General features: G+C 38.5%; 3 protein-coding genes and 1 long non-coding RNA gene across 4 annotated transcripts; 1 reads left to right on the top strand and 3 right to left on the bottom strand.

The window, feature by feature from the left end:
• Positions 1-17,409: 17,409 nt before the first annotated feature.
• Positions 17,410-21,066, top strand: LOC121050900. The gene is made up of 3 exons (XM_040512325.1): positions 17,410-17,460; positions 18,351-20,969; positions 21,052-21,066. The coding sequence occupies exons 2-3, from the start codon at positions 18,360-18,362 to the stop codon at positions 21,064-21,066; spliced, it is 2,625 nt and encodes an 874-aa protein (XP_040368259.1). The 5' UTR covers positions 17,410-17,460; positions 18,351-18,359.
• Positions 21,067-43,180: 22,114 nt separating this feature from the next.
• LOC112181363 lies at positions 43,181-44,353 on the bottom strand. The gene has a single exon (XM_024319737.1). The coding sequence runs from the start codon at positions 44,351-44,353 to the stop codon at positions 43,181-43,183; it is 1,173 nt and encodes a 390-aa protein (XP_024175505.1).
• A 6,103-nt stretch (positions 44,354-50,456) lies between these two features.
• LOC112181361 lies at positions 50,457-51,629 on the bottom strand. The gene has a single exon (XM_024319736.1). The coding sequence runs from the start codon at positions 51,627-51,629 to the stop codon at positions 50,457-50,459; it is 1,173 nt and encodes a 390-aa protein (XP_024175504.1).
• Positions 51,630-52,863: 1,234 nt separating this feature from the next.
• Positions 52,864-54,189, bottom strand: LOC112181358. The gene is made up of 3 exons (XR_002928816.2): positions 53,830-54,189; positions 53,527-53,659; positions 52,864-52,924 (listed from the first exon to the last, which is right to left on the bottom strand). It is a non-coding gene; the product is annotated as an uncharacterized LOC112181358 (long non-coding RNA).
• Positions 54,190-72,089: the final 17,900 nt, after the last annotated feature.

Genomic DNA, 72,089 nt, shown 5'->3' with positions numbered 1-72,089 from the left:
AATGCGTTGTCTTGTGAGATTCAAAGCCATAGTTACTTTTTCAAACAATTTGATCACTTTGTTTCAATTTGAGTCTATGAACAGTGATTTTCCAAACTTCTTGCTTCTAGGGTTTAGGGAAATGGCTTCTAACCTTTAAATGCGTTGCTCTTGTGAGATTCAAAGCCATAGTTACTTTTTCAAACAATTTGATCACTTTGTTTCAATTTGAGTCTATGAACAGTGATTTTCAAACTTCTTGCTTCTAGGGTTTTAGGGAAATGGCTTCTAAACCTTTAAATGCGTTGTCTTGTGAGATTCAAAGCCGTAGTTAATTTTTCAAACAATTTGATCACTTTGTTTCAATTTGAGTCTATGAACAGTGATTTTCCAAACTTCTTGCTTCTTAGGGTTTAGGGAAATGGCTTCTAAACCTTTAAATGCGTTGTCTTGTGAGATTCAAAGCCGTAGTTATTTTTCAAACAATTTGATCACTTTGTTTCAATTTGAGTCTATGAACAGTGATTTTCAAACTTCTTGCTTCTAGGTTAGGATTTGCTTAGGTTTAGGGAAATGGCTTCTAACCTTTAAATGCGTTGCTCTTGTGAGATTCAAAGCCGTAGTTACTTTTTCAAACAATTTGATCACTTTGTTTCAATTTGAGTCTATGAACAGTGATTTTCCAAACTTCTTGCTTCTAGGGTTTAGGGAAATGGCTTCTAACCTTTAAATGCGTTGTCTTGTGAGATTCAAAGCCTAGTTACTTTTTCAAACAATTTGATCACTTTGTTTCAATTTGAGTCTATGAACAGTGATTTTCCAAACTTCTTGCTTCTAGGGTTTAGGGAAATGGCTTCTAAACCTTTAAATGCGTTGTCTTGTGAGATTCAAAGCCATAGTTACTTTTTCAAACAATTTGATCACTTTGTTTCAATTTGAGTCTATGAACAGTGATTTTCCAAACTTCTTGCTTCTGTTTAGATTGCTTAGGGTTTAGGGAAATGGCTTCTAACCTTTAAATGCGTTGCTCTTGTGAGATTCATAGCCCTAGTTACTTTTTCAAACAATTTGATCGCTTTGTTTCAATTTGAGTCTATGAACAGTGATTTTCCAAACTTCTTGCTTTCTAGGGTTTAGGGAAATGGCTTCTAAACCTTTAAATGCGTTGTTCTTGTGAGATTCAAAGCCGTAGTTAATTTTTAAAACAATTTGATCACTTTGTTTCAATTTGAGTTTATGAACAGTGATATTCCAAACTTCTTGCTTCAAGGGTTTAGGGAAATGGCTTCTAAACCTTTAAATGCGTTGTTCTTGTGAGATTCAAAGCCGTAGTTATTTTTCAAACAATTTGATCACTTTGTTTCAATTTGAGTCTATGAACAGTGATTTTCCAAACTTCTTGCTTCTAGGGTTTAGGGAAATGGCTTCTAAACCTTTAAATGCGTTGGTCTTGTGAGATTCAAAGCCATAGTTACTTTTTCAAACAATTTGATCACTTTGTTTCAATTTGAGTCTATGAACAGTGATTTTCCAAACTCTTGCTTCGGTTAGATTGCTTAGGGTTTAGGGAAATGGCTTCTAAACCTTTAAATGCGTTGGTCTTGTCAGATTCAAAGCCATAGTTACTTTTTCAAACAATTTGATCACTTTGTTTCAATTTGAGTCTATGAACAGTGATTTTCCAAACTTCTTGCTTCTAGGGTTTAGGGAAATGGCTTCCAACCTTTAAATGCGTTGCTCCTGTGAGATTCAAAGCCGTAGTTACTTTTTCAAACAATTTGATCACTTTGTTTCAATTTGAGTCTATGAACAGTGATTTTCCAAACTTCTTGCTTCTAGGGTTTAGGGAAATGGCTTCTAAACCTTTAAATGCGTTGGTCTTGTGAGATTCAAAGCCTAGTTACTTTTTCAAACAATTTGATCACTTTGTTTCAATTTGAGTCTATGAACAGTGATTTTCCAAACTTCTTGCTTCTAGGGTTTAGGGAAATGGCTTCTAAACCTTTAAATGCGTTGTTCTTGTGAGATTCAAAGCCGTAGTTAATTTTTCAAACAATTTGATCACTTTGTTTCAATTTGAGTCTATGAACAGTGATTTTCCAAACTTCTTGCTTCTAGGGTTTAGGGAAATGGCTTCTAAACCTTTAAATGCGTTGTTCTTGTGAGATTCAAAGCCATAGTTACTTTTTCAAACAATTTGATCACTTTGTTTCAATTTGAGTCTATGAACAGTGATTTTCCAAACTCTTGCTTCGGTTAGGATTTGCTTAGGGTTTAGGGAAATGGCTTCTAACCTTTAAATGCGTTGTCTTGTGAGATTCAAAGCCATAGTTACTTTTTCAAACAATTTGATCACTTTGTTTCAATTTGAGTCTATGAACAGTGATTTTCCAAACTTCTTGCTTCTAGGGTTTAGGGAAATGGCTTCTAAGCCTTTAAATGCGTTGCTCTTGTGAGATTCAAAGCCTAGTTACTTTTTCAAACAATTTGATCACTTTGTTTCAATTTGAGTCTATGAACAGTGATTTTCTAAACTTCTTGCTTCTAGGGTTAGGATTTGCTTAGGGTTTAGGGAAATGGCTTCCAAGCCTTTAAATGCGTTGCTCCTGTGAGATTCAAAGCCCTAGTACTTTTTCAAACAATTTGATCACTTTGTTTCAATTTGAGTCTATGAACAGTGATTTTCCAAACTTCTTGCTTCTAGGGTTTAGGGAAATGGCTTCTAAACCTTTAAATGCGTTGTCTTGTGAGATTCAAAGCCATAGTTACTTTTTCAAACAATTTGATCACTTTGTTTCAATTTGAGTCTATGAACAGTGATTTTCCAAACTTCTTGCTTCTCGGGTTTAGGATTTGCTTAGGGTTTAGGGAAATGGCTTCTAAGCCTTTAAATGCGTTGCTCTTGTGAGATTCAAAGCCCTAGTTACTTTTTCAAACAATTTGATCACTTTGTTTCAATTTGAGTCTATGAACAGTGATTTTCCAAACTTCTTGCTTCTAGGGTTTAGGGAAATGGCTTCTAAACCTTTAAATGCGTTGTTCTTGTGAGATTCAAAGCCGTAGTTATTTTTAAAACAATTTGATCACTTTGTTTCAATTTGAGTCTATGAACAGTGATTTTCCAAACTTCTTGCTTCGGTAGATTGCTAGGTTTAGGGAAATGGCTTCTAAACCTTTAAATGCGTTGTTCTTGTGAGATTCAAAGCCGTAGTTAATTTTTCAAACAATTTGATCACTTTGTTTCAATTTGAGTCTATGAACAGTGATTTTCCAAACTTCTTGCTTCTAGGGTTTAGGGAAATGGCTTCTAAACCTTTAAATGCGTTGGTCTTGTGAGATTCAAAGCCCTAGTTACTTTTTCAAACAATTTGATCACTTTGTTTCAATTTGAGTCTATGAACAGTGATTTTCCAAACTTCTTGCTTCTAGGGTTTAGGATTTGCTTAGGGTTTAGGGAAATGGCTTCTAAGCCTTTAAATGCGTTGCTCTTGTGAGATTCAAAGCCCTAGTTACTTTTTCAAACAATTTGATCACTTTGTTTCAATTTGAGTCTATGAACAGTGATTTTCCAAACTTCTTGCTTCTAGGGTTTAGGGAAATGGCTTCTAAACCTTTAAATGCGTTGGTCTTGTGAGATTCAAAGCCATAGTTACTTTTTCAAACAATTTGATCACTTTGTTTCAATTTGAGTCTATGAACAGTGATTTTCCAAACTTCTTGCTTCTGGTTAGATTTGCTTAGGGTTTAGGGAAATGGCTTCTAAGCCTTTAAATGCGTTGTCTTGTGAGATTCAAAGCCTAGTTACTTTTTCAAACAATTTGATCACTTTGTTTCAATTTGAGTCTATGAACAGTGATTTTCCAAACTTCTTGCTTCTAGGGTTTAGGGAAATGGCTTCTAAACCTTTAAATGCGTTGTTCTTGTGAGATTCAAAGCCGTAGTTAATTTTTCAAACAATTTGATCACTTTGTTTCAATTTGAGTCTATGAACAGTGATTTTCCAAACTTCTTGCTTCGGTAGGATTGCTTAGGTTAGGGAAATGGCTTCTAAACCTTTAAATGCGTTGTTCTTGTGAGATTCAAAGCCGTAGTTAATTTTTCAAACAATTTGATCACTTTGTTTCAATTTGAGTCTATGAACAGTGATTTTCCAAACTTCTTGCTTCTAGGGTTTAGGGAAATGGCTTCTAAACCTTTAAATGCGTTGTCTTGTGAGATTCAAAGCCTAGTTACTTTTTCAAACAATTTGATCACTTTGTTTCAATTTGAGTCTATGAACAGTGATTTTCCAAACTTCTTGCTTCGGTTAGGATTTGCTTAGGGTTTAGGGAAATGGCTTCTAAGCCTTTAAATGCGTTGCTCTTGTGAGATTCAAAGCCATAGTTACTTTTTCAAACAATTTGATCACTTTGTTTCAATTTGAGTCTATGAACAGTGATTTTCCAAACTTCTTGCTTCTAGGGTTTAGGGAAATGGCTTCTAAACCTTTAAATGCGTTGTTCTTGTGAGATTCAAAGCCGTAGTTAATTTTTCAAACAATTTGATCACTTTGTTTCAATTTGAGTCTATGAACAGTGATTTTCAAACTTCTTGCTTCTAGGGTTAGGATTGTTAGGTTAGGAAATGGCTTCTAAACCTTTAAATGCGTTGCTCTGTGAGATTCAAAGCCTAGTTACTTTTTCAAACAATTTGATCACTTTGTTTCAATTTGAGTCTATGAACAGTGATTTTCCAAACTTCTTGCTTCTAGGGTTTAGGGAAATGGCTTCTAAACCTTTAAATGCGTTGTCTTGTGAGATTCAAAGCCATAGTTACTTTTTCAAACAATTTGATCAGTTTGTTTCAATTTGAGTCTATGAACAGTGATTTTCCAAACTTCTTGCTTCTCGGGTTAGGATTTGCTTAGGGTTTAGGGAAATGGCTTCTAAGCCTTTAAATGCGTTGCTCTTGTGAGATTCAAGCCCTAGTTACTTTTTCAAACAATTTGATCACTTTGTTTCAATTTGAGTCTATGAACAGTGATTTTCCAAACTTCTTGCTTCTAGGGTTTAGGGAAATGGCTTCTAAACCTTTAAATGCGTTGTTCTTGTGAGATTCAAAGCCGTAGTTATTTTTCAAACAATTTGATCACTTTGTTTCAATTTGAGTCTATGAACAGTGATTTTCCAAACTTCTTGCTTCTCGGGTTTAGGATTTGCTTAGAGTTTAGGGAAATGGCTTCTAAACCTTTAAATGCGTTGTTCTTGTGAGATTCAAAGCCGTAGTTAATTTTTCAAACAATTTGATCACTTTGTTTCAATTTGAGTCTATGAACAGTGATTTTCCAAACTTTTGCTTCTAGGGTTTAGGGAAATGGCTTCTAAACCTTTAAATGCGTTGTCTTGTGAGATTAAAGCCTAGTTACTTTTTCAAACAATTTGATCACTTTGTTTCAATTTGAGTCTATGAACAGTGATTTTCCAAACTTCTTGCTTCTAGGGTTTAGGGAAATGGCTTCTAAACCTTTAAATGCGTTGGTCTTGTGAGATTCAAAGCCATAGTTACTTTTTCAATCAATTTGATCAGTTTGTTTCAATTTGAGTCTATGAACAGTGATTTTCCAAACTTCTTGCTTCTCGGGTTTAGGATTTGCTTAGGGTTTAGGGAAATGGCTTCTAAACCTTTAAATGCGTTGGTCTTGTCAGATTCAAAGCCATAGTTACTTTTTCAAACAATTTGATCACTTTGTTTCAATTTGAGTCAATGAACAGTGATTTTCTAAACTTCTTGCTTCTAGGGTTTAGGGAAATGGCTTCTAAGCCTTTAAATGCGTTGCTCTGTGAGATTCAAAGCCTAGTACTTTTTCAAACAATTTGATCACTTTGTTTCAATTTGAGTCTATGAACAGTGATTTTCCAAACTTCTTGCTTCTAGGGTTTAGGGAAATGGCTTCTAAACCTTTAAATGCGTTGTTCTTGTGAGATTCAAAGCCGTAGTTAATTTTTCAAACAATTTGATCACTTTGTTTCAATTTGAGTCTATGAACAGTGATATTCAAACTCTTGCTTCAAGGGTTTAGGGAAATGGCTTCTAAACCTTTAAATGCGTTGTTCTTGTGAGATTCAAAGCCGTAGTTAATTTTTAAAACAATTTGATCACTTTGTTTCAATTTGAGTCTATGAACAGTGATTTTCCAAACTTCTTGCTTCTAGGGTTTAGGGAAATGGCTTCTAAACCTTTAAATGCATTGTTCTTGTGAGATTCAAAGCCGTAGTTAATTTTTCAAACAATTTGATCACTTTGTTTCAATTTGAGTCATGAACAGTGATTTTCCAAACTTCTTGCTTCTAGGGTTTGCTTAGGGAGGAAATGGCTTCTAAGCCTTTAAATGCGTTGTCTGTGAGATTCAAAGCCTAGTTACTTTTTCAAACAATTTGATCACTTTGTTTCAATTTGAGTCTATGAACAGTGATTTTCCAAACTTCTTGCTTCTAGGGTTTAGGGAAATGGCTTCTAAACCTTTAAATGCGTTGGTCTTGTGAGATTCAAAGCCATAGTTACTTTTTCAAACAATTTGATCAGTTTGTTTCAATTTGAGTCTATGAACAGTGATTTTCCAAACCTCTTGCTTCGGTTAGGATTTGCTTAGGGTTTAGGGAAATGGCTTCTAAGCCTTTAAATGCGTTGCTCTTGTGAGATTCATAGCCCTAGTTACTTTTTCAAACAATTTGATCGCTTTGTTTCAATTTGAGTCTATGAACAGTGATTTTCCAAACTTCTTGCTTCTAGGGTTTAGGGAAATGGCTTCTAAACCTTTAAATGCGTTGTTCTTGTGAGATTCAAAGCCGTAGTCAATTTTTAAAACAATTTGATCACTTTGTTTCAATTTGAGTCTATGAACAGTGATTTTCCAAACTTCTTGCTTCTCGGGTTTAGGATTTGCTTAGAGTTTAGGGAAATGGCTTCTAAACCTTTAAATGCGTTGTTCTTGTGAGATTCAAAGCCGTAGTTAATTTTTCAAACAATTTGATCACTTTGTTTCAATTTGAGTCTATGAACAGTGATTTTCCAAACTTTTGCTTCTAGGGTTTAGGGAAATGGTTTCTAAACCTTTAAATGCGTTGGTCTTGTGAGATTAAAGCCTAGTTACTTTTTCAAACAATTTGATCACTTTGTTTCAATTTGAGTCTATGAACAGTGATTTTCCAAACTTCTTGCTTCTAGGGTTTAGGGAAATGGCTTCTAAACCTTTAAATGCGTTGGTCTTGTGAGATTCAAAGCCATAGTTACTTTTTCAAACAATTTGATCACTTTGTTTCAATTTGAGTCTATGAACAGTGATTTTCCAAACTTCTTGCTTCTCGGGTTTAGGATTTGCTTAGGGTTTAGGGAAATGGCTTCTAAACCTTTAAATGCGTTGTCTTGTGAGATTCAAAGCCATAGTTACTTTTTCAAACAATTTGATCACTTTGTTTCAATTTGAGTCTATGAACAGTGATTTTCTAAACTTCTTGCTTCTAGGGTTTAGGGAAATGGCTTCCAAGCCTTTAAATGCGTTGCTCCTGTGAGATTCAAAGCCCTAGCTACTTTTTCAAACAATTTGATCACTTTGTTTCAATTTGAGTCTATGAACAGTGATTTTCCAAACTTCTTGCTTCTAGGGTTTAGGGAAATGGCTTCTAAACCTTTAAATGCGTTGTTCTTGTGAGATTCAAAGCCGTAGTTAATTTTTCAAACAATTTGATCACTTGTTTCAATTTGAGTTATGAACAGTGATTTTCAAACTTCTTGCTTCTAGGGTTTAGGGAAATGGCTTCTAAACCTTTAAATGCGTTGTTCTTGTGAGATTCAAAGCCGTAGTTAATTTTTCAAACAATTTGATCACTTTGTTTCAATTTGAGTCTATGAACAGTGATTTTCCAAACTTCTTGCTTCTAGGGTTTAGGGAAATGGCTTCTAAACCTTTAAATGCGTTGTTCTTGTGAGATTCAAAGCCGTAGTTAATTTTTCAAACAATTTGATCACTTTGTTTCAATTTGAGTCTATGAACAGTGATTTTCCAAACTTCTTGCTTCGGTTAGGATTGCTTAGGGTTTAGGGAAATGGCTTCTAACCTTTAAATGCGTTGCTCTGTGAGATTCAAAGCCTAGTTACTTTTTCAAACAATTTGATCACTTTGTTTCAATTTGAGTCTATGAACAGTGATTTTCCAAACTTCTTGCTTCTAGGGTTTAGGGAAATGGCTTCTAAACCTTTAAATGCGTTGTCTTGTGAGATTCAAAGCCTAGTTACTTTTTCAAACAATTTGATCACTTTGTTTCAATTTGAGTCTATGAACAGTGATTTTCCAAACTTCTTGCTTCAAGGGTTTAGGATTTGCTTAGGGTTTAGGGAAATGGCTTCTAAGCCTTTAAATGCGTTGCTCTTGTGAGATTCAAGCCATAGTTACTTTTTCAAACAATTTGATCACTTTGTTTCAATTTGAGTCTATGAACAGTGATTTTCCAAACTTCTTGCTTCTAGGGTTTAGGGAAATGGCTTCTAAACCTTTAAATGCGTTGTTCTTGTGAGATTCAAAGCCGTAGTTAATTTTTCAAACAATTTGATCACTTTGTTTCAATTTGAGTCTATGAACAGTGATTTTCCAAACTTCTTGCTTCTAGGGTTAGGTTTAGGGAAATGGCTTCTAAACCTTTAAATGCGTTGTTCTTGTGAGATTCAAAGCCGTAGTTAATTTTTCAAACAATTTGATCACTTTGTTTCAATTTGAGTCTATGAACAGTGATTTTCCAAACTTCTTGCTTCTAGGGTTTAGGGAAATGGCTTCTAAACCTTTAAATGCGTTGGTCTTGTGAGATTCAAAGCCATAGTTACTTTTTCAAACAATTTGATCACTTTGTTTCAATTTGAGTCTATGAACAGTGATTTTCCAAACTTCTTGCTTCTAGGGTTTAGGGAAATGGCTTCTAAACCTTTAAATGCGTTGGTCTTGTGAGATTCAAAGCCATAGTTACTTTTTCAAACAATTTGATCAGTTTGTTTCAATTTGAGTCTATGAACAGTGATTTTCCAAACTTCTTGCTTCTCGGGTTAGGATTTGCTTAGGGTTTAGGGAAATGGCTTCTAAGCCTTTAAATGCGTTGCTCTTGTGAGATTCATAGCCCTAGTTACTTTTTCAAACAATTTGATCGCTTTGTTTCAATTTGAGTCTATGAACAGTGATTTTCCAAACTTCTTGCTTCTAGGGTTTAGGGAAATGGCTTCTAAACCTTTAAATGCGTTGTTCTTGTGAGATTCAAAGCCGTAGTTAATTTTTAAAACAATTTGATCACTTTGTTTCAATTTGAGTCTATGAACAGTGATTTCCAAACTTCTTGCTTCTCGGGTTAGGATTTGCTTAGAGTTTAGGGAAATGGCTTCTAAACCTTTAAATGCGTTGTTCTTGTGAGATTCAAAGCCGTAGTTATTTTTCAAACAATTTGATCACTTTGTTTCAATTTGAGTCTATGAACAGTGATTTTCCAAACTTTTGCTTCTAGGGTTTAGGGAAATGGTTCTAAACCTTTAAATGCGTTGTCTTGTGAGATTCAAAGCCATAGTTACTTTTTCAAACAATTTGATCACTTTGTTTCAATTTGAGTCTATGAACAGTGATTTTCCAAACTTCTTGCTTCTAGGGTTTAGGGAAATGGCTTCTAAACCTTTAAATGCGTTGGTCTTGTGAGATTCAAAGCCATAGTTACTTTTTCAAACAATTTGATCACTTTGTTTCAATTTGAGTCTATGAACAGTGATTTTCCAAACTTCTTGCTTCTCGGGTTTAGGATTTGCTTAGGGTTTAGGGAAATGGCTTCTAAACCTTTAAATGCGTTGTCTTGTGAGATTCAAAGCCGTAGTTACTTTTTCAAACAATTTGATCACTTTGTTTCAATTTGAGTCAATGAACAGTGATTTTCAAACTTCTTGCTTCTAGGGTTTAGGGAAATGGCTTCAAGCCTTTAAATGCGTTGTCTTGTGAGATTCAATGCCTAGTACTTTTTCAAACAATTTGATCACTTTGTTTCAATTTGAGTCTATGAACAGTGATTTTCCAAACTTCTTGCTTCTAGGGTTTAGGGAAATGGCTTCTAAACCTTTAAATGCGTTGTTCTTGTGAGATTCAATGCCGTAGTTAATTTTTCAAACAATTTGATCACATTGTTTCAATTTGAGTTATGAACAGTGATATTCCAAACCTCTTGCTTCAAGGGTTTAGGGAAATGGCTTCTAAACCTTTAAATGCGTTGTCTTGTGAGATTCAAAGCCGTAGTTAATTTTTAAACAATTTGATCACTTTGTTTCAATTTGAGTCTATGAACAGTGATTTTCCAAACTTCTTGCTTCTAGGGTTTAGGGAAATGGCTTCTAAACCTTTAAATGCATTGTTCTTGAGAGATTCAAAGCCGTAGTTAATTTTTCAAACAATTTGATCACTTTGTTTCAATTTGAGTCTATGAACAGTGATTTTCTAAACTTCTTGCTTCTAGGGTTTAGGATTTGCTTAGGGTTTAGGGAAATGGCTTCTAAGCCTTTAAATGCGTTGCTCTGTGAGATTCAAAGCCTAGCTACTTTTTCAAACAATTTGATCACTTTGTTTCAATTTGAGTCTATGAACAGTGATTTTCCAAACTTCTTGCTTCTAGGGTTTAGGGAAATGGCTTCTAAACCTTTAAATGCGTTGGTCTTGTGAGATTCAAAGCCATAGTTACTTTTTCAAACAATTTGATCATTTGTTTCAATTTGAGTCTATGAACAGTGATTTTCCAAACTTCTTGCTTCTCGGGTTTAGGATTTGCTTAGGGTTTAGGGAAATGGCTTCTAAGCCTTTAAATGCGTTGCTCTTGTGAGATTCATAGCCTAGTTACTTTTTCAAACAATTTGATCGCTTTGTTTCAATTTGAGTCTATGAACAGTGATTTTCCAAACTTCTTGCTTCTAGGGTTTAGGGAAATGGCTTCTAAACCTTTAAATGCGTTGTTCTTGTGAGATTCAAAGCCGTAGTCAATTTTTAAAACAATTTGATCACTTTGTTTCAATTTGAGTCTATGAACAGTGATTTTCCAAACTTCTTGCTTCTCGGGTTTAGGATTTGCTTAGAGTTTAGGGAAATGGCTTCTAAACCTTTAAATGCGTTGTTCTTGTGAGATTCAAAGCCGTAGTTAATTTTTCAAACAATTTGATCACTTTGTTTCAATTTGAGTCTATGAACAGTGATTTTCCAAACTTTTGCTTCTAGGGTTTAGGGAAATGGTTTCTAAACCTTTAAATGCGTTGGTCTTGTGAGATTAAAGCCATAGTTACTTTTTCAAACAATTTGATCACTTTGTTTCAATTTGAGTCTATGAACAGTGATTTTCCAAACTTCTTGCTTCTAGGGTTTAGGGAAATGGCTTCTAAACCTTTAAATGCGTTGGTCTTGTGAGATTCAAAGCCATAGTTACTTTTTCAAACAATTTGATCAGTTTGTTTCAATTTGAGTCTATGAACAGTGATTTTCCAAACTTCTTGCTTCTCGGGTTTAGGATTTGCTTAGGGTTTAGGGAAATGGCTTCTAAGCCTTTAAATGCGTTGCTCTTGTGAGATTCAAGCCCTAGTTACTTTTTCAAACAATTTGATCGCTTTGTTTCAATTTGAGTCTATGAACAGTGATTTTCCAAACTTCTTGCTTCTAGGGTTTAGGGAAATGGCTTCTAAACCTTTAAATGCGTTGTTCTTGTGAGATTCAAAGCCGTAGTCAATTTTTAAAACAATTTGATCACTTTGTTTCAATTTGAGTCTATGAACAGTGATTTTCCAAACTTCTTGCTTCGGTTAGGATTGCTTAGGTTTAGGGAAATGGCTTCTAAACCTTTAAATGCGTTGTTCTTGTGAGATTCGAAGCCGTAGTTATTTTTCAAACAATTTGATCACTTTGTTTCAATTTGAGTCTATGAACAGTGATTTTCCAAACTTTTGCTTCTAGGGTTTAGGGAAATGGTTTCTAAACCTTTAAATGCGTTGGTCTTGTGAGATTAAAAGCCATAGTTACTTTTTCAAACAATTTGATCACTTTGTTTCAATTTGAGTCTATGAACAGTGATTTTCCAAATTCTTGCTTCTAGGGTTTAGGGAAATGGCTTCTAAACCTTTAAATGCGTTGGTCTTGTGAGATTCAAAGCCATAGTTACTTTTTCAAACAATTTGATCAGTTTGTTTCAATTTGAGTCTATGAACAGTGATTTTCCAAACTTCTTGCTTCTCGGGTTTAGGATTTTTAGGGAAATGGCTTCTAAACCTTTAAATGCGTTGGTCTTGTCAGATTCAAAGCCATAGTTACTTTTTCAAACAATTTGATCACTTTGTTTCAATTTGAGTCAATGAACAGTGATTTTCTAAACTTCTTGCTTCTAGGGTTTAGGGAAATGGCTTCCAAGCCTTTAAATGCGTTGCTCTTGTGAGATTCAATGCCCTAGTACTTTTTCAAACAATTTGATCACTTTGTTTCAATTTGAGTCTATGAACAGTGATTTTCCAAACTTCTTGCTTCTAGGGTTTAGGGAAATGGCTTCTAAACCTTTAAATGCGTTGTTCTTGTGAGATTCAATGCCGTAGTTAATTTTTCAAACAATTTGATCACATTTTCAATTTGAGTTTATGAACAGTGATATTCGAAACCTCTTGCTTCAAGGGTTTAGGGAAATGGCTTCTAAACCTTTAAATGCGTTGTTCTTGTGAGATTCAAAGCCGTAGTTAATTTTTAAAACAATTTGATCACTTTGTTTCAATTTGAGTCTATGAACAGTGATTTTCCAAACTTCTTGCTTCTAGGGTTTAGGGAAATGGCTTCTAAACCTTTAAATGCATTGTTCTTGAGAGATTCAAAGCCGTAGTTAATTTTTCAAACAATTTGATCACTTTGTTTCAATTTGAGTCAATGAACAGTGATTTTCTAAACTTCTTGCTTCTAGGGTTAAGGATTTGCTTAGGGTTTAGGGAAATGGCTTCCAAGCCTTTAAATGCGTTGCTCCTGTGAGATTCAAAGCCCTAGCTACTTTTTCAAACAATTTGATCACTTTGTTTCAATTTGAGTCTATGAACAGTGATTTTCCAAACTTCTTGCTTCTAGGGTTTAGGGAAATGGCTTCTAAACCTTTAAATGCGTTGGTCTTGTGAGATTCAAAGCCATAGTTACTTTTTCAAACAATTTGATCAGTTTGTTTCAATTTGAGTCTATGAACAGTGATTTTCCAAACTTCTTGCTTCTCGGGTTTAGGATTTGCTTAGGGTTTAGGGAAATGGCTTCTAAGCCTTTAAATGCGTTGCTCTTGTGAGATTCATAGCCCTAGTTACTTTTTCAAACAATTTGATCGCTTTGTTTCAATTTGAGTCTATGAACAGTGATTTTCCAAACTTCTTGCTTCTAGGGTTTAGGGAAATGGCTTCTAAACCTTTAAATGCGTTGTTCTTGTGAGATTCAAAGCCGTAGTCAATTTTTAAAACAATTTGATCACTTTGTTTCAATTTGAGTCTATGAACAGTGATTTTCCAAACTTCTTGCTTCTCGGGTTAAGGATTTGCTTAGAGTTTAGGGAAATGGCTTCTAAACCTTTAAATGCGTTGTTCTTGTGAGATTCGAAGCCGTAGTTAATTTTTCAAACAATTTGATCACTTTGTTTCAATTTGAGTCTATGAACAGTGATTTTCCAAACTTTTGCTTCTAGGGTTTAGGGAAATGGTTTCTAAACCTTTAAATGCGTTGGTCTTGTGAGATTAAAAGCCATAGTTACTTTTTCAAACAATTTGATCACTTTGTTTCAATTTGAGTCTATGAACAGTGATTTTCCAAATTTCTTGCTTCTAGGGTTTAGGGAAATGGCTTCTAAACCTTTAAATGCGTTGGTCTTGTGAGATTCAAAGCCATAGTTACTTTTTCAAACAATTTGATCAGTTTGTTTCAATTTGAGTCTATGAACAGTGATTTTCCAAACTTCTTGCTTCTCGGGTTTAGGATTTGCTTAGGGTTTAGGGAAATGGCTTCTAAACCTTTAAATGCGTTGGTCTTGTCAGATTCAAAGCCATAGTTACTTTTTCAAACAATTTGATCACTTTGTTTCAATTTGAGTCAATGAACAGTGATTTTCTAAACTTCTTGCTTCTAGGGTTTAGGGAAATGGCTTCCAAGCCTTTAAATGCGTTGCTCCTGTGAGATTCAATGCCCTAGCTACTTTTTCAAACAATTTGATCACTTTGTTTCAATTTGAGTCTATGAACAGTGATTTTCCAAACTTCTTGCTTCTAGGGTTTAGGGAAATGGCTTCTAAACCTTTAAATGCGTTGTTCTTGTGAGATTCAATGCCGTAGTTAATTTTTCAAACAATTTGATCACAATATTTCAATTTGAGTTTATGAACAGTGATATTCGAAACCTCTTGCTTCAAGGGTGATAGGAGCATTTTAATGCGACGTTTTAACTGCATTTCCTTACATTTTTCTGCGCCATTTCCTTGAAAAATCCCTGTTTTGGGAAGTTTCCATTCTTTGATTGGGAAAGTTCCTTATTGTAGAAAATTTCCATTTTTGTAGTCTTCATTTCTCATTTTTTTAGCAAGTTTCCATTTTTCAGTTTAGGAAAGTTTCTATTTTTCATTTTTAGTAAGTTTCTATTTTCATTTTTTAGAAAGTTTCTATTTTTAAGTATAGTTTCTATTTTCAGGACCTCCGAGCTAGAAAGTGGAAATTGATAGGAGCATAAAATGCGACGTTTATAATGTTTAAACCCTATATTTTGCTAAGTTATTTCCTTTATCTTGATCAATTTAACTTAGTTAGTGTTTTTCAGGTAAAATGGAGTCTCAAGGTCCAAAAATGGCTAAGGAAAGCATAAGTGGCGCAGAAATGAGAAGAAATGAAGAAATGGAATTTCTCCCAGTTTGACTAGGAAAAGGAATCCTAGTTGGAGTAGGAATCAGAAGCTGACTTGGATTCAAACTCTTAAGTCGCGGAAATTAGAAGTCCTACTTGGACAAGGAAACCCAATCCTACTCGGATAAGGAATCCTAGTGTGATAAGGAGTCCCTGTTGGATAAGGATTACTCAAGAAGGTTCCGGAAGAGTGTAGAAGCATCTCGGAAAAGGAAGCAGTATTCAACTAGGAAACCTACTTGCATATGGAGTTCTACTCGTACTAGGAGACCTGTGGAAGCTAGGAGAAGACCATGGAACGTCCATGAAGCATCTAGAAGTCTCAAGAAGATCATATGCCGTGCACATGGAAGAGGAAGCAACGAGGAATTCGGATTTCAAAGCAATATGGAATTTGGACTTCTTGTTGAGTAAGGATTGAATCGCCGTGATAATCTTGAAGATTCTTGAAGGTTCTTGACGTTTCTACTTCAGAATAGGCGTGGAAGACATGTGAGAGGCATGTGATGTGAAGGAAAACCGAATTGGACTCAACTTGTGCATTAAAAGTCAAATCCTTTACAGATTCGGAAATCTGCCTGTGCAGATCAGTTAACTTCAACGGAGTGCAATAAATCTCTCAGAGCTCAGAAAATTATGATCTTTATATGGTTGGAAAGCTACGGATGTCTAGTTTCCAGAGCTTTTTACAGCTCATCAATAGCTATTTTCTAGAGGAAGTTATGGCCGTTTTAGTGGACTGAGGTCAATCCTGCCGGAAATCTGTTTTGTGAAGAAGAAGTCCTAAATCAACTAGAACTAGGAGAAACCAAGGAGAAACGAATTGGGAGAGCCTTGGGACGTCCTCCTATAAATACCTTGTGTATTAGACGTCCAGGGGACACACATCATTCTCCACAAATTCGTTTCTCACCGGTTTGCTCTTGAGTTTCAGGTTTTCGCATCTTGCAAGTTCTAGCCGTGCCATCCTCCATCCTTGCCGTGATCTTCACTTTGTGCCGCCGCCTTGGATCTGCGTTGGACCTTGGGACGTGTCTAAGGGTTGTTCTTACCATCTTCATCATGTTTTCTTCTCGGTTTTGCAACTTGTTAGATAGAAATTTCTGTTTTGATTTTCTTTGTGTAAAACCGAAACCATGAGTTAGTTTTCTGATTTTTGAATGCGATTTGGATAGTCTTTTCAATGTTTGATGTGTTTGTGTGCTCTTGATCTTGTTTAATTGCCGAATTTAAAGAATAATAATCTGGTTTTATGCTTCATTACATGTCAACGATTTTCTAAGTCTGACAAACAATTAGTATGACTTGCATGTAACTTGCTAGTAATTAGGGTTGATGCGTTGTGAACCTTAATTCAAAATAAGTAGTAAAGGCTTGCTTTGAGTCGAAATCAGATTATGCATGTGATGAATTGACTCGCGTGGATGTACTTGGATTTGCATGTTCATTAACCAAACTTTCACTTGTTCTTAATGATTCGAATGCATGAGATCATGAATTGCGTTGATTGTGTGATACTTGTTTTCGAAATATGTTGGATTAAGTGCGTTGCTTAATTGACTAAGTAAAGGGAAGTAAAATAAGGGACATTGGTTGCGTTGATCTTTGTTTCTTGGTTGATGGTGTTCTTGGCAATTAATAAAGATTAAGGGATGCATGAATATGTTGTTCTTGATTTGTTCTTGAAAAATTGTTCTTCAAAGATTCTTCTTTTCCCACCTATGTAAATAAAAACGTTTTCAAGCTTTGTTTATTTTCTGAAAATTGATAGCTTTTAATCTTCAAAAACCCCCCATCTTTATGTTTTCTTGTTTGTGTAAATAAATAAAATTAACTTAGATTTTTAGGTAGCATGTTAACCTAGTTAAATAATAAATAAAATAAAAATGTTTTTAAATTCGTGAATAGTGTCTCCGTGAATAGTAAATATGTGTTTGTTTTAGTTTTAGTGTTTTTTAGGAGTTTGTTATGTGTTTGTTATGTGCTCCTAAATTTTAGGGAAAGTAGTTAGAGTTAGTTTTGACTTAGGAGTCCTAATTTGACTTTGCTTCTAATTTGTTTCCTAATTGTATTTGACTTCCTAATCCTTATAGAAATAGTATTCCTTGTTGTATATGGATTCCCTATGTGATATGGACTTGTAAATTGTGTATAAATAGGAGTAGGATTTCCAAAACCTTTTCTAACTTGTTTTCTCTCTAATTTCGTCCTTGCCTATATATATACTTGTGAATTTCGTTTCTTTCTCTCATTCCTTTGTTCTCTAATTCGTGATACATGTATGGTTGCTCTCTAATTCTTTGTTGTTTCTTTTGTTGTTCGAAATTTATGCATGCTTGTAACTTGTAAATTATAATTTTCGTGTGATGTATATTCTATGTTTCTTTGATTTATTTCTCACATGCTAGCACCCTCAATCCCCGGTTTAGAACGATCCCTGCTTATCCTATACTAACGCTCGACATTTTCAGGGTTTAAATTGGCGATTGCTTTTGCACGTATCAATTTTTGGCGCCGTTGCCGGGGATTGAAAAGTCTTCATGTGATGAAAACGCCACTAAGGTATGATTTTGGTAAAGGATTGTGAACTATTATGGAATAGGTGAAGTCTCTTTTGTTGACATTAGCCTTAACCCCTTATTAGCACCTAATTTAGGTCTCTTAAGGTTGAGGGCGGCTTTTGTTAACACTTGAAAAATGTCGTGCACTTAATTTTTCCCTTATCCTAGTAAGTATAGCCTATGTGAGATGGTGACTCTAGGAAGGGGACAATGTTCATGATGGGTTTTGAAATCAGAAAGGCAATTGCCGAAATGGTTTCTACCTCTTGTGCTCGTCCTCCCCCGCACTGGCCATTTCAGTAAGGTTGCCCAAAGGATTTGCGAAGAAATATGTGTGGAGACAAGGACTTGGGCCGCACGTCCAAAACAATAGTCCATGATGTTTTATTAAAGTCATATACTTAGACAATTTTCGAGAAAATTGGTTTTGGTAAGAAGAAAGTAAGTCATAACGGAATAGGTGAGAGTTCTTTTATTAATACTTGTCAAGCAACCTCCTTTATCAAGTAGGCGCACCTTAGTAGCATAGAGTGTCTAGGTTGATTGGATACGAGAAGTGCTGACAAAGGGTCTCGTCCCCTGTCAATCAAGTGAGCTGAGCTCCGCCAAAATCGTTCCTCTACTACCTGGCTCTGTGTGAAAAGAGTTACCAAAAGATTTAGGAGGGGAGACTTGTATTAACATTAGAATCTCTGGGCCGCACGTCTAAACTTTGACTTACAATTCTCTTATTAAAATTGATTATTTCGAAGGTTGTAAAAGATTGTAACTAACCACTATAATTTCCGTTGACTTTGGTTTATACATGTATATATGTGACGTTTTTGATGTGTGAACCTTGGTCCACGTCTTGTTTATACCTTACTAACATTACTCTTTTGTTTTACTACAGATCAATGAATGTCTGGATCATCTGAACCACCTAAGAACACTAAAACGCCTCTTCAAGTCCTCAAAGATAGACTTGAGGAATTGAAGAAGAACCCGGACATCTTTGACGTTGAAGTGACCACACCTCTTCAATTTCGTGAACTTCAAGTGGATAGTGAAGGGAATAGAATAGAAGGAGGATCAGAAGCTTCGGACACTTCAGTTAATCCATCACCACACCAAACGCCACCTCCATCACCTCGTGCACTTTTAGTTGTTCCACCACCACCACCACCAATGGCTCTCACCATAAGGCAACTCTCTACATCCGTCATCCCACCTGGGGGAGTGCCAACCTGCATAACCTACCCTGCTGCAGCTGAGGGATTAACAGCTGATTTTGAGTTGAAGTCTGGGTTGCTTCATCGTCTTCCTACATTTCATGGACTACCTATGGAAGATCCCAACAACCACTTGATGGAATTTCAGTTCATCTGCACTAGCATGAAGCCTCAAGGAGCTGATGAGCATATTTTGAAGTTGAAGGCCTTCCCATTTTCGTTGGCTGACAAGGCAAAGCAGTGGCTCTATGAGTTGCCTAGTGGACGCATTACCTCTTGGGGAGACATGATGAAGGCGTTTCTTGAGAAGTATTTTCCTACATCTCGCATCATCATGTTAAGGAAGAAGATAAGTGGCATCCAACAAGGGCAAGATGAGTCCTACGCAGAATACTATGAAAGGTTCAAGTCTCTCATCACTCAATGCCCTCAACATGGCATGAAGGAGGAGACCTTGCTCACTTGCTTTTATGATGGTCTCACACCATTGGAAAGAGATATGCTAGATGCAGCTTCTGGTGGATCTTTTGTTGACAAGGAGCCTGCGGCTGGAATGATCCTTATTGAGAATAGGGCCTTGAATCAACAACAATTTGGAAGCTCTAGGCCCAAATCCACCACCACACGTGAAAGGGTCCATGAGGTAAGTACTTTAGCTCAATTGGAAGATAAAATTAACAGACTTACTTCTATAGTGTCTCAGGGATCACATGGACAAGTCATGGTGTGTGGAGTGTGTTCAATGCAAGGGCATGTGTCTGACCAATGCCCTCAACTCATGGAAAGTGGAGGACAAGAAGGTGTCAACGCCATAGGCTTCCAACAAGGTTTCCAACGTCCTAGGAATGATCCTTACTCAAACACTTACAATCCTGGATGGAGGGATCACCCTAATTTTCGTTGGAAGGACAATGAGAACGTTCAAAGTGCACCTCAAGGCTTCCAACCACGTCCTCAAGGCTTTTATCAAAAGCCTCAACCTCCTAACCCTACTCCTTTCAATTCGAATTTTAATTCAAATGCTTCTTCTTCTTCTTCTAATGACGAGTTGATCAAAGCACTAACCAAGTCTACTCAAGCTTTAATTGCAGGTCAAACTAATCATGGGAACCAAATCAACGCCATATCCACAGATGTAGCTGAGATGAAGAAGCAAATGAGTCAAGTGGTGGAGTTTATGGGTAAGTTTCATGAGCAAGGTAAGTTACCAAGTGGCACCATCCCAAATCCTCACTTTGAGCAAGCCAAAGCCGTGACTACAAGGAGTGGTAAGACCCTTGTAGACCTTCCTAAGCCTCCCAAAAAGAGCTTAACGTCAACTTTAGAGGAGGAAGAGGACCCTGCAACGTCTAAGGCTCATGTGACACCTCCTACTGCAGAACCGAAACCTAAAGGACAAGTTTCTAACTCTTTCAATTCGGTTATTACTAATCCATCTTCATCTCCTTTGCCTTTCCCAAGCAGATATGCTAAGTCCAAGAAAGATGAAGCCGAAAGGGCTATCTTGGAAACTTTTAAGAAAGTGCAAATCAACATCCCTCTCCTTGAGGCCATTAAGCAAATTCCTAAGTATGCCAAATTTTTGAAGGAACTTTGCACCACAAGGAGACAAAACCGTGAGAAGGAAGTGGTGAAGGTAAGTGAGAATGTCTCAGCTGTGCTTCAACGCAGAATGCCTGAAAAGTGTAAGGATCCAGGGAGTTTTTCTATCCCTTGTGTCATTGGAACCAGTAGATTCGAAAATGCCATGCTAGACTTAGGTGCTTCTATAAATGTCATGCCTTATTCTGTTTATGAAACTCTAGGTCTAGGTGAGCTTAAACATGATAATGTTATTATTCAGTTGGCAGATCGATCTAATGCATACCCTAAGGGGTTAGTTGAGGATGTACTTGTGCAGGTTGGTGAGCTAATCTTCCCAGCTGATTTTTACGTCCTAGAGATGGAGGAGCCCTCTCCCAAGTCAACGCCACTCTTGCTAGGTCGTCCCTTCATGAGGACGGCTAGAACTAAAATTGATGTTTATTCTGGCGCTTTGACAATGGAATTTGATGGTGAAATTGTTGGCTTCAACATCTTTGAAGCAATGAGGTATCCCTTGTCTGATTTTTCATCATGTTTTTCTATTGATATACTTGATGAACTTGCGCAGAAATTCATGGAGATGATGAATGAGGATACTTTGGTTTCAACCATTGCTAATGGTGTTGGAATAATGAAGGATGACACTACCATCCCTAAGGAGGAGCTCACGGCTAATCACAGTGATGCAATCATGGAACATGTTGCTTTTCTTGAGGCAACACCATTTAAAGGGAAATGGCTTTTCTTGAGGCAACACCATTTCCCTAAAGCCATTTCCCATTCACGGCTAATCACAGGAGCAACGCATTTAAAGGTTTCTACACCTTATCACCCACAAACTAGTGGGCAGGCTGAGGTCTCTAATCGTCAGATTAAGGGGATATTGGAGAAGACTGTGAACCCCAACAGGAAGGACTGGTCCTTGCGTTTAGAGGATGCTCTGTGGGCCTACAGAACTGCATACAAAACTCCCATAGGTATGTCCCCATATCGAATTATCTATGGTAAACCTTGCCATTTACCTGTGGAGTTGGAGCACAAAGCTTGGTGGGCTGTGAAGCAGTTCAACATGGATATGGATGCAGCTGGGCTTCATAGGAAGTTGCAATTGCAAGAGTTAGAGGAGATAAGGAATGATGCCTTTGAAAGTGCTAAAATCTACAAGGATAAGACTAAGGCATTCCATGACAAAATGATTCGAAGGAAGACTTTTGTTGTGGGTCAAAAAGTTCTTCTCTTCCATTCTCGTCTCAAACTCTTCCCAGGTAAGCTTCGTTCTCGTTGGATTGGGCCTTTTGTTATCACTCATGTGTTTCCTCATGGAGCTGTGCAGATAAAGAGTGAACAAACAAATAACGAGTTCAAGGTAAATGGGCATCGCTTGAAGCCCTACTATGAGGCATTTGTGGAACATGAAGTGGAGGCCGTACCCCTCCAAAACGTTCCAAACCCTGAGCATTAAATGGAGGTACAAGTCTAGGCTGAAAGACTATAAACATTAAGCGCTGCTTGGGAGGCAACCCAATTCAGAAGTTGCTGTGGAGGAGTCATCAACGCAGATTTGTTTTATCCTTCCCTTTTACTCCTCCAACTTTTCTTTGTACTTAGTCATTTTCGTAAATTCTAGCCCTATATACTTAAATGTTTCATTGCATGTTTATACTTGATTACATTGAGGACAATGCAATATTTAAGTGTGGGGGAAGGGATTTACACTTTTATCTTGAGTCATATATATTGAAAAATTGAAAAATACAAAAAAATTGAAAAATGTTAAAAAAGTCAAAAATTTTCGTTGTTTTTGTCTTTGTTTTGAGTCTTAGGATGCCCTTTCAACTGTCTAGGATGATTCTATATCTCTGAAATCATGACTAAAAGAGGATCACAAGATTGAGATGATTTTTAAACATGGTATTCTTTGGTTAATTGAGATATATGAACAATGTGTGCCTTGTAGTGGATATGGATTTCGAAACTTTGGTACAGAATATAAAGCATGTTAAGATGAGTTTTAATTCATAAAAGCCCATGTGAGATAATTGAGCCATGTCCCTTTTTCTTGGAGTGATAAATGAAATATATTCTTAATTTCTTGGTGATATTTTGATGATCTCATTATTCTTCATTTGATTGATTACTTGCCATAGATTAAGTTTGATGGACTAGAGAATGCTAGAATTCACTCTTGTGCTTGTTGAGACGTATATCAATACATGGCCCTGATTCTGGAAGGGATAGAGGCACCCTAGGAATTACCACCATTGCCATATAAACTTGTGTCCCCATTTGTGCCTGTCGTGGGACTCCCCTAGATAAACCCCTTTGAGCCTACATTGAGCCTTTTTATTCATCACCCTTAAAACCCTTAACCATGAAGCTTAGTATAGTTACAACCCTACCCTTTGTTCTAAGAACTTAGTGGAGCTATCTTTTGAGACATACTACATGGGTTTGGTGCTAAGGATGAAGATTGAGAAGAGGTGAAAGTTCAAGTGTGGGGGTAGACTTGTCCATAAAGAAAAGAAAAATATGTGAAAGCCGTGAAAAAAATGAAATGAAAAGAAAATTGTGTACGGCTAGAAAAGAAAAGTTATGGATTTTAGTCCCCATACTTAGTGATTTTGGAGTTTACTTTGAACTGAAGGCCCACTACAGAAAAATTTGGCCTTTGTCCATTTCACTATAGTTCAAGGGAAGTTTACAATGAAGATTGGGCCCAACATGAAGACATTAGGCCCCTTTTATGTATCTTCTAGGGAAAGTGACGTTTTTGCAATACCTTGGTGGATTTCTTGAGGTTTCTACATCTATATGTGCTCTACTAGGTTTTTAGGACACTTTGATAAATCATTACCCTTCATTTCTTAAAACCTTGAGCCTTGGCCTCATTACAACCCTGAAGAAGACCTTCTTGATCCTTAAGATGGGACAGCCCTTGATGTGGAGATGAGTTACAAGAGTTGAACCTATGGCTTGGGTCCATCTGTGCAAGTAGTTGGTATCCTTCATGAGATCTTTAAAAGGAAATTATACATGTGCTTTCGTTTCTTACATTATGTGATATACTTGCTATCTTTCACATATACTTGAGTGTATAAGCTTTTAAGCATTGCCATGATCTGAGAGAAGAAAGAGTGGATATACCTTTGTGAGGATTGAATCAACTTGTTTGAAACATGCTTGACAGAACCCATCACCATTGTTACAACCAAGTCCTACTTGTGTATGTGTAAATTATGTGTTTCAATTAACTCTCGAATGCCTAACATTGAATTTTGGTTAAGTGCTAATCTTGGTGTTATGAAAGTAAGAGATTGCTGAGACAAATAGTTGAAGGGCAATAGAGTCATTGTTTTTGTAGAGTCTTTAATTTCTGTTGAGTCTTAGTGTGTGTCTTAGTGTGATTTTGCTAAGGGACTAGCAAAAGCTAAGTGTGGGGGAATTTGATAGGAGCATTTTAATGCGACGTTTTAACTGCATTTCCTTACATTTTTCTGCGCCATTTCCTTGAAAAATCCCTGTTTTGGGAAGTTTCCATTCTTTGATTGGGAAAGTTCCTTATTGTAGAAAATTTCCATTTTTGTAGTCTTCATTTCTCATTTTTTTAGCAAGTTTCCATTTTTCAGTTTAGGAAAGTTTCTATTTTTCATTTTTAGTAAGTTTCTATTTTCATTTTTTAGAAAGTTTCTATTTTAAGTATAGTTTCTATTTTCAGGACCTTCGAGCTAGAAAGTGGAAATGAACGCACGAATGGAAAGAGGAGCTTGCGAACATCAAGACGAACGAACATGAGAGAAAATGGCCCACACATTTGAGCAGAAATGAAGAAAGAAGCTTTCCTGGTCCAACCAGGAAACCCTGCGAAAAGGAGGAAAAGCCCACCAATGAAGTTTCCAACGCAACCATGAAAAAGAAATGGAAGAATAATGTGTTTTGCGTTGGAAAATTAGAAGGCTTGAAGATGAAGCAACAAGGCCCAAGAACTCTTTGGATTTTCGGCAAATTGGATAAAGGCCCATCAAAGCCCGTGACATTAGGGGTTTGTGACGCAAACCCTAGCCCTTTAAGTTGTTGTTGCCGTGAATTTTCAAGAGATAAACAAGGAGGTGGCGTCCAAGAAAATCAGAAATTAAAAGGAGAGTTTCTAGGGTTATTTTTATGGAAATAAATCAAGAGAAGAAACCCTAGAAGACCTAGCCGTCCAAGCCAAGAGGAAAACAAGGGGAGGCCGTGCAAAATAAAAGAGAAACCCTAGAGAATTCGGCCAAGGGATAATGAAGAGAGAAACTAGGGTTTTGCCGTGTGGAAAATCAGAAATTCAAGAGATATTTCGTGGAGATTTCTTAGGGAGCTTTTAAAGGAAAGAGAATATGTGTTGAACACAAAAAGCTCTCAAAGGAGTCTAGGTTCATCCCCCTTTATTCTCTAAATATATTGTTGCCGAAATTAGTGTATAAAATCAGAAATTATCTACATATTTCGGCAAGAATTATTTAGGGAATTTATATTGGAATTTTGTGATTGGTTGAACCACCTCATAGGGCTTATGTGGCAAGCTATCATTGGAGAAAATTATGTGGAGGAAGCATGCATATGCCGTGAGTTTCTCTAGGGTTTTGGACGGCAAGGAGACCTAGGGGCCGTCCCCTATATATTCCTCTCTTCTCTCAACGTCAAGGGTTCCGACTTTTGCGTTCATACACTTTAGAAAAAAAATCAGAAAACTCTATAGCCTAGCCGTGCTCCTCTCCATCCTCTAGGGCAACCACGAAGTGCAAGCAAGGCCAAGGAAGAAGAAGACAAGCCGTGAACACCATCCATCCTCCACCTTGAAGATTGCTTTCGAAATTCAAGAGACCACATCATCACTTCATCCATCTCATCTTCATCACGGTGTAATCCGATTATCCTTGTAACTTTGTTTGTATTTTCGTTGGTTTGCCTTAGTTGACACATATGTATGAACAAGTTTTGTTTTCTGAAATTTTATGATTAATTGTTAATTTTCAGATTCATATATTGTGATTTATGGTTGCTTTTGTGTAAGTGTTTGATTGAATTTGCATGATAGAAATCGTTTGTATGATAATCTTGAATGGTTCGAAACATTTAGGGTTTTTATGTGAATGTTGCTACGAATTTGAGAACATGAATCAACTTTTTGGTTTTGTGTTCTTGAATCAATAAGTAGTAAAGGTTTTGTACAAAAACCGAAATTTAATCAAAGGAGATTGCAATTAGGTGAACTTTTTCATACTAAGTTGCACATTCGAATTGATAGCCTTCCTTGAACTTCTTGCGTTAAACATGTGTGATTGACTAGCTTTCTAGGGCTTGAATACATGTTTGATAGAATTAATTTAGGTGCTTTCACTTAGGTTAATTAGCATCGAAAGTAAAATATGGGAAATTGTTTGCTTAGAACGTTTCACATGATCAATTCCTCTTGCATGACTATGATGAACAATGATGAACTTGAATTAACTTTGATTATATGTTTCGATTTGATCTTTGTTCGTGCAATTCATTTGCATTTTTATGTTTTTGCATTTTAATTGTTTTCTTTACTTAGTTTAATTTCCGAAAACCAAAAACCAAAAATCCCCCTAATTTCGTAAATATGTATATACTTTGTTTATTTTGTAAAAATTATACTTTGTTTTAATTTTAATTGTTTAATTGTTTGATAATGACAGGTGTACCCTCAATCCCCGGAATAGAACGATCCCTATTTATTCTATACTACTAATGACATTTCAGGGTTAAATTGTGCGCTTCCCAAAAGCGTATCAATTTTTGGCGCCGTTGCCGGGGATTGAAAAATCATTTGTCATATTGTGAATGTTTGTTTTGTTTATATGTGTGATCGAAAAAAAAATTTACTTGTAATTATTTTGTAATTGTCGAAAATTAGTAGATTAATTACTTAGGTTGTTATTTTTATTATTGAATACGAATTTTAATTGTGGGTTGTAAATTAAAGAAGGAATAGGTGAAGTCGTGTTTATTAATATTGGCCTAAACCCCTTATTGGTACCTAGTCCAGGTCCCTTAAGGTTGAGGGCGGCCTTTATTAACATTCATTGAACTGTCTTCACACTTAGGACCTTTTTCATCCAAGTAAGTATAGCCTATGTGGGATGGTGTGTAGGAAGGGGACAACGCTCATGACAGGTTCTTGAATCCAGAAGTGCATGCAAATGGGCCTAAACCACTATGTGGGAGTAGCTCATGCCAAAATGGATTCTACCTCTCGTGGTCGCCCTCCCCTACCTGGCCATTTCAGTAAGGTTGCCCAAAGGATGTAGGAGGGACTTTGTGTCTAGACGACTATACTTGGGCCGCACGTCCTCTTGATTTACCGCTTGGAATTGAGTTTGAAATCAATGATAAATATAACAAATGAAAATATTGTGATTCACTAAGGTATATTGGATTAAACATAGTCTTGAGAAGGGTAGCTGTTTCAGTCCCATTGCACATCGAGACTCCCTGTTCCCGTACCTAAGTGTTGAAAATAAATGTAAAGAAAAGGAAATAATAGAGTTATTTGTAATTAATTTCGTAAAAAGAAAAAAAAAAAAAAAAAAAAAAAAAAAAGAGAAAAGAAGAAAAAGAAAAAAATTTGTGACGTTTGGTTGTTGTCTTGTTTGAAAGTTTTGTAAAGTGTGTCTAATCTTGTTAAAACAAAAGAAATGTAAAGAATTAATTATAAATATTGTTAAATTCTTGATTTATTATAAGTGTGTAAAATCGTATGAGTAGATAAGGGCCCTTTTGTTAATATTGGCCTTAACCCTTCATTAGTGCCTTTCTAAGGTCTTATGAGGTTGAGGGCGGCCTTTATTAGCATTTGGAGAACTGTCTAACACATGAGTTCTTTTCAAGCTGAGTAAGGGGCATATAGGTGGTGTCTTAGGTTGAGACCCTGGGTGATGGGTTCAAATTGGATCTCAGAGATACTATAGACTGTGCGTAAACCACTATGTGGGAGTAGCCGATAGGGGCCTAAACCTCAATGAGGGAGTAGCCTCTGTAGTGTCACCAAAATGAGTCCTCCCTCTCACTTACTTCTTAATCTGGCCATCTAGCCTTCTGAAACAAAGGAAAGTGACTTATGTCTAGGCGACTATCCCTAGATCGTAGCTCACCAATAGTAGTGGTTTCTATTGGGCTCGACTTACAACTTGTGATCAATTGAGATATTAACTTTATTTTGTAAAGATAATAAGATACTTGAATATAACCTTCACTTGTAAATTGTGTGTTTTGTACATTTTATACTTGTATAAATTTCTTACGTGGTTTATTTGTGAAGATTGTGGATAGTTTGTAATTTATACTCCTCTTTATACTTGTATAAATCCTGAATAGTAAAGTCGTGAATAGTAACTTTGAATAGTGACTCGTGAATAGTAAAGTTGATGTATAAATCACTAATTTGTAATTAGTTTACTTTATACTTTGCTAACTGATAGGAGCATTTTAATGCGACGTTTTAACTGCATTTCCCTACATTTCTTACGTTATTTCCTTATTAAAATCCTGTTTAGGAAAGTTTCCATTCTTTGATTGGGAAAGTTCCTATTTGTAGAAAGTTTATATTTTTGTAGTTTCTATTTATCATTTTTAGTAAGTTGCCATTTTTCATTTTAGGAAAGTTTCTATTTTTCTTATTAGTTTCTATTTTTTTTAGGACCTCCAAGCAAGTGGAAAATCTTGAGGAGGAAAATCAAAGTTGCAACCAAGTGGAAAATCTTGAGGAGGAAAATCAAAGTTGCAACCAAGTGGAAAATCTTGAGGAGGAAAATCAAAGTTGCAAGGAAGTGGAAAATCTTGAGGAGGAAAATCAAAGTTGCAACCAAGTGGAAAAACTTGAGGAGGAAAATCAATTCAAGTTGAACAAGTGATAAACATGTGGGAAGATATTTTTTACAAATTTGTCTAACATATCTAGCCCTTCATTTATGTTCATCTCCACCCTCCATTCATGTTCATCTCCACCCTCCATTCATCATTTTTTGGGCTATAAATACACTTCTCCTCTCACTCTCAAAACCAATTCCTTCATCCATTCCATCTTCTTTGTCTCTCCATTTCCTTTCCATTTTCTCTCCATCCTCTAGTGCATTCAACATTTCAAGAAAGGCCAAGGGAGAAGAAGAATTGCCCCGTGAGCATCATCCTCCATCACCATCCTTGAAGCTTGCTTTCGAGATTCAAGAGACCACATCCTCAATTCGTTCATCTCATCTCCATCTCACGGTGTAATCCGATTCTCCTTTGTAACCTTTGCTTTGATTTCGTTGGTTTTGTTCTAGTTGACATATGTGTTTGAATGAATATTAATTTCTGGAATTTTATGATTAATTGAGAATTTTTAGATTCATATAATTGTGATTCTAAGTTGCTTATGTGAGTTTGTTCGATTAAATTTGCTTTACAGAAAACTTTTATATGTTTATCTTATTTGGGTCGACACTTATAGGATTTGCATGTAATTGGTGCTAGGTTTAAGAACATGAAATCGACTTTTCGTTTTGTGTAACTTGAATCAAAAGTAGTAAAGGTTCTGGACAAGAATCGAATTTAATTGAAGAGGATTGCAATTAGGTGGACTTTTCCATAACTAAGTTGTACACTTGAGTTGATAGCCTTTCTCTATGTCTAATGCATTAAACATGTCATGATTGACTAGCTTTCTAGGGCTTGATTGCATGTTTGATAGGATTAATCTAGGTGCTTTCGCTTAGGTTAATTAGCATTGAAAAGTAAAATATGGGAAATCATTTGCTTTCGAATGTTTCACATGATCAACTCCTCTCTCATGACTTAGATGAACAATATTAGGGTTTGAATCAATTTTAATCATATGTTTCGGTTTTTGATCTTTGTTCTCTCACTCTATTTTATTTTTATGTTTTTGCATTTTAATTATTTTGTTAACTTAGTTTTATTTTCGAAAATCCAAAAACAAAATCCCCCCTTATTTTTGTTCACTTGTATATATATATTCTTTATTTTATTTTTGTAAATAATACTTTATTATTTTAATTCTTTATTTGTTTATACAATTGTATATATTTATATTCTTTATTTTATTTTTGTAAATAATACTTTTCTTTATTTGTTTCACAATTACAAGTGTACCCTCAATCCCCGGAATAGAACGATCCCTATTTGCTTATACTACTAACGATATTTCAGGGTTAAATTGTGCGCTTGCTTATCTATGCTTACTTATTTCATTGCATGCTTTTAATTAATTACATTGAGGATAATGCAATATTTAAGTGTGGGGGAAGAGATTTATATTTTTGTCTTTCATTTTGAGTCCTATATATATATATTTGTCTTTTATTTTTGAGTCCTTTCTATAAAAAAAAAATATATATATAAAAAAAATATTAAAAAAAAAAATTGCATTCATTCAGTCTTATTTACAAAAAAAAAAAAAAAAAAAAATTAAAAATTAAAAAATATATATATATATATAATAATAATAATAATAATACTAAGCCATGTCTGCATCTCTGTAGGAGTTGAGACTGAGCTCAAGGGAAATGTGAGAGCCACCGCCATAACCGCCACCTCCCTCGGAAGTAGTCTTCATGTTGCCAAAGATGTCCTCACCATGCATGGGGAATAGTGGAAGGGTTTCAATCTCCTGGTGATCTCCTCCTCGTTGTTCCATGAAAGATTGTCCTCCTGTTGTGCCAAAGGAGGTAGTACTGGTATTAGTGTTGAAGGGTGAGGAGGAATATGGGTCAACACCATAGCCGACACGTGACCCAAAGTTTAGATCAATGGATCTACCATCATCAGTAGAACTAGTGGATCCAAAATTGAGATCGAGAGATCCACCAACCGGAACGTTCCGAAATTCCTTCAACTTCTGCCTCTCACGAGCCTTGAGGTTCTGGAACCAAAAGAAGATGTTTTTGTCCTCGATCTGCCCATACTGTTTCAGATGGAGGCAGATCTCTTGAATCTGCTCTGGAGTTGGGTACTTAAAACCCTTATCATAGTAAAGGCCCTTGAGGATTCTTAGTTGAGGCGGTGTGGGAGCCCACCGGTTATTAGTCCCGGCTGCTTGGTTGTTTCCTCCATCCTCGATTTGTTGCTGGGTCTGTTGCTCCATTAGTTGCAGAGTTTGTGGTTCCATGTTGATGAAGAAAGGATTTGAGTTTCGAAAGAAAGGCTGAAGGGTTGAGAGAGAAAGGCTGGAACTCGGAAGAATTTTCTTTTGGAGTGAACAGTCGCTCAGAATGCACCTATTTCTAGAACGAGTGAGCAGATCTCCACCGTTGGATCGACGATCTCTGAGATTAAATCTACGTGTTGGATTAAAGTCACCCAAAAACACGGAAAAGTTGTTGACGCGTGAAGGACACATGGGGGAACCAAACTGATCTCGAGGAGCTGTGACAGATAAGCTACAGCCGAAAGCAGGTATGATTGCCGTAAATTAAGGAAAAGAAAGGACGCGTGGGGGAATCAAACGAATCTCGAGGACCTGTGACAGACAAGCTACAGCCGAAAGCAGGTCTAATTGCCATAAATCCAGGAAAAGAAAGGAATATTTACGCGTGGGGGAGTTTTTCATGTGCATATGTGTTTCTTGGGCCGTGAACTGTCATAACTCTTCTCCTTCCCGGAGAAGCTTTGTTAAAACCGTGTGCCTGTTGAGATTTCTACCCTATTTTGTGCTTTACATATACATCTTTTTTTGTCTCCTCCAGATTTTACTAAGGTTTGTCTAAAGCGTGCAGTTTCAAATTCCTTCTACTTCCTCATGGCTCGAACCAAGGTTACCCCTCGCAGGGGCGTCAATCAACGCCGTGTTCTCTCTTTGGAAGAAGAAGGTCGTCAAGCGGCCACTAGAGCTGGGCTTACTCGTCCATGGGACCATCGTCCTATCCGTGAGCGTACCCGCAGTCCCCCTCCTCTGCCTCGTCGCTCTCCCAGACTGCATCCCGGAGAGTCTTCTTCCTCACCAGCTGCTAGTGCTCCTCGACCTGTGGCCACCCTGGAAAGCTTGTCGGATTCAATTGATGATTTGCGCTCCTCTCTCCGCGATGGTATTATGGTGACAGATTGGAGAGTCAATTGCATGATCGATTACATCTCTGAGATGAACTGCTCTTTGATCCGCTGTCACACTGCAATAAACAAGCTTGCTCAGGAAGTCAATAACTTGCAGAGTTATCCTCCTGGGTTTCCTCGCAAGGACGCTACTGCATCACAACATGAGGACCCGCCTCCGAAGGCTGAAACCAGCAAGAGGGCTGCCACTCGCCCGCATACCGCTCCTCCAAAGGAGTAAATGGAGGTACAAGTCTAGGCTGAGAGACTTTAAACATTAAGCGCTGCATGGGAGGCAACCCATTTCAACCGTATCTGTGGAGGAGCCATCAAACGCAGATTTGCTTTCTTGAACTCTTCCTTCTATTTTATTTTCATGAATTTTAAGTTGTTTTAGGTTTCGTTGTGTTAACTCTCTTCTATGCTTGATTTATGCTTTGCATGATTTATATTTGTTTATACATTGAGGACAATGCATGAATTAAGTATGGGGGAAGGATTATTGCTTTATTGTGTTTTTAGTAGTTAGTATAAAAAAAAAAAAAAAAATAGTTGAAGTTGGATTGTGTTTTTTGTGTTTTTAATTGATGTTGTGATACACTAAGGTATATTGGATTAAACATAGTCTTGAAAAAGGGTAGCTGTTTCAGTCCCATTGCACATCGAGACTCCCTGTTCCCGTACCTAAGTGTTGAAATTAAATTATTTAAAAAAAAAAAAATTTGGTTACTTTTGTTTTTGTTTTTGAGTCTTAGAATGCCCTTTCAACTGTCTATGATGATTCTATATCTCTGAAATCATGATTAAAAGAGGATCACAAAATTGAGATGATTTTTAAAATGGTATTCTTTGGTTAATTGAGATATATGAAAAATGCATGCATGTGTAGTGGATATGGATTTCGTAACCTTGGTACAGAATATGAGCATGTTAGGATGAGTTTTGATTCATAAAAGCCCCTGTGAGATATTTGAGCCATGTCCCTTTTTCTTGGAGTGATAATTGAAAAATATATTCTTAATTTCTTGGCGATGTTTTGATGATCTCATTATTCTTTCATTTGATTGATTGATTGCCATAGATTAAGTTTGATGGACTAGAAAATGCTAGAATTCGCTCTTGTGCTTGTTGAGACGTTTGTCAATATATGGCCCTGATTCTGGAAGGGATAGAGGCAACCTAGGAATTACCACCATTGTTAAATAAGCATGTGTCCCTATTTGTGCCCGTCGTGGGACTCCCTTAGATAAACCCCTTTGAGCTTACATTAAGCCTTTTCTTTCATCACCCTTAAATCCTTAACCTTGAACCTTAGTATAGCTACACTCCTACCCTTTGTTCTAAAAACTTAGCGGAGCTATCTTTTGAGACATACTACGTGGGTTTGGTGCTAAAGATGAAAAATTGAGAAGAGGTGAAAGTTCAAGTGTGGGGGTAGACTTGTCCATAAAGAAAACAAATATGTGAAAGCCGTGAAAAATGAAAAGAAAAAAATTGTGTACGGCTAGAAAAGAAAAGAAAGAAAAATGTTTATGGATTTTAGTCCCCCATACTTAGTGATTTTGGAGTTTACTTTGAACTGAAGGCCCACTACAGAAAAATTTGGCCTTTGTCCATTCCACTATAGTTCTAGGGAAGTTTACAATGAAGATTTGGCCCAACATGAAGACATTAGGCCCTTTTATGTTACCTCTAGGGAAAGTGACGTTTTTGCAATGCCTTGGTGGATTTCTTGAGGTCTCTACATCTACATGTGCTCTGCTAGGTTTTTAGGACACTTTGATAAATCCTTACCCTTCATTTCTTAAAACCTTGAGCCTTGGCCCCATTACAACCCTAAATAAGACCTTCTTGATCCTTAAGATGGGACAGCCTTTGATTTGTGGAGATGAGTTACAAGAGTTGAACCTATGGCTTGGGTCCATCCGTGCAAGTAGTTGATATCCTTCATGAGATCTTTTAAAAAAAAAATTTATATTCACAAAGTGCTTTTCGTTTCTTATATATGTGAGCTATTTGATTGCCTCAAAATATTTTCTCTCACATATAATTGAGTGATTATAAGCTTTTAAGCATTGTCTTGAATTCTGAGAGAAGAAAGAGTGGATATACCTTGTGAGGATATGAATCATACTTGTTCGAAGCATGCTTAACAGAAACCATCACCATTATTACAACCAAGTCCTACTTGTGTATGTGTGGATTATATGTTTTAATTAACTCTTGAATATCTACATATTGATTCTTGGTTGAGTGCTAATCTTGATGTAGTGAAAGTAGGAGATTTCTGAGACAAAAAGTTGAAGGGCAATAGAGTCATTGTTTTTGTAGAGTCTTTAATTTTTGTTGAGTGTTAGTGTGTGTCTTAGTGTGATTTTGCTAAGGGACTAGCAAAAGCTAAGTGTGGGGGAATTTGATAGGAGCATTTTAATGCGACGTTTTAACTGCATTTCCCTACATTTCTTACGTTATTTCCTTATTAAAATCCTGTTTAGGAAAGTTTCCATTCTTTGATTGGGAAAGTTCCTATTTGTAGAAAGTTTATATTTTTGTAGTTTCTATTTATCATTTTTAGTAAGTTGCCATTTTTCATTTTAGGAAAGTTTCTATTTTTCTTATTAGTTTCTATTTTTTTTAGGACCTCCAAGCAAGTGGAAAATCTTGAGGAGGAAAATCAAAGTTGCAACCAAGTGGAAAATCTTGAGGAGGAAAATCAAAGTTGCAACCAAGTGGAAAATCTTGAGGAGGAAAATCAAAGTTGCAAGGAAGTGGAAAATCTTGAGGAGGAAAATCAAAGTTGCAACCAAGTGGAAAAACTTGAGGAGGAAAATCAATTCAAGTTGAACAAGTGATAAACATGTGGGAAGATATTTTTTACAAATTTGTCTAACATATCTAGCCCTTCATTTATGTTCATCTCCACCCTCCATTCATGTTCATCTCCACCCTCCATTCATCATTTTTTGGGCTATAAATACACTTCTCCTCTCACTCTCAAAACCAATTCCTTCATCCATTCCATCTTCTTTGTCTCTCCATTTCCTTTCCATTTTCTCTCCATCCTCTAGTGCATTCAACATTTCAAGAAAGGCCAAGGGAGAAGAAGAATTGCCCCGTGAGCATCATCCTCCATCACCATCCTTGAAGCTTGCTTTCGAGATTCAAGAGACCACATCCTCAATTCGTTCATCTCATCTCCATCTCACGGTGTAATCCGATTCTCCTTTGTAACCTTTGCTTTGATTTCGTTGGTTTTGTTCTAGTTGACATATGTGTTTGAATGAATATTAATTTCTGGAATTTTATGATTAATTGAGAATTTTTAGATTCATATAATTGTGATTCTAAGTTGCTTATGTGAGTTTGTTCGATTAAATTTGCTTTACAGAAAACTTTTATATGTTTATCTTATTTGGGTCGACACTTATAGGATTTGCATGTAATTGGTGCTAGGTTTAAGAACATGAAATCGACTTTTCGTTTTGTGTAACTTGAATCAAAAGTAGTAAAGGTTCTGGACAAGAATCGAATTTAATTGAAGAGGATTGCAATTAGGTGGACTTTTCCATAACTAAGTTGTACACTTGAGTTGATAGCCTTTCTCTATGTCTAATGCATTAAACATGTCATGATTGACTAGCTTTCTAGGGCTTGATTGCATGTTTGATAGGATTAATCTAGGTGCTTTCGCTTAGGTTAATTAGCATTGAAAAGTAAAATATGGGAAATCATTTGCTTTCGAATGTTTCACATGATCAACTCCTCTCTCATGACTTAGATGAACAATATTAGGGTTTGAATCAATTTTAATCATATGTTTCGGTTTTTGATCTTTGTTCTCTCACTCTATTTTATTTTTATGTTTTTGCATTTTAATTATTTTGTTAACTTAGTTTTATTTTCGAAAATCCAAAAACAAAATCCCCCCTTATTTTTGTTCACTTGTATATATATATTCTTTATTTTATTTTTGTAAATAATACTTTATTATTTTAATTCTTTATTTGTTTATACAATTGTATATATTTATATTCTTTATTTTATTTTTGTAAATAATACTTTTCTTTATTTGTTTCACAATTACAAGTGTACCCTCAATCCCCGGAATAGAACGATCCCTATTTGCTTATACTACTAACGATATTTCAGGGTTAAATTGTGCGCTTGCTTTTAGCGGCATCACTAACTTCTTTGAATTCTGATGATGTTCAGGAATCCTATGAATGACCGAGCCTTTTAGACCATCTACAATAAAGGAAATTGAAGCAAGGCTCGCTCGTTTGAAGGGTCCTTCACTCCTTGAGTTCTCAAGCCCTTCTCCTCCAACATACAGAGAGTACACAATTAACGAGCAAGGGAAGAGGACCTACTGTTCTGAGGAGTCTACATCACCTACACCAAGTCCAGCTCCGCCTTCGCGTTCACCTTCACCTGTGGTTTCATCCAACTCTACACCACCACCTTCACCACCACCTGAAGAAGTCAGAGAAGAGAGAATGGCATCTATCAGGGAACTTTCCACCGCAACTGTTGAAGGAGGACCCCCTACAGGCATAGTATATCCTGCCCCTGCAGCTGGAAGACAAGCAGAGTTTGAACTTAAGAGTGGACTGTTGCACAAGCTCCCTATCTTCCATGGACTTAATATGGAGGACGCCAATAAGCACATTCGAGAATTCCAATCTGTTTGTGCAAACATGCAACCACAAGGGGCAGATGAGAATCTTCTGAAGATGAGAGCATTTCCATTCTCTCTAGCTGATAGAGCCAAGGATTGGCTATATGAACTTCCTGCAGGACGTATCACTTCATGGGAGACAATGAGAAAGGCCTTCTTGGAGAAATACTTCCCAGCTTCTAAGGTCATCACACTTAGGAAGAAGCTAAGTGGAATAGAGCAAGCTCATGATGAGTCCTATGCTGCCTACTATGAGAGGTTTAATTCCTTACTTGCACAATGTCCTCAACATCAGATGAAGGATGAGACCCTACTCACATGTTTCTACGAAGGACTCTTACCCTTGGAAAGGCAAATGTTGGATGCTGCAGCTGGAGGAGCTTTTGTAGATAAATCACCTGCAGTTGGGAAGGAGCTTATAGCTAATCGTGCTTTGAACTCCCAACAATATGAGGGAGTAGGACACTCTATTCGTAGGGTGCATGAGATGAGCAAGAATACTGCAATTGAGGACCAACTGAACAAGCTTACTCTTCTCATGAATCAAGTGGTAAGTTCCAAGGGACCAAGTGCAACAATAGCTTGTGGGGTATGCTCTATGCAAGGGCATGTTACAGATCAGTGCCCTCAACTCAATGAGAATGGAGGATGGGAATCTGCGAATGCTATTGGAGGGTATCAAGGAGGATATCAAGGAGGACTTCAACGTCCTAGACATGACCCCTACTCCAATACTTATAACCCAGGATGGAGGGACCATCCCAACTTCAAGTGGACCAACAATGACAACGTTCAGAATCCTCTTGGTGGGAATTTCCAACGTCCACAAGGGCCTTCATGCCAAGGATCATCTTTTCAAAGGCCCTACATGCCTCCTCCTCCACAGAACTCTGGACCTTCCATGTCTCACTATGACAAAACGTTGGAAGCCTTGACTAGCTCTACACAAGCTTTGACAAACTCCACTCAAGCTTTGATTCAAGGACAACAGACCCACACGAAGGACATTGCAGAGCTCAAGAAGCAAATGGGTCAAGTTGTGGATTTCATGAGCAAGATCCACGAAACTGGAAAGCTCCCTAGTAACACCATACCTAACCCTAATGTGGAGAATGCATCAGTTGTTACTACAAGGAGTGGAAGAATGTTCATGGATCAACCAAAAGAGTCAAAGAAGGCCCAAGTGAGCATTGAGATTGAGGAAGACCAAGAACCCACCAAGTTGGGTATTGAGAAGGACCCTGCAACGTCCAAGGAAGTGACAGGACCCGACCCAGGAATCGCCCCACTTACCTGGATACGAGCCTGCGGGGCCCACTTTAAGTGAAATCCTACCGAAAATTCGGCAGAACCTCCCCTAAAAATGGGCTACCCAAAATTTCACAAACCTGGACATGATTTCAACTATATCTTCTACTCAACCTACGATATCAAATTTACAATCCAAGCACATATATATTACATCCAGAAAGTTCAAATCCCAACATAATCCTCCGTAAGTAACAACAAACCAAACAACAACCTCCATCCAACTTAAAAGAAAGGTTTATCAGAGCAACACTAAACTAAGCCGATATCCTACAAGGTAGGTTAAGTAATAACCTACGGACAAAAACGGAAGCGCTGAATTCCAAAGTCCTTGAGCCTGGACGCAATCTCTGCTAATCTGAAATCTGGGCATTTGAAAACGAAGGGCCCAGGGGAAAACATGTAAAATCTATTAGAGTGAGTGGACAAAACCGAAACTAGAATCAAAACAATTTATGGTATGCTTCCCCATTTCTCTTTTTAACAAAACCATCATGCAGCCAAATCCTCTGAAGTTCCAACTCAAATCCTTTTCCATGAAACTCATTTGATTACTAGGAAGGACTGCTTCCTAGGCATCTCATGCCATCGGGGAGGGACTGCCACCCGATGACGCATCGGAAGGGACTGCCAACCGGATAGGAGGCGGTGATTAGTTGGGACTGCCAACTAGCCACAGGTAGTAGACGGGACTGCCGACTAACTACTTCAAGTCATCTGGAAGGGACTGCCAACCAGATGACACTTCGGATGGGACTGCCAACCGAGCTGTAGTCTGGACGGGACTGCCGACCAGACTATTACCTAGAAGGGACTGCCAACTAGGTAAGATACGCATGCGCCAAAACTGGCCTCCTTGTCAACTGCTTTCTTTTTAAATCCTTTACTTTCCATAGAGTCACATTTTCTCAAATAATAAATCAACTGAAAACTTATTTCCATGCTGCATGCATTATTTTAACAAAATAAAAGTCCACTCACAAGTAAATCCCGCAGCTAACCCTGCTGCCTGTCTGTGTCCTCCTCGCTCGAGGGCTCAGTACGTCCTGTCACAATAGAATAGGATATAATTGACCATACAATGAAATACTCTCAAAACAACCCATTCCCCTCGGAATAAGCGTCTATTAATCACAAATTACAATCTCAATGCCCTCTAACTCATAACCACTCAATCGATTCCTTAACCATTCAATGACTTCACTTAATCTAAACCTTCACAAGGGCCGTTCGATAACTAAATCAATTTAATCTCACTTCCTTCATCACAAAAATACCACCAATTATCATAAAAATCCTTTCCAAACATTTCCACATTCAATCTTAATTTTCCCCATTTCCACTCACAATTCCATCTCTAAAATTTAACTCCTCTCTAAATTTTCTTTTCCAAAACACAATCTCCATTCCAAACTCCTCCACAAAATAGAACAATTTCACAATAACATTGATAGTAAATTATCAAGAGATTCACCCATAAAATTTATAATCCATACTATCCAAAATAACAATAACTACACCAAAATTCCAAAAAAAAACTCAAACCAAACAATCCTCAAGTTTAACACAAAACATCAAAGGTGGAATCCAATTCCAGTCAACCTATTTAGCTCAAAATTATCTCCACAACACCCCCAACAATTCTATACCTGCAATCACATCCAAAACAAGCAGAAAAAGCTGGAAATTCCAAACCCAAACTCAAGAACTCGGATGGAACTGTTCACGCTACTGTTCACGTCCCCAAACACCTTCAATTCTTCCTCCACAGCCCAAAACAAGCTGCAACAAGGTTAGGAACTCGTTCAGCAACTCACCAACAACCAAAACCCAAAGAAATTCGACCGGAAATCGCCGGAAAACCGAGATGGGAGCCAAACTCCGGTTTTCCCCTTTTCTGCAAATTCTCTTCAAAACTCAAAAACTAATGATACCCATGGTGAAAAACTTACATAGCTAGAAGGAGAAGGAAGAGAGGATCACGCCGTGCCCAACGATGCGTCTTGGGGTGGCCGGACGGCGACGAATTCGCCGGAGAAGGGAAGAGCAGCGACGGAAGAAGAAAAAAGAAAATGGGAGGGGGTGACTCGGGTTCTACCCGTGCTCTCTCTCTTTCCTTTTAATTTTTTTCTGATTCTTTCCCTTTCTCTCTCTTCCATCTGTTTTATTTCTTGCTTTCTACTAAAAGAAACTCACAAACAAAAGTCATGCCAAAAATAGAAATTTCTATTTTTGGTCATAACTTTTCCGATATAAATCCAATTTAAACAAACTACGTGTCCACGAACTCGATTTTGCGTATTCTACGACAATCTCAAATAAATTTCCTAATTTACCGGACTAAAGAAAAAGTCACTCCTCGGTCAACCACGGTAAAAAGTAATTAATAGGTACGGGGCATTACAATCTCCCCTCCTTATAAAATTTCGTCCTCGAAATTATACCTGTCAAGAAAAAAGAGGTGGATACTGTTGCCTCATTTGATCCTCTGGTTCCCAAGTAGCTTCTTCAAGCAGGTGATTCCTCCATAATACCTTAACCAAAGGTATAATCTTACTTCGGAGTACTTGCTCACGACGATCAAGGATCTGTACTGGTTCTTCTTCATATGTTAGATCTTCTGTAAGTGTAATGGGTTGAGCTGGTAACACATGTGAAGGATCAGTGATGTACTTGCGAAGCATGGAGACGTGGAATACATCATGTACTTGAGATAGTTGTGGAGGTAAAGCCAAGTGGTAAGCGACCAGACCAATTCGTTCCACAATCTCATAGGGACCAATATACCTTGGACTTAGTTTCCCTCGTTTACCAAACCTTACCACACCCTTCCAAGGAGATAACTTCAGAAATACCCAATCACCAACTTGAAATTCAAGATGCTTCCTGTGTTTATCTGCGTAGCTCTTCTGTCTGCTTTGGGCCGTCTTAAGTCTCTCTCTGATCACCTTAACTTTATCTGTTGTGATTTCAATAATCTCAGGACCAATAAGTTGTCTTTCTCCCACTTCATCCCAACACAAGGGGGTCCTACACTGTTTCCCATACAAAGCTTCGTAGGGAGCCATACCAATACTCGAATGGTAACTGTTGTTATATGCAAACTCCATCAAGGCCAAGTGCTTATCCCAACTTCCTTTAAATTGTAGAGAACAAGCCCTCAACATATCTTCCAAAGTCTGTATAGTCCGCTCAGATTGTCCATCAGTTTGAGGATGGAAAGCAGTGCTAAATTGTAATTCTGTTCCCATAAATTTGTGAACCTTCCTCCAAAACTTTGATGTGAATCGAGCATCACGATCAGAAACAATGGACTCGGGAACTCCATGAAGCTTTACAATTTCATCCACATACAACTTTGCCAATTTATCCAAACTAAAGGTTTCCTTAACTGCCAGAAAATGAGCTGATTTGGTGAGTCGATCTACAATCACCCAAATACCATCATTACCATCCTGCGTACGAGGTAGCTTGTAAATAAAATCCATGGTGAGATGATCCCATTTCCATTCCGGAATTGACAAAGGTTGCAACAACCCCGACGGTTTTTGCCTTTCCGCTTTCACTTGCTGGCACACTAGACATTTACTCACAAAAGCTGCAATTTCTCTTTTCATATTTGGCCACCAATAATACTCTTTGAGAGTCCGATACATTTTTGTACCACCAGGATGCAGGGCATACGCAGAATTATGAGCTTCATCAAGTATTTCTCGTTTAAGTGGTTCGACGTTAGGAACACAAAGTCTCTTTCCAAACATCAATGTTCCATCTCTTCTAATAGAAAACTCAAGTTGCCAACCACCACGAACACCTTCTTTAATCCCTTCAATTCTTGGATCAAGAGGCTGGGTTTCCCGTATTTTATCAATGAATGCTGGTCTCACATGAAAACTAGCCACCAGAGTACCAACCTCATCAACCGATAACTCAACCCCCGTAGACCTCAACTCTGACAATAGGGGTACTCGAGTGGCCCTTAAATATGACAAAGTCACAGATGGGTTCCTACTAAGTGCATCCGCCACCACATTTGCTTTACCGGGGTGGTACTCAATGGTACAATCATAATCTTCAATCAACTCCATCCATCTTCGTTGTCTTAAATTCAAATTCGGTTGTGTAAACACATACTTGAGGCTTTTATGGTCAGTGAAGATCTGACATCTGGCTCCATACAGATAATGCCTCCACAACTTAAGAGCAAGTACAATAGCTGCCAATTCTAAGTCATGTGTGGGATAATTCAACTCATGTGGCTTCAATTGTCTAGAAGCATAAGCAATCACATTACCATGCTGCATTAATACACAGCCTAAGCCTTGTCTAGAGGCATCGCTGTAAATTACATACTCCCCACTATCATCAGGCAAGGATAGAATTGGCGCACTAGTCAGCCGACTCTTAAGTTCTTGGAAGCTCTGCTCACAATTTTCAGACCAAACAAATCTGATACCCTTCCTCGTTAACTTAGTAAGAGGAGCGGCAATTCTAGAAAAGTTTTGCACAAAACGTCGATAATAACCAGCAAGACCCAAGAAACTACGAATTTCCGTCACATTGGTAGGTCTTTCCCAATTCAACACGGCCTCTACTTTTTGGGGATCCACACTAACACCACCAGCTGTAATGACGTGACCCAAGAATGTTACTTGGTCAAGCCAAAACTCACACTTACTGAATTTAGCATACAATTGGTGTAGCCGTAGAGTCTCCAACACAATTTTCAAGTGCTTAACATGTAACTCCTCACTCTTAGAATAAACCAATATGTCATCAATGAACACAATCACAAAACGGTCAAGATATGGGCGAAACACCCTGTTCATGAGATCCATGAAAGCAGCGGGTGCATTAGTCAACCCAAAAGGCATAACAAGGAACTCATAATGACCATAACGTGATCGAAAAGCAGTTTTGGTTACATCCTCCTCTTTAATCCGTAACTGATGATAACCAGACCTCAAATCAATTTTTGAGAAAACTCTAGCACCCCTCAACTGGTCAAACAAATCATCAATGCGGGGCAAGGGATATTTATTCCTTATAGTCACCCTGTTTAGTTTCCGGTAATCAATACAAAGCCTCAAAGTACCATCTTTCTTCTTCACAAACAACACAGGTGCACCCCAGGGAGATACACTAGGTCGTATAAATCCCTTATCCGTTAACTCCTGCAACTGTACATACAACTCTTTCAATTCCGCCGGTGTTGTACCTGGAAGTAAATCAATGGTAAAGTCTATCTCTCGCACCGGGGGCAATCCAGGCAATTCTTCTGGAAATACATCTGGATAGTCACCAACAACAGGAATTTGGCTAAGATCCATAACTTCGGCATTTGAATTCACCACATGTGCCAAATAAGCTTGGCAACCCTTACTCAACATCTTCTTAGCAGTTAAAGCTGAGATTATGCAAGATGGGAGAACCTCCCGTTCACCATAAAAGGTGACAACTGGCTTACCCGGACTCCGAAATAATACAGTACTACAAAAGCAATCCACTAAGGCATGATGCATCCGAAGGAAATCCATCCCTAGGATTACATCAAACTCCACTAACTCAAATGGAATCAAGTCCGCCTCTAAGCAAACTCCTTCTACAAACACTCCACAAAAACGATGTACCCACTCAATTCTATGTCTTTCCCCCGATGGTAGAACAACATGCCACTCTCCGAGTAGGAGAGATGGGGGCACATTAGCAAAGAAAGAAAACCTCTTAGACATAAAGGAGTGAGAGGCTCCGGGATCAATCAAAATAAAAGCTGGTTGGCCAAAAACAACTAACATACCCATAATGACGTTCGGTGCAGTGCGACCCTCCTGCTGGGTCATAGCATGAAGACGGGCCTAGGTCACTGGACGCCCTCTCTGTCCACGACCAGGCTGTGTGCTGCTCCTGCCTGACAAACTACCATGAGAACCCGAACTAGTAGCACCCACAGAGGTCTGACCCATACTCTGACTAGTAGTAGTGAAGACTCCCTGGGTCAACTGAGGGCATTCTCTCCTGTAGTGACCCCACTGGCCACACTGGTAACAAGTCCCCACACCTGCCTGACACGGGCCCACATGGTGCCTACCACAAGTAGCACACTGGGGATAGTCTCTCGGAATCGCCTGTCTACCAAAGCCTCCACTGGAACTAGCAGTGCCACCCCTGAACTGTCTCCTACCTGTCTGTCCAGGCCTCCTGAAGCGTCCCCTGAAACGCTGACGAGAGCTAGAATCTGAACTGCTCGGCCTACTGCCTGATGACGATGCAGAACCCGAACTAGAGGCAATTCTCTTAGATGGCCCCTGACAAGGACCGCCAATCTCCAAAGGTCGGGAACCGTCCAGATATCTAGCCTCACACCTCATAGCAGCCTCCACAGCTAACTTAAAAGTCGAATAATCATGAGGCGCCAACCAATCCCGATATACAGGTAGAAGGCCATTGATAAACTGATCAACCTTCAACTTTTCTGTCGCCACCAACTCAGGGGCAAACCGAGACAAAGCAATGAAACGCTCCTCATACTGTAACACAGTCATCTCTTCAGTCTGCTTCAACTGCATGAACTCAAATCGGAGACGGTGCTGGGATGCCTGATTATAGTACCGATTTGAGAACTCCGTTTTGAACTCTTCCCAAGTCATAGTAGTTGGGTCATAACCCATATTCCTGATACCTTGCCACCAAAGCCATGCATCCCCGTCTAGGAGGTCAATAGCCAAAGGAACCCTCCTAGCAGCTGGACAACCCAAGGACTCAAATACTCTCTCCATGCGGGTAATCCAGTCTCCTGCTACGGACTCCGTAGGAGCACTAGAGAAAGTATACGCCCCATGGCGTCTGGCACGCTCCACAGTATAGTCAGTCCTAGGATTGGGGAGTGCCGCTGCAAAACGCTCAAACAACCGCTCAACGGTCCGTAACAACCCGCGAGGAACCTGCTCATCATCACCCTCACTAGCGGGTGAATGGTTCCTGCCAGCACGAGATCTGCGTCCGGGTCTCATTCCACCTGAAATTCCCATAACTGTGTTACACCAAAATATTTATACCAACAACAACTATCTTACATACTTGATTGGTACGTCAGCACCGAAGAGTATACGATGGGGAACCGCTGCAGTCGGGCCATCACTCGGGAGGTACTGAATACTATCAAGCATGTAAGACAACTATAAGAAGATATCGGCCACAGAATCTAATAACCTAGTGCTCTGATACCAACTGACAGGACCCGACCCAGGAATCGCCCCACTTACCTGGATACGAGCCTGCGGGGCCCACTTTAAGTGAAATCCTACCGAAAATTCGGCAGAACCTCCCCTAAAAATGGGCTACCCAAAATTTCACAAACCTGGACATGATTTCAACTATATCTTCTACTCAACCTACGATATCAAATTTACAATCCAAGCACATATATATTACATCCAGAAAGTTCAAATCCCAACATAATCCTCCGTAAGTAACAACAAACCAAACAACAACCTCCATCCAACTTAAAAGAAAGGTTTATCAGAGCAACACTAAACTAAGCCGATATCCTACAAGGTAGGTTAAGTAATAACCTACGGACAAAAACGGAAGCGCTGAATTCCAAAGTCCTTGAGCCTGGACGCAATCTCTGCTAATCTGAAATCTGGGCATTTGAAAACGAAGGGCCCAGGGGAAAACATGTAAAATCTATTAGAGTGAGTGGACAAAACCGAAACTAGAATCAAAACAATTTATGGTATGCTTCCCCATTTCTCTTTTTAACAAAACCATCATGCAGCCAAATCCTCTGAAGTTCCAACTCAAATCCTTTTCCATGAAACTCATTTGATTACTAGGAAGGACTGCTTCCTAGGCATCTCATGCCATCGGGGAGGGACTGCCACCCGATGACGCATCGGAAGGGACTGCCAACCGGATAGGAGGCGGTGATTAGTTGGGACTGCCAACTAGCCACAGGTAGTAGACGGGACTGCCGACTAACTACTTCAAGTCATCTGGAAGGGACTGCCAACCAGATGACACTTCGGATGGGACTGCCAACCGAGCTGTAGTCTGGACGGGACTGCCGACCAGACTATTACCTAGAAGGGACTGCCAACTAGGTAAGATACGCATGCGCCAAAACTGGCCTCCTTGTCAACTGCTTTCTTTTTAAATCCTTTACTTTCCATAGAGTCACATTTTCTCAAATAATAAATCAACTGAAAACTTATTTCCATGCTGCATGCATTATTTTAACAAAATAAAAGTCCACTCACAAGTAAATCCCGCAGCTAACCCTGCTGCCTGTCTGTGTCCTCCTCGCTTGAGGGCTCAGTACGTCCTGTCACAATAGAATAGGATATAATTGACCATACAATGAAATACTCTCAAAACAACCCATTCCCCTCGGAATAAGCGTCTATTAATCACAAATTACAATCTCAATGCCCTCTAACTCATAACCACTCAATCGATTCCTTAACCATTCAATGACTTCACTTAATCTAAACCTTCACAAGGGCCGTTCGATAACTAAATCAATTTAATCTCACTTCCTTCATCACAAAAATACCACCAATTATCATAAAAATCCTTTCCAAACATTTCCACATTCAATCTTAATTTTCCCCATTTCCACTCACAATTCCATCTCTAAAATTTAACTCCTCTCTAAATTTTCTTTTCCAAAACACAATCTCCATTCCAAACTCCTCCACAAAATAGAACAATTTCACAATAACATTGATAGTAAATTATCAAGAGATTCACCCATAAAATTTATAATCCATACTATCCAAAATAACAATAACTACACCAAAATTCCAAAAAAAAACTCAAACCAAACAATCCTCAAGTTTAACACAAAATATCAAAGGTGGAATCCAATTCCAGTCAACCTATTTAGCTCAAAATTATCTCCACAACACCCCCAACAATTCTATACCTGCAATCACATCCAAAACAAGCAGAAAAAGCTGGAAATTCCAAACCCAAACTCAAGAACTCGGATGGAACTGTTCACGCTACTGTTCACGTCCCCAAACACCTTCAATTCTTCCTCCACAGCCCAAAACAAGCTGCAACAAGGTTAGGAACTCGTTCAGCAACTCACCAACAACCAAAACCCAAAGAAATTCGACCGGAAATCGCCGGAAAACCGAGATGGGAGCCAAACTCCGGTTTTCCCCTTTTCTGCAAATTCTCTTCAAAACTCAAAAACTAATGATACCCATGGTGAAAAACTTACATAGCTAGAAGGAGAAGGAAGAGAGGATCACGCCGTGCCCAACGATGCGTCTTGGGGTGGCCGGACGGCGACGAATTCGCCGGAGAAGGGAAGAGCAGCGACGGAAGAAGAAAAAGAAAATGGGAGGGGGTGACTCGGGTTCTACCCGTGCTCTCTCTCTTTCCTTTTAATTTTTTTCTGATTCTTTCCCTTTCTCTCTCTTCCATCTGTTTTATTTCTTGCTTTCTACTAAAAGAAACTCACAAACAAAAGTCATGCCAAAAATAGAAATTTCTATTTTTGGTCATAACTTTTCCGATATAAATCCAATTTAAACAAACTACGTGTCCACGAACTCGATTTTGCGTATTCTACGACAATCTCAAATAAATTTCCTAATTTACCGGACTAAAGAAAAAGTCACTCCTCGGTCAACCACGGTAAAAAGTAATTAATAGGTACGGGGCATTACAATCTCCCCTCCTTATAAAATTTCGTCCTCGAAATTATACCTGTCAAGAAAAAAGAGGTGGATACTGTTGCCTCATTTGATCCTCTGGTTCCCAAGTAGCTTCTTCAAGCAGGTGATTCCTCCATAATACCTTAACCAAAGGTATAATCTTACTTCGGAGTACTTGCTCACGACGATCAAGGATCTGTACTGGTTCTTCTTCATATGTTAGATCTTCTGTAAGTGTAATGGGTTGAGCTGGTAACACATGTGAAGGATCAGTGATGTACTTGCGAAGCATGGAGACGTGGAATACATCATGTACTTGAGATAGTTGTGGAGGTAAAGCCAAGTGGTAAGCGACCAGACCAATTCGTTCCACAATCTCATAGGGACCAATATACCTTGGACTTAGTTTCCCTCGTTTACCAAACCTTACCACACCCTTCCAAGGAGATAACTTCAGAAATACCCAATCACCAACTTGAAATTCAAGATGCTTCCTGTGTTTATCTGCGTAGCTCTTCTGTCTGCTTTGGGCCGTCTTAAGTCTCTCTCTGATCACCTTAACTTTATCTGTTGTGATTTCAATAATCTCAGGACCAATAAGTTGTCTTTCTCCCACTTCATCCCAACACAAGGGGGTCCTACACTGTTTCCCATACAAAGCTTCGTAGGGAGCCATACCAATACTCGAATGGTAACTGTTGTTATATGCAAACTCCATCAAGGCCAAGTGCTTATCCCAACTTCCTTTAAATTGTAGAGAACAAGCCCTCAACATATCTTCCAAAGTCTGTATAGTCCGCTCAGATTGTCCATCAGTTTGAGGATGGAAAGCAGTGCTAAATTGTAATTCTGTTCCCATAAATTTGTGAACCTTCCTCCAAAACTTTGATGTGAATCGAGCATCACGATCAGAAACAATGGACTCGGGAACTCCATGAAGCTTTACAATTTCATCCACATACAACTTTGCCAATTTATCCAAACTAAAGGTTTCCTTAACTGCCAGAAAATGAGCTGATTTGGTGAGTCGATCTACAATCACCCAAATACCATCATTACCATCCTGCGTACGAGGTAGCTTGTAAATAAAATCCATGGTGAGATGATCCCATTTCCATTCCGGAATTGACAAAGGTTGCAACAACCCCGACGGTTTTTGCCTTTCCGCTTTCACTTGCTGGCACACTAGACATTTACTCACAAAAGCTGCAATTTCTCTTTTCATATTTGGCCACCAATAATACTCTTTGAGAGTCCGATACATTTTTGTACCACCAGGATGCAGGGCATACGCAGAATTATGAGCTTCATCAAGTATTTCTCGTTTAAGTGGTTCGACGTTAGGAACACAAAGTCTCTTTCCAAACATCAATGTTCCATCTCTTCTAATAGAAAACTCAAGTTGCCAACCACCACGAACACCTTCTTTAATCCCTTCAATTCTTGGATCAAGAGGCTGGGTTTCCCGTATTTTATCAATGAATGCTGGTCTCACATGAAAACTAGCCACCAGAGTACCAACCTCATCAACCGATAACTCAACCCCCGTAGACCTCAACTCTGACAATAGGGGTACTCGAGTGGCCCTTAAATATGACAAAGTCACAGATGGGTTCCTACTAAGTGCATCCGCCACCACATTTGCTTTACCGGGGTGGTACTCAATGGTACAATCATAATCTTCAATCAACTCCATCCATCTTCGTTGTCTTAAATTCAAATTCGGTTGTGTAAACACATACTTGAGGCTTTTATGGTCAGTGAAGATCTGACATCTGGCTCCATACAGATAATGCCTCCACAACTTAAGAGCAAGTACAATAGCTGCCAATTCTAAGTCATGTGTGGGATAATTCAACTCATGTGGCTTCAATTGTCTAGAAGCATAAGCAATCACATTACCATGCTGCATTAATACACAGCCTAAGCCTTGTCTAGAGGCATCGCTGTAAATTACATACTCCCCACTATCATCAGGCAAGGATAGAATTGGCGCACTAGTCAGCCGACTCTTAAGTTCTTGGAAGCTCTGCTCACAATTTTCAGACCAAACAAATCTGATACCCTTCCTCGTTAACTTAGTAAGAGGAGCGGCAATTCTAGAAAAGTTTTGCACAAAACGTCGATAATAACCAGCAAGACCCAAGAAACTACGAATTTCCGTCACATTGGTAGGTCTTTCCCAATTCAACACGGCCTCTACTTTTTGGGGATCCACACTAACACCACCAGCTGTAATGACGTGACCCAAGAATGTTACTTGGTCAAGCCAAAACTCACACTTACTGAATTTAGCATACAATTGGTGTAGCCGTAGAGTCTCCAACACAATTTTCAAGTGCTTAACATGTAACTCCTCACTCTTAGAATAAACCAATATGTCATCAATGAACACAATCACAAAACGGTCAAGATATGGGCGAAACACCCTGTTCATGAGATCCATGAAAGCAGCGGGTGCATTAGTCAACCCAAAAGGCATAACAAGGAACTCATAATGACCATAACGTGATCGAAAAGCAGTTTTGGTTACATCCTCCTCTTTAATCCGTAACTGATGATAACCAGACCTCAAATCAATTTTTGAGAAAACTCTAGCACCCCTCAACTGGTCAAACAAATCATCAATGCGGGGCAAGGGATATTTATTCCTTATAGTCACCCTGTTTAGTTTCCGGTAATCAATACAAAGCCTCAAAGTACCATCTTTCTTCTTCACAAACAACACAGGTGCACCCCAGGGAGATACACTAGGTCGTATAAATCCCTTATCCGTTAACTCCTGCAACTGTACATACAACTCTTTCAATTCCGCCGGTGTTGTACCTGGAAGTAAATCAATGGTAAAGTCTATCTCTCGCACCGGGGGCAATCCAGGCAATTCTTCTGGAAATACATCTGGATAGTCACCAACAACAGGAATTTGGCTAAGATCCATAACTTCGGCATTTGAATTCACCACATGTGCCAAATAAGCTTGGCAACCCTTACTCAACATCTTCTTAGCAGTTAAAGCTGAGATTATGCAAGATGGGAGAACCTCCCGTTCACCATAAAAGGTGACAACTGGCTTACCCGGACTCCGAAATAATACAGTACTACAAAAGCAATCCACTAAGGCATGATGCATCCGAAGGAAATCCATCCCTAGGATTACATCAAACTCCACTAACTCAAATGGAATCAAGTCCGCCTCTAAGCAAACTCCTTCTACAAACACTCCACAAAAACGATGTACCCACTCAATTCTATGTCTTTCCCCCGATGGTAGAACAACATGCCACTCTCCGAGTAGGAGAGATGGGGGCACATTAGCAAAGAAAGAAAACCTCTTAGACATAAAGGAGTGAGAGGCTCCGGGATCAATCAAAATAAAAGCTGGTTGGCCAAAAACAACTAACATACCCATAATGACGTTCGGTGCAGTGCGACCCTCCTGCTGGGTCATAGCATGAAGACGGGCCTAGGTCACTGGACGCCCTCTCTGTCCACGACCAGGCTGTGTGCTGCTCCTGCCTGACAAACTACCATGAGAACCCGAACTAGTAGCACCCACAGAGGTCTGACCCATACTCTGACTAGTAGTAGTGAAGACTCCCTGGGTCAACTGAGGGCATTCTCTCCTGTAGTGACCCCACTGGCCACACTGGTAACAAGTCCCCACACCTGCCTGACACGGGCCCACATGGTGCCTACCACAAGTAGCACACTGGGGATAGTCTCTCGGAATCGCCTGTCTACCAAAGCCTCCACTGGAACTAGCAGTGCCACCCCTGAACTGTCTCCTACCTGTCTGTCCAGGCCTCCTGAAGCGTCCCCTGAAACGCTGACGAGAGCTAGAATCTGAACTGCTCGGCCTACTGCCTGATGACGATGCAGAACCCGAACTAGAGGCAATTCTCTTAGATGGCCCCTGACAAGGACCGCCAATCTCCAAAGGTCGGGAACCGTCCAGATATCTAGCCTCACACCTCATAGCAGCCTCCACAGCTAACTTAAAAGTCGAATAATCATGAGGCGCCAACCAATCCCGATATACAGGTAGAAGGCCATTGATAAACTGATCAACCTTCAACTTTTCTGTCGCCACCAACTCAGGGGCAAACCGAGACAAAGCAATGAAACGCTCCTCATACTGTAACACAGTCATCTCTTCAGTCTGCTTCAACTGCATGAACTCAAATCGGAGACGGTGCTGGGATGCCTGATTATAGTACCGATTTGAGAACTCCGTTTTGAACTCTTCCCAAGTCATAGTAGTTGGGTCATAACCCATATTCCTGATACCTTGCCACCAAAGCCATGCATCCCCGTCTAGGAGGTCAATAGCCAAAGGAACCCTCCTAGCAGCTGGACAACCCAAGGACTCAAATACTCTCTCCATGCGGGTAATCCAGTCTCCTGCTACGGACTCCGTAGGAGCACTAGAGAAAGTATACGCCCCATGGCGTCTGGCACGCTCCACAGTATAGTCAGTCCTAGGATTGGGGAGTGCCGCTGCAAAACGCTCAAACAACCGCTCAACGGTCCGTAACAACCCGCGAGGAACCTGCTCATCATCACCCTCACTAGCGGGTGAATGGTTCCTGCCAGCACGAGATCTGCGTCCGGGTCTCATTCCACCTGAAATTCCCATAACTGTGTTACACCAAAATATTTATACCAACAACAACTATCTTACATACTTGATTGGTACGTCAGCACCGAAGAGTATACGATGGGGAACCGCTGCAGTCGGGCCATCACTCGGGAGGTACTGAATACTATCAAGCATGTAAGACAACTATAAGAAGATATCGGCCACAGAATCTAATAACCTAGTGCTCTGATACCAACTGACAGGACCCGACCCAGGAATCGCCCCACTTACCTGGATACGAGCCTGCGGGGCCCACTTTAAGTGAAATCCTACCGAAAATTCGGCAGAACCTCCCCTAAAAATGGGCTACCCAAAATTTCACAAACCTGGACATGATTTCAACTATATCTTCTACTCAACCTACGATATCAAATTTACAATCCAAGCACATATATATTACATCCAGAAAGTTCAAATCCCAACATAATCCTCCGTAAGTAACAACAAACCAAACAACAACCTCCATCCAACTTAAAAGAAAGGTTTATCAGAGCAACACTAAACTAAGCCGATATCCTACAAGGTAGGTTAAGTAATAACCTACGGACAAAAACGGAAGCGCTGAATTCCAAAGTCCTTGAGCCTGGACGCAATCTCTGCTAATCTGAAATCTGGGCATTTGAAAACGAAGGGCCCAGGGGAAAACATGTAAAATCTATTAGAGTGAGTGGACAAAACCGAAACTAGAATCAAAACAATTTATGGTATGCTTCCCCATTTCTCTTTTTAACAAAACCATCATGCAGCCAAATCCTCTGAAGTTCCAACTCAAATCCTTTTCCATGAAACTCATTTGATTACTAGGAAGGACTGCTTCCTAGGCATCTCATGCCATCGGGGAGGGACTGCCACCCGATGACGCATCGGAAGGGACTGCCAACCGGATAGGAGGCGGTGATTAGTTGGGACTGCCAACTAGCCACAGGTAGTAGACGGGACTGCCGACTAACTACTTCAAGTCATCTGGAAGGGACTGCCAACCAGATGACACTTCGGATGGGACTGCCAACCGAGCTGTAGTCTGGATGGGACTGCCGACCAGACTATTACCTAGAAGGGACTGCCAACTAGGTAAGATACGCATGCGCCAAAACTGGCCTCCTTGTCAACTGCTTTCTTTTTAAATCCTTTACTTTCCATAGAGTCACATTTTCTCAAATAATAAATCAACTGAAAACTTATTTCCATGCTGCATGCATTATTTTAACAAAATAAAAGTCCACTCACAAGTAAATCCCGCAGCTAACCCTGCTGCCTGTCTGTGTCCTCCTCGCTCGAGGGCTCAGTACGTCCTGTCACAATAGAATAGGATATAATTGACCATACAATGAAATACTCTCAAAACAACCCATTCCCCTCGGAATAAGCGTCTATTAATCACAAATTACAATCTCAATGCCCTCTAACTCATAACCACTCAATCGATTCCTTAACCATTCAATGACTTCACTTAATCTAAACCTTCACAAGGGCCGTTCGATAACTAAATCAATTTAATCTCACTTCCTTCATCACAAAAATACCACCAATTATCATAAAAATCCTTTCCAAACATTTCCACATTCAATCTTAATTTTCCCCATTTCCACTCACAATTCCATCTCTAAAATTTAACTCCTCTCTAAATTTTCTTTTCCAAAACACAATCTCCATTCCAAACTCCTCCACAAAATAGAACAATTTCACAATAACATTGATAGTAAATTATCAAGAGATTCACCCATAAAATTTATAATCCATACTATCCAAATAACAATAACTACACCAAAATTCCAAAAAAAAACTCAAACCAAACAATCCTCAAGTTTAACACAAAACATCAAAGGTGGAATCCAATTCCAGTCAACCTATTTAGCTCAAAATTATCTCCACAACACCCCCAACAATTCTATACCTGCAATCACATCCAAAACAAGCAGAAAAAGCTGGAAATTCCAAACCCAAACTCAAGAACTCGGATGGAACTGTTCACGCTACTGTTCACGTCCCCAAACACCTTCAATTCTTCCTCCACAGCCCAAAACAAGCTGCAACAAGGTTAGGAACTCGTTCAGCAACTCACCAACAACCAAAACCCAAAGAAATTCGACCGGAAATCGCCGGAAAACCGAGATGGGAGCCAAACTCCGGTTTTCCCCTTTTCTGCAAATTCTCTTCAAAACTCAAAAACTAATGATACCCATGGTGAAAAACTTACATAGCTAGAAGGAGAAGGAAGAGAGGATCACGCCGTGCCCAACGATGCGTCTTGGGGTGGCCGGACGGCGACGAATTCGCCGGAGAAGGGAAGAGCAGCGACGGAAGAAGAAAAAAGAAAATGGGAGGGGGTGACTCGGGTTCTACCCGTGCTCTCTCTCTTTCCTTTTAATTTTTTTCTGATTCTTTCCCTTTCTCTCTCTTCCATCTGTTTTATTTCTTGCTTTCTACTAAAAGAAACTCACAAACAAAAGTCATGCCAAAAATAGAAATTTCTATTTTTGGTCATAACTTTTCCGATATAAATCCAATTTAAACAAACTACGTGTCCACGAACTCGATTTTGCGTATTCTACGACAATCTCAAATAAATTTCCTAATTTACCGGACTAAAGAAAAAGTCACTCCTCGGTCAACCACGGTAAAAAGTAATTAATAGGTACGGGGCATTACAGGAAGAGACCAAGGCATCCTCACCATCAAAAGCAAAACCGAAAGTACAAGGTATTAATTCTAACTCATCAAATTCGGTTATTGCTAACCCTTCTTCTTCTTGCATGCCCTTCCCACGCAGGTTTGCCCAATCTAAGAAGGATGAAAGTGACCAAGCTATCTTGGAAACTTTCAAGAAGGTGCAAGTCAACCTACCCCTCCTAGAGGCCATCAAGCAAGTCCCTAAGTATGCCAAGTTCCTCAAAGAGCTTTGCACTACTAGGAGAGTAAACCGTGAAAAGGAGGTGGTAAAGGTAAGTGAGAATGTCTCTGCCCTGATTCAGAGAAAGATTCCTCCAAAGTGTAAGGATCCTGGAAGCTTTACTATTCCTTGTACTATTGGTAACTCTAGATTTAAGAATGCCATGCTAGACCTAGGAGCATCTGTTAATGTTATGCCCTACTCTGTTTACGAAACCCTAGGTCTAGGGGAACTTAAATCTGACAATGTTATCATTCAATTAGCTGATAGATCCAATGCCTACCCTAAAGGTTTGTTAGAGGATGTGCTTGTACAAGTTAACCATCTTATCTTCCCAGCAGATTTTTATGTTTTAGAAATGGAGGACTCCCCTGTGAGTTCCACCCCATTACTTTTGGGACGTCCTTTCTTAAGGACAGCTAGGACGAAGATTGATGTGTATGAAGGCTCTCTTACAATGGAGTTCGATGGTGACATTATAGGCTTTAACATTTTTGAAGCCATGAGGTATCCCTTAGAGGTTCATGATTGTTTTTCTACTGATATTTTGGATGAACTTGCGCAGAAAATGTTTGACATTATGCATGATACCTTAGTCACTACCCTTGAGAGTGGGGTAGGCTATACAAAGGAAGGACTCACCATTTCAGAGGACAAGTTGAAAGACACTTGTGAGGAGAAAATCATTGAAAACGTCTCCTTCCTTGAGGCATCTCCCTATATAGGTAAGTCTGTTTCTCCCTTGTCCATTCAGTTATCCACTAACAAGACTTTACCTTCAGTGGTCCAGGCCCCAGAACTTGAGCTAAAACCTCTTCCAGACCATTTGAAGTATGTCTACTTAGGGGACAAGGAGACCTTACCAGTGATTGTGTCCTCTGCACTAACGACTCCACAAGAAGAGAAGTTGGTGGAGATGTTGAAGCAACACAAGACCGCCATAGGATGGACATTGGCGGACATCAAGGGAATCAGCCCTACAACTTGCGTCCATAGGATACTTCTGGAGGAGGGGTCTAAACCCACTAGAGAGGCTCAACGCCGTCTCAACCCTCCAATGATGGAAGTAGTGAAGAAGGAGGTTATCAAACTCCTTGATTGTGGGGTAATCTACCCCATTTCAGACTCCAAGTGGGTCTCCCCAGTTCAAGTCGTGCCCAAGAAGTCTGGGATCACTGTGGTGAAGAATGCTGAGAACGAACTGGTGCCCCAAAGAACAGTCACAGGCCACAGAGTATGCATTGACTATAGGAGGCTCAACGCAACCACAAGGAAAGATCACTTTCCTTTGCCATTCATTGATCAAATGCTTGAGCGCCTAGCTGGACATGACTACTATTGCTTTCTGGATGGATACTCTGGTTACAACCAGATTGCAATTGCAAATGAAGATCAAGAGAAGACAACCTTCACTTGCCCCTTTGGAACATTTGCCTATAGACGTATGCCCTTCGGACTTTGCAACGCTCCAGGTACGTTTCAGAGATGTATGGTAAGTATCTTTTCAGATTATATTGAGAAAATCATAGAGGTATTCATGGATGACTTTTCAGTTTTTGGAAAGAATTTTGATGATTGTCTTAATAATCTGGAAATAATTCTGAAACGATGCATGGAAACTAACCTTGTTTTAAACTGGGAAAAATGTCATTTTATGGTTAAGCAAGGAATAGTTCTAGGACATATTGTCTCTGCTAGGGGTATAGAGGTTGATAAAGCCAAGGTTGATATTGTGCGTCACTTACCCTCTCCCACTTCTGTGAGAGAGATTCGTTCTTTCCTTGGCCATGCAGGTTTTTATAGGAGGTTCATCAAGGACTTCTCTCAGATTTCGAGACCCTTATGTCAACTACTCCAGAAGGATGTGCCCTTTCACTTTGACAAGGAGTGTCAAGAAGCTTTTGACAAGCTTAAGGAGTTGTTGACATCTGCCCCCATCATGTTACCTCCAGACTGGTCCTTGCCCTTTGAGTTAATGTGTGATGCCTCTGACTACGCAGTTGGAGCCGTTTTGGGACAAAGGAAGGACAAGCTGCCCTATGCCATCTACTACGCCTCAAGGACTCTCACTGATGCACAGATGAACTATACCACCACAGAGAAAGAGCTCCTTGCAGTTGTCTTTGCCCTTGAGAAGTTTCGCTCTTACTTACTTGGTACCAAAGTTACTATCTTTACTGACCATGCAGCTTTGAAATACTTGATGACCAAGAAGGAGGCGAAACCAAGGCTTATCAGATGGATCCTACTCTTACAAGAGTTTGATGTGGAGATCAAGGACAAGAAGGGTAGTGAAAACGTGGTAGCTGACCACTTGAGTCGCTTGGTGCATGAAGAAGATCATCTCCCTCTGGTGGAGACATTTCCAGATGAGCAGCTCTTTGGACTTCAGGTAAGTGAACCATGGTATGCAGACATTGTGAATTATATTGTGTCTAGAAAGATTCCTGATACCATGTCACGTGCTCATAGGGATAGGCTTAAGAAAACTGTTAAGCAATATGTTTGGGATGAACCTTATTTGTGGAAGTATTGCTCTGATCAATTGATTAGGAGATGTGTGCCTGAACATGAACATAATGCTATACTTTCTTTTTGCCACTCTAAAGCATGTGGGGGACACTTTGGGTCTAAGAAGACTGCATTTAAGGTATTAGAGTCTGGGTTCTATTGGCCAACATTGTTTAGGGATGCACATGCCTATTGTATAACTTGTGATAAGTGCCAAAGAACAGGAAACCTAGGTCCTAGAGATCAAATGCCCTTAACTAATATCATAACTGTGGAAATCTTTGATGTATGGGGTATAGATTTCATGGGACCTTTCCCTTCATCTTTTGGGTTTCTCTATATCTTACTTGCAGTGGACTATGTTTCCAAATGGGTGGAAGCAAAGGCCACTAGAACTAATGACTCTAAGGTTGTTGCAGATTTTATCAAGTCTAACATCTTTAGCAGGTTTGGAATGCCTAGAGTTCTCATTAGTGATGGAGGATCCCATTTTTGTAATCGGATGATTGAGGCTCTCTTGAGGAGATATGATGTCACACATAAGGTTTCTACACCTTATCACCCACAAACTAGTGGGCAGGCTGAGGTCTCTAATCGTCAGATTAAGGGGATATTGGAGAAGACTGTGAACCCCAACAGGAAGGACTGGTCCTTGCGTTTAGAGGATGCTCTGTGGGCCTACAGAACTGCATACAAAACTCCCATAGGTATGTCCCCATATCGAATTATCTATGGTAAACCTTGCCATTTACCTGTGGAGTTGGAGCACAAAGCTTGGTGGGCTGTGAAGCAGTTCAACATGGATATGGATGCAGCTGGGCTTCATAGGAAGTTGCAATTGCAAGAGTTAGAGGAGATAAGGAATGATGCCTTTGAAAGTGCTAAAATCTACAAGGATAAGACTAAGGCATTCCATGACAAAATGATTCGAAGGAAGACTTTTGTTGTGGGTCAAAAAGTTCTTCTCTTCCATTCTCGTCTCAAACTCTTCCCAGGTAAGCTTCGTTCTCGTTGGATTGGGCCTTTTGTTATCACTCATGTGTTTCCTCATGGAGCTGTGCAGATAAAGAGTGAACAAACAAATAACGAGTTCAAGGTAAATGGGCATCGCTTGAAGCCCTACTATGAGGCATTTGTGGAACATGAAGTGGAGGCCGTACCCCTCCAAAACGTTCCAAACCCTGAGCATTAAATGGAGGTACAAGTCTAGGCTGAAAGACTATAAACATTAAGCGCTGCTTGGGAGGCAACCCAATTCAGAAGTTGCTGTGGAGGAGTCATCAACGCAGATTTGTTTTATCCTTCCCTTTTACTCCTCCAACTTTTCTTTGTACTTAGTCATTTTCGTAAATTCTAGCCCTATATACTTAAATGTTTCATTGCATGTTTATACTTGATTACATTGAGGACAATGCAATATTTAAGTGTGGGGGAAGGGATTTACACTTTTATCTTGAGTCATATATATTGAAAAATTGAAAAATACAAAAAAATTGAAAAATGTTAAAAAAGTCAAAAATTTTCGTTGTTTTTGTCTTTGTTTTGAGTCTTAGGATGCCCTTTCAACTGTCTAGGATGATTCTATATCTCTGAAATCATGACTAAAAGAGGATCACAAGATTGAGATGATTTTTAAACATGGTATTCTTTGGTTAATTGAGATATATGAACAATGTGTGCCTTGTAGTGGATATGGATTTCGAAACTTTGGTACAGAATATAAAGCATGTTAAGATGAGTTTTAATTCATAAAAGCCCATGTGAGATAATTGAGCCATGTCCCTTTTTCTTGGAGTGATAAATGAAATATATTCTTAATTTCTTGGTGATATTTTGATGATCTCATTATTCTTCATTTGATTGATTACTTGCCATAGATTAAGTTTGATGGACTAGAGAATGCTAGAATTCACTCTTGTGCTTGTTGAGACGTATATCAATACATGGCCCTGATTCTGGAAGGGATAGAGGCACCCTAGGAATTACCACCATTGCCATATAAACTTGTGTCCCCATTTGTGCCTGTCGTGGGACTCCCCTAGATAAACCCCTTTGAGCCTACATTGAGCCTTTTTATTCATCACCCTTAAAACCCTTAACCATGAAGCTTAGTATAGTTACAACCCTACCCTTTGTTCTAAGAACTTAGTGGAGCTATCTTTTGAGACATACTACATGGGTTTGGTGCTAAGGATGAAGATTGAGAAGAGGTGAAAGTTCAAGTGTGGGGGTAGACTTGTCCATAAAGAAAAGAAAAATATGTGAAAGCCGTGAAAAAAATGAAATGAAAAGAAAATTGTGTACGGCTAGAAAAGAAAAGTTATGGATTTTAGTCCCCCATACTTAGTGATTTTGGAGTTTACTTTGAACTGAAGGCCCACTACAGAAAAATTTGGCCTTTGTCCATTTCACTATAGTTCAAGGGAAGTTTACAATGAAGATTGGGCCCAACATGAAGACATTAGGCCCCTTTTATGTATCTTCTAGGGAAAGTGACGTTTTTGCAATACCTTGGTGGATTTCTTGAGGTTTCTACATCTATATGTGCTCTACTAGGTTTTTAGGACACTTTGATAAATCATTACCCTTCATTTCTTAAAACCTTGAGCCTTGGCCTCATTACAACCCTGAAGAAGACCTTCTTGATCCTTAAGATGGGACAGCCCTTGATGTGGAGATGAGTTACAAGAGTTGAACCTATGGCTTGGGTCCATCTGTGCAAGTAGTTGGTATCCTTCATGAGATCTTTAAAAGGAAATTATACATGTGCTTTCGTTTCTTACATTATGTGATATACTTGCTATCTTTCACATATACTTGAGTGTATAAGCTTTTAAGCATTGCCATGATCTGAGAGAAGAAAGAGTGGATATACCTTTGTGAGGATTGAATCAACTTGTTTGAAACATGCTTGACAGAACCCATCACCATTGTTACAACCAAGTCCTACTTGTGTATGTGTAAATTATGTGTTTCAATTAACTCTCGAATGCCTAACATTGAATTTTGGTTAAGTGCTAATCTTGGTGTTATGAAAGTAAGAGATTGCTGAGACAAATAGTTGAAGGGCAATAGAGTCATTGTTTTTGTAGAGTCTTTAATTTCTGTTGAGTCTTAGTGTGTGTCTTAGTGTGATTTTGCTAAGGGACTAGCAAAAGCTAAGTGTGGGGGAATTTGATAGGAGCATTTTAATGCGACGTTTTAACTGCATTTCCTTACATTTTTCTGCGCCATTTCCTTGAAAAATCCCTGTTTTGGGAAGTTTCCATTCTTTGATTGGGAAAGTTCCTTATTGTAGAAAATTTCCATTTTTGTAGTCTTCATTTCTCATTTTTTTAGCAAGTTTCCATTTTTCAGTTTAGGAAAGTTTCTATTTTTCATTTTTAGTAAGTTTCTATTTTCATTTTTTAGAAAGTTTCTATTTTAAGTATAGTTTCTATTTTCAGGACCTTCGAGCTAGAAAGTGGAAATGAACGCACGAATGGAAAGAGGAGCTTGCGAACATCAAGACGAACGAACATGAGAGAAAATGGCCCACACATTTGAGCAGAAATGAAGAAAGAAGCTTTCCTGGTCCAACCAGGAAACCCTGCGAAAAGGAGGAAAAGCCCACCAATGAAGTTTCCAACGCAACCATGAAAAAGAAATGGAAGAATAATGTGTTTTGCGTTGGAAAATTAGAAGGCTTGAAGATGAAGCAACAAGGCCCAAGAACTCTTTGGATTTTCGGCAAATTGGATAAAGGCCCATCAAAGCCCGTGACATTAGGGGTTTGTGACGCAAACCCTAGCCCTTTAAGTTGTTGTTGCCGTGAATTTTCAAGAGATAAACAAGGAGGTGGCGTCCAAGAAAATCAGAAATTAAAAGGAGAGTTTCTAGGGTTATTTTTATGGAAATAAATCAAGAGAAGAAACCCTAGAAGACCTAGCCGTCCAAGCCAAGAGGAAAACAAGGGGAGGCCGTGCAAAATAAAAGAGAAACCCTAGAGAATTCGGCCAAGGGATAATGAAGAGAGAAACTAGGGTTTTGCCGTGTGGAAAATCAGAAATTCAAGAGATATTTCGTGGAGATTTCTTAGGGAGCTTTTAAAGGAAAGAGAATATGTGTTGAACACAAAAAGCTCTCAAAGGAGTCTAGGTTCATCCCCCTTTATTCTCTAAATATATTGTTGCCGAAATTAGTGTATAAAATCAGAAATTATCTACATATTTCGGCAAGAATTATTTAGGGAATTTATATTGGAATTTTGTGATTGGTTGAACCACCTCATAGGGCTTATGTGGCAAGCTATCATTGGAGAAAATTATGTGGAGGAAGCATGCATATGCCGTGAGTTTCTCTAGGGTTTTGGACGGCAAGGAGACCTAGGGGCCGTCCCCTATATATTCCTCTCTTCTCTCAACGTCAAGGGTTCCGACTTTTGCGTTCATACACTTTAGAAAAAAAATCAGAAAACTCTATAGCCTAGCCGTGCTCCTCTCCATCCTCTAGGGCAACCACGAAGTGCAAGCAAGGCCAAGGAAGAAGAAGACAAGCCGTGAACACCATCCATCCTCCACCTTGAAGATTGCTTTCGAAATTCAAGAGACCACATCATCACTTCATCCATCTCATCTTCATCACGGTGTAATCCGATTATCCTTGTAACTTTGTTTGTATTTTCGTTGGTTTGCCTTAGTTGACACATATGTATGAACAAGTTTTGTTTTCTGAAATTTTATGATTAATTGTTAATTTTCAGATTCATATATTGTGATTTATGGTTGCTTTTGTGTAAGTGTTTGATTGAATTTGCATGATAGAAATCGTTTGTATGATAATCTTGAATGGTTCGAAACATTTAGGGTTTTTATGTGAATGTTGCTACGAATTTGAGAACATGAATCAACTTTTTGGTTTTGTGTTCTTGAATCAATAAGTAGTAAAGGTTTTGTACAAAAACCGAAATTTAATCAAAGGAGATTGCAATTAGGTGAACTTTTTCATACTAAGTTGCACATTCGAATTGATAGCCTTCCTTGAACTTCTTGCGTTAAACATGTGTGATTGACTAGCTTTCTAGGGCTTGAATACATGTTTGATAGAATTAATTTAGGTGCTTTCACTTAGGTTAATTAGCATCGAAAGTAAAATATGGAAAATTGTTTGCTTAGAACGTTTCACATGATCAATTCCTCTTGCATGACTATGATGAACAATGATGAACTTGAATTAACTTTGATTATATGTTTCGATTTGATCTTTGTTCGTGCAATTCATTTGCATTTTTATGTTTTTGCATTTTAATTGTTTTCTTTACTTAGTTTAATTTCCGAAAACCAAAAACCAAAAATCCCCCTAATTTCGTAAATATGTATATACTTTGTTTATTTTGTAAAAATTATACTTTGGTTTAATTTTAATTGTTTAATTGTTTGATAATGACAGGTGTACCCTCAATCCCCGGAATAGAACGATCCCTATTTATTCTATACTACTAATGACATTTCAGGGTTAAATTGTGCGCTTCCCAAAAGCGTATCAAAGGGTTTAGGGAAATGGCTTCTAAACCTTTAAATGCGTTGTTCTTGTGAGATTCAAAGCCGTAGTTAATTTTTAAAACAATTTGATCACTTTGTTTCAATTTGAGTCTATGAACAGTGATTTTCCAAACTTCTTGCTTCTAGGGTTTAGGGAAATGGCTTCTAAACCTTTAAATGCATTGTTCTTGAGAGATTCAAAGCCGTAGTTAATTTTTCAAACAATTTGATCACATTGTTTCAATTTGAGTTTATGAACAGTGATATTCCAAACCTCTTGCTTCAAGGGTTTAGGATTTGCTTAGGGTTTAGGGAAATGGCTTCTAAGCCTTTAAATGCGTTGCTCTTGTCAGATTCAAAGCCATAGTTACTTTTTCAAACAATTTGATCACTTTGTTTCAATTTGAGTCTATGAACAGTGATTTTCTAAACTTCTTGCTTCTAGGGTTTAGGATTTGCTTAGGGTTTAGGGAAATGGCTTCCAAGCCTTTAAATGCGTTGCTCCTGTGAGATTCAAAGCCGTAGTTAATTTTTCAAACAATTTGATCACATTGTTTCAATTTGAGTTTATGAACAGTGATATTCCAAACCTCTTGCTTCAAGGGTTTAGGGAAATGGCTTCTAAACCTTTAAATGCGTTGTTCTTGTGAGATTCAAAGCCGTAGTTAATTTTTAAAACAATTTGATCACTTTGTTTCAATTTGAGTCTATGAACCGTGATTTTCCAAACTTCTTGCTTCTCGGGTTTAGGATTTGCTTAGAGTTTAGGGAAATGGCTTCTAAACCTTTAAATGCGTTGTTCTTGTGAGATTCAAAGCCGTAGTTAATTTTTCAAACAATTTGATCACTTTTTTTCAATTTGAGTCTATGAACAGTGATTTTCCAAACTTTTGCTTCTAGGGTTTAGGGAAATGGTTTCTAAACCTTTAAATGCGTTGGTCTTGTGAGATTAAAAGCCATAGTTACTTTTTCAAACAATTTGATCACTTTGTTTTAATTTGAGTCTATGAACAGTGATTTTCCAAATTTCTTGCTTCTAGGGTTTAGGGAAATGGCTTCTAAACCTTTAAATGCGTTGGTCTTGTGAGATTCATGATACGCTCAAAGCAAGCATATAATTTAACCCTAGAAATATCATTAGTAGTATAAGCAAGTAGGGATCGTTCTATTCCGGGGATTGAGGGTACACTGATGCCGCTTAAGCAGCACGCAATTTAACCCTGTAAAATATCGTTAGTAGTATAAGCAAATAGGGATCGTTCTATCCGGGGATTGAGGGTACACTTGTAATTGTGAAACAAATAAAGAAAAGTATTATTTACAAAAATAAAATAAAGAATATAAATATATACAATTGTATAAACAAATAAAGAATTAAAATAATAAAGTATTATTTACAAAAATAAAATAAAGAATAAATATATACAAGTAAACACAAATAAGGGGGGGGGTTAAGAATTATAGAATTGAAAATTAAGATAAATAAAATAAAGAAAATGTAAAAACATATGTACAAGGGTGGAACGCAAGGAACAAAGATCAAAATCAATTCCATGTAATCAAATTCGATTCAAACCCTATAATTGTTCTTCCAAGTCATGAGAGAGGAGTTGATCATGTGAAACATTCGAAAGCAAATGATTTCCCATATTTTACTTTTCAATGCTAATTAACCTAAGCGAAAGCACCTAGATTAATCCTATCAAACATGCAATCAAGCCCTAGAAAGCTAGTCAATCATGACATGTTCAATGCATTAGACATAGAGAAAGGCTATCAACTCAAGTGTACAACTTAGTTATGGAAAAGTCCACCTAATTGCAATCCTCTTCAATTAAATTCGATTCTTGTCCAGAACCTTTACTACTTTTGATTCAAGTTACACAAAACGAAAAGTCGATTTCATGTTCTTAAACCTAGCACCAATTACATGCAAATCCTATAAGTGTCGACCCAAATAAGATAAACATATAAAAGTTTTCTGTAAAGCAAATTTAATCGAACAAACTCACATAAGCGACTTAGAATCACAATTATAGAATTCGAAAACTTTATTTAAACATAGAAATTGGGCTTAAACTTTGCCCTAAACATTATTGTTAACTAGAAACAAGTTCATACGAAATCAAACAAGGAAACCAAAAAGGTTACAAGGAAAAGGAACGAATTACACCGTGAGTGGAGATGGAGATGGAGAGCTAGATGGTTGGATCTTGAATCTTGGAAGCAAGCCTTCAAGGTGGATGATGGAGGATATGATCTTCACGGCTCCTTCTTCTTCCTCCTCTCCTTGCTTGAAAATGCAGAACTTTGCAACTAGAGAATGGAGAAGGAAACTAGAGAATGAAAAAGAAATATGGAGAGGAAATGGAGAGACAAAGAAGATGAGATGGATGAAGGAATTGGTGATTGAGAGTGAGAGGAGAAGGTGTTTAAATAGGGAGGAAAAAGAAGAGTGAAATGATGAGATGAAGAAAAATAATGAAAGTGGAGTATGAGAGTGGTTTGTAAAATATGTAAAAGATGAGGTAATGATGAAAGCAAAGCATGAAGGTGAAGAAATGTGGAAGTGATGATGATCTTTTAGAGTAGAAAAATGTATCCAAGGAAAAAGAAATGCTTTCTTCATGTGGGTGGGAAACATGAATATGTGGTGTTGAGCTGTTTTCAAATCAGTTTCTGCCCCTTTATTCCTTCAATTATTTCTCCAACAAGACTTCATTATATGCATTTGACTTCTTCATATGAAATGTTCCACTATGAGTGTAGATCATCCTGACAAATTTTCAGAGCTTTCATCCATGTGGTTGGGCCGGAAATGCTGCTGGACCTCTTACAGGTCCAGTTTTCCGGTTTTGCTTCTGTAGAAAATTGGGCTGATTGTTTGAAGGCCTTCCACTCATATTTTTCTCTGGCACTCTTCATAAGAAATGATCCTTTGGGTGTCTAGAATGGATCTGGAAGGTTTCAGCTCATTTGAAGTTCATTTGGTCAGGCGGCCGCTCCTTCTTCTTTGCTTGGCTTGGTTTCTCCTAGCCGGAGTAGGAATATGTGTAAAATTGATCTTTTAGTACATTTCCATTTTTCTCCATCATTTCCAGGTAATTATGGACCTAACGCTCATTTCACCTTCATCTACTCCAATGTACCTAAAAGTAGAAATTGAGTTAAAAATCGATTCGTTAAGGAATTAACTAAGCAAAATGTGAGGAATTAACTATTAAAATATCACATTAAAATGCTCCTATCAAATTCCCCCATACTTAGCTTTTGCTAGTCCCTTAGCAAAACAAAACAAAAAAAAATCCAAAACAGAATAAAGACTTGACAAAAAGCAAGTAAATGACTCTATTGCTCCTAACTGTTGTGTCAGAGACTCCAAACTCATGGCTTTCACGTTAAACACTTAATCAAAATCACAAAGATAATTCCATGGTTAATAAACCTGTGACATTCATATGACTAAGCAAGATATGGAGAACTTAAGTAATACAGTGAATGATAGCATGTTTCGAACAAGTCCAATCCAAACTCACAGGGCATACTCTCGATTTTTCTCTCAGAAATGGCTATGCTTAAAAGCTTCACACTCAAGTATATGCAAGAGAACAAATTGTAAGGCAACAAACAGCTTGCATATTTCATCAATAAACACATTTTGTGAAGAATTTTTAAAGACCTCATGAAATGACTAAGTGCACAAATGGACCTAAACCATAAGCTCGACTGTGTAACTGACTCCACTAACCAAAGACTGCCCATCTCAAGGATCAAGTCAGCACTTAAAACAGGTTGTAATGGGGCTAAGCTAGGGTTTTCGAAATGAAGATGAAGGATACAAAAAAATCCTAAGGACCTAGCAGAGCATATAAGGACCACCTTATGTCATCATTTTTGTAGACCAAATATCATTGTTTTAGGCCAAACCTTCACTCTAACCAACATGGGAATGGACAAAGGCATAATTTTCAACTTTGAGCCTTCTACAAATTTGCAAGTCCAAAACCACACTTCGACATTTTCCCAAGAGTTTTCTTTTCAATTTTTCTTCTCTTTTGCCGCTTTTCTTTCTTTCTTTCTTTCTTTTTTTTTCAAGGCAAAATTTTTTCTTCTTTTTTTTCTTCTTGGATTTTCCCCACCCCACACTTGTCTTTCATCGTCACCCCTACATACTATGTCATGCTCTACTAAGTCCTTAAGACAAGGGTAGAGATATCCTGTACTAAGCTCATGGTAGGGTAGTGAGGGTGATGAAACAAAGGTTTTCAAAGTAGGCTCAAAGGGGTTCATTCTAAGGAGTCCCACGACGGGCACAATTGGGGACACATGCTTGTTTGGCTATGGTGGTTACCCTAATGCCTTCTATCCTATCCAGGATCAGTGCATATTATGGCATACAAGTTTTGACAGTCACAACCGCCGAGTTCTAGTACTCTCTAGTCCATTAAAATCTATGGCACATGATCATTGGATTTCCAAAGAATGATGAGGTTTTGCAAATACAGCCATGAAATTCTAAATTTATCAGTAAGCACTCGAAAAGAAAGTATTTTAGCTCAACAGCTCACTTGGGTCAAATGAATCAGACTTAATCCTAGCATGCTTAATGAACCAAGTTACAATCCTATCTCAAATCTTCATACAAGCATCACAATGTCGATTAACCACAGAATTCAATTAAGTCCTATTTTGATTGTGAAAACCTTCAGCCATAAATTCGGAGACATGTTCATCCTAGACGTTAGGAGCATCCTAAGACTCAAACACACAAAAACACTCTAAAACCAACATTTTTTTTTTTTTTTTTACAAATTAATTTAATTTCAACACTTAGGTACGGGAACAGGGAGTCTCGATGTGCAATGGGACTGAAACAGCTACCCTTTTTCAAGACTATGTTTAATCCAATATACCTTAGTGTATCACAACATCAATTAAAAACACAATAAAAACACAATCCAACATCAACTATTTTTCATTTTCATTTTTTTAAAAAATTTTTTTTTTATACTAACTACTAAAAACACAATAATGCAATAATCCGTCCCCCATACTTAATTCATGCATTGTCCTTAATGTATAAACAAATATAAGCCATGCAAAGCATAAATCAAGCATAGAAGAGAAAATGAACACAACGAAACCTAAAACAACTTAAAATTCATGAAAATAAAATAGAAGGAAGAGTTCAAGAAAGCAAATCTGCGTTTGATGGCTCCTCCACAGATACGGTTGAAATGGGTTGCCTCCCATGCAGCGCTTAATGTTTAAAGTCTTTCAGCCTAGACTTGTACCTCCATTTACTCCTTTGGAGGAGCGGTATGCGGGCGAGTGGCAGCCCTCTTGCTGGTTTCAGCCTTCGGAGGCGGGTCCTCATGTTGTGATGCAGTAGCGTCCTTGCGAGGAAACCCAGGAGGATAACTCTGCAAGTTATTGACTTCCTGAGCAAGCTTGTTTATTGCAGTGTGACAGCGGATCAAAGAGAAGTTCATCTCAGAGATGTAATCGATCATGCAATTGACTCTCCAATCTGTCACCATAATACCATCGCGGAGAGAGGAACGCAAATCATCAATCGAATTCGACAAGCTTTCCAGGGTGGCCATAGGCCGAGGAGCACGAGCAGCTGGTGAGGAAGAAGACTCTCCGGGATGCAGTCTGGGAGAGCGACGAGGCAGAGGAGGGGGACTGCGGGTACGCTCACGGATAGGACGATGGTCCCATGGACGAGTAAGCCCAGCTTTAGTGGCCGCTTGACGACCTTCTTCTTCCAAAGAGAGAACACGGCGTTGATTGATGCCCCTGCGAGGGGTAACCTTGGTTCGAGCCATGAGGAAGTAGAAGGAATTTGAAACTGCACGCTTAGACAAGCCTTAGTAAAATCTGGAGGAGACAAAAAAGGATGTATATGTAAAGCACAAAATAGGGTAGAAATCTCAACAAGCACAGGGTTTTAACAAAGCTTCTCCGGGAAGGAGAAGAGTTATGACAGTTCACGGCCCAAGAAACTCCCCCACGTGTAAATATTCCTTTCTTTTCCTGGATTTATGTCATGCTTTCGGCTATAGCTTGTCTGTCACGGATCCTCGAGATTCGTTTGATTCCCCCACGCGTCCTTTCTTTTCCTTGATTCACGGCAATTAAACCTGCTTTCGGCTGTAGCTTATCTGTCACAGCTCCTCGAGATCAGTTTGGTTCCCCCACGTGTCCTTCACGAGCCAACAGCTTTTCCGTGTTTTCGGGTGACTTTAATCCAACGTGTAGATTTAATCTCAGAGATCGTCCATCCAACGGTGGAGATCTGCTCACTCGTTCTATAAATAGGTGCATTATGAGTGACTGTTCACTCCAAAAGAAAATTCTTCCGAGTTCCAGTCTTTCTCTCTCAACCCTTCAGCCTTTCTTTCGAAACTCAAATCCTTTCTTCATCAACATGGAACCACGAACTCTGCAACTAATGGAGTTACAAACCCAGCAACAAATGGAATTACAAGCCCAGCAACCAACCGAGGAGGGAGGAAGCATCCAAGCAGCAGGGAGTAGTAACCGGTGGGCTCCCACACCGCCTCAACTAAGAATCCTCAAGGGCCTTTACTATGATAAGGGTTTTAAGTACCCAACTCCAGAGCAGATTCAAGAGATCTGCCTTCATCTGAAACAGTATGGGCAGATCGAGGACAAGAACGTCTTCTTTTGGTTCCAGAACCTCAAGGCTCGTGAGAGGCAGAAGTTGAAGGAATTTCGGAACGTTCGGGTTGGTGGCTCTCTCGATCTCAATTTTGGATCCACTAGTTCTACTGATGATGGTAGGTCCATTGATCTAAACTTTGGTTCCACTGGTTCTACTAGTACTGACAGATCCATTGATCTAAATTTTGGGTCACGTGTCGGCTATGGTGTTGATGGATCGATCATGGAACAACGAGGAGAATATCACCAGGAGATTGAAACCCTTCCACTATTCCCCATGCATGGTGAGGACATCTTTGACAACATGAAGACTACTTCCGAGGGAGGTAGCGGCTATGGCGGTGACTCTCGCATTTCCCTTGAGCTCAGCCTCAACTCCTACGGAGATGCAGACATGGCTTAGTATAGAGTATTTTTATTATTTTTTATTTTATTTTTTTTTATTTTTTTTATTTTTGGTAAATAGCTGAATTTAATAAGACTGAATTAATGCAGTTTTTTTTTTTTATATAAAGGACTCAAAAAAAATAAAAGACAAATATAAATATATATAGGACTCAAAATGAAAGACAAAAATATTTATAGGACTCAAAATGAAAGACAATTATATTTATAGGACTCAAAATGAAAGACAATCATATAAATCTCTTCCCCCACACTTAAATATTGCATTATCTTCAATGTAATCAATTAAAAGCATGCAATGAAATAAGTAAGCATAGATAGAAGACATTTACGAAAACAAATCCTAAAATAAAAACAATAGAGAAAAAAATGAAAAATAAAAAGAAATAGGGAAAGAGAAAGCAAATCTGATTATATTCTGAATTGGGTTGCCTCCCAAGTAGCGCTTGTATTTTACGTCTTGCAGCCAGACGGTACCTACATTAAATAAAGTTAGTAATTATAATTAACAAAGAAATACAAAATAAAAACAAGTATAACTATTAATTACAAACTACAAGTATAAACAAGTATATTGTACATAAGACACAAGTTAAGTACACAAGTGAGTATAAAACGTGAAAAGTATTTTTACAAGTTTAAAGTGTGAAACAACAAAATAATTTACACGTATAGAGTATTCACAAGTATTTCTTTTATTATAAACATTATTGATATCGAATCAAATTCCAAGCGGTAAATCAAGTGGACGTGCGGCCCAAGTATAGTCGCCTAGACACAAACTCCCTTTCAAATCGTTTGGGCAACCTTACTGAAATGGCCAGGTGGGGGAGGACGAACACGAGAGGAAAAATCCATTTTGGCATGAGCTACTCCCACATAGTGGTTTAGGCCCATTTGCAAGCACTTCTGGATTCAAAAACCCGTCATGAACGTTGTCCCCTTCCTAGACACCATTCCACATAGGCTATACTTACTAAGATGAAAAAGTTCATAAGTGTGAAGACAGTTCAACAAGTGTTAATAAAGGCCGCCCTCAACCTTAAGGGACCTGAGCTAGGTACCAATAAGGGGTTTAGGCCAATATTAACAAAAGAGACTTCACCTATTCCTCTCAATTTACAACCTACAATTAAAATTCGTGTTCAATAATAAAAATAAAAATTTAAACTAAGTTTTAAACAATTTATATACAACAAATATATATACAATAAATGATACAATTTAGCAAGTGATTTTTCAATCCCCGGCAACGGCGCCAAAAATTGATGCCGCTTAAGCAGCACGCAATTTAACCCTGTAAAATATCGTTAGTAGTATAAGCAAATAGGGATCGTTCTATCCGGGGATTGAGGGTACACTTGTAATTGTGAAACAAATAAAGAAAAGTATTATTTACAAAAATAAAATAAAGAATATAAATATATACAATTGTATAAACAAATAAAGAATTAAAATAATAAAGTATTATTTACAAAAATAAAATAAAGAATAAATATATACAAGTAAACACAAATAAGGGGGGGGGGGGGGTTAAGAATTATAGAATTGAAAATTAAGATAAATAAAATAAAGAAAATGTAAAAACATATGTACAAGGGTGGAACGCAAGGAACAAAGATCAAAATCAATTCCATGTAATCAAATTCGATTCAAACCCTATAATTGTTCTTCCAAGTCATGAGAGAGGAGTTGATCATGTGAAACATTCGAAATCAAATGATTTCCCATATTTTACTTTTCAATGCTAATTAACCTAAGCGAAAGCACCTAGATTAATCCTATCAAACATGCAATCAAGCCCTAGAAAGCTAGTCAATCATGACATGTTCAATGCATTAGACATAGAGAAAGGCTATCAACTCAAGTGTACAACTTAGTTATGGAAAAGTCCACCTAATTGCAATCCTCTTCAATTAAATTCGATTCTTGTCCAGAACCTTTACTACTTTTGATTCAAGTTACACAAAACGAAAAGTCGATTTCATGTTCTTAAACCTAGCACCAATTACATGCAAATCCTATAAGTGTCGACCCAAATAAGATAAACATATAAAAGTTTTCTGTAAAGCAAATTTAATCGAACAAACTCACATAAGCGACTTAGAATCACAATTATAGAATTCGAAAACTTTATTTAAACATAGAAATTGGGCTTAAACTTTGCCCTAAACATTATTGTTAACTAGAAACAAGTTCATACGAAATCAAACAAGGAAACCAAAAAGGTTACAAGGAAAAGGAACGAATTACACCGTGAGTGGAGATGGAGATGGAGAGCTAGATGGTTGGATCTTGAATCTTGGAAGCAAGCCTTCAAGGTGGATGATGGAGGATATGATCTTCACGGCTCCTTCTTCTTCTTCCTCTCCTTGCTTGAAAATGCAGAACTTTGCAACTAGAGAATGGAGAAGGAAACTAGAGAATGAAAAAGAAATATGG

Source organism: Rosa chinensis, unplaced genomic scaffold, assembly GCF_002994745.2.
Source record: "Rosa chinensis cultivar Old Blush unplaced genomic scaffold, RchiOBHm-V2 RchiOBHmChr0c31, whole genome shotgun sequence".
In the NCBI taxonomy this organism is placed as follows: domain Eukaryota; kingdom Viridiplantae; phylum Streptophyta; class Magnoliopsida; order Rosales; family Rosaceae; genus Rosa; species Rosa chinensis.
The sequence above is the reverse complement of the archived record's forward strand: the minus strand, read 5'-3'. Positions and strand labels throughout refer to the sequence as shown.

Excerpts from the sequence above, each read along its gene's own strand:
- LOC112181363 (XM_024319737.1), bottom strand. The coding sequence starts at position 44,353 with ATGGGAATTTCAGGTGGAATGAGACCCGGACGCAGATCTCGTGCTGGC.
- LOC121050900 (XM_040512325.1), top strand. The coding sequence starts at position 18,360 with ATGTCTGGATCATCTGAACCACCTAAGAACACTAAAACGCCTCTTCAA.
- LOC112181361 (XM_024319736.1), bottom strand. The coding sequence starts at position 51,629 with ATGGGAATTTCAGGTGGAATGAGACCCGGACGCAGATCTCGTGCTGGC.